Raw genomic sequence first — 60304 nt, forward strand, 5'->3', positions numbered from 1 at the left:
TGGGGCTTAAACTCGGGGCCTGTGCACTGCCTTTGAGCTTTCTCAAGGCTAGTGCTGTCACTTGCACCACATCAGCACATCCAGCTTTTTCAGTGTATGTGGTACCAAAGAATGGAGCCAAGGGCTCTCTGCATGCTGGGCAGGCCACACTCCCAGACTGCTGCCTTTTTTTTTTTTTGTCTGGCCTTTCTCCATATGGAGGAGAAATTTTGTTATTTTAAGAGTGTTCCTGTAGGGCTTGGCACATACCTGTAATCCTAGCTACTCAGAAGGCTGAGATCTGAGGATTGAGGTTCAAAGCCAGCCCAGGCACTAAAAAGTCCGTAAGAGCCTTATCTCCAATTAACTACTAGAAAACCAGAAATGGGGCTGTGGCTCAAGGAGTAGGGCAGTAGCCTTGAGCTGAAGAGCTCTGGGATAGCACCTGCCCAGGCCCAGAGTTCAAGCCCCATGACTGACCAAAAAAAAAAAAAAAAGTGTTCATCTGAGGAAAAGGAAAAGGTATAGTGTCTGGGGTAAATATGAGTGAATCATTGTAATACCTATAGGACAAAATAACAATGCACCCTATTGAACTTATATTCTAGGTAATGGGGAAGAAGGAGTTTTAGAGGGGTGGGTCTGATATGGGTTATATTATATGTATATATGGGTCTGGGACCACCACAGCAAACCCCCTTTATACAACTAACATATGCTATATGAACAATAAGCAAACAAAAAAAAACCCTTCTAAGGTGTTAAAATTAAAAATTCAAAATAAAAATGTCAACCTTGATTTCTAAATCCAGTACAAATGTCCTTAAAATTAAGAGCTAAGGGCCGGGAGTTTGGCCTAGTGGTAGAGTGCTTGACTAGCATGCACAAAGACCCGGGTTCGGTTCCTCGGTACCACATACTTAGAAAAAACCAGAAGTGGTGCGAAGGCTCACGTGGTAGAGCTCTAGCTTTGAGAAAAATCCAAGGACAGTGCTCAGGCACTGAGCTTAAGCCCAGGACTGGCAAAAACAAAACAAAACAAAACAAAAAAATTAAGAGCTAAAAAAAAATTAAAAGCTAAGGGCCAGGAGTTTGGCCTAGTGGTTAAAGTGCTTGCCTAGCATGCACCAAGACCCGGGTTCGATTCCTTGGTACCACATATGTAGAAAAAGCCAGAAGTGGTGCTGAGGCTCAAGTGGTAAAGCTCTAGCCTTGAGAAAGCCCAAGGACAGTGCTCAGACCCTGAGTTCAAGCCCCAGGACTGGAAAAATGAATAGAGACAATGACATTTTCACCCAGCCAAAAAAAAAAAAAAGTGAGGTTAGAAGCTACAATTTCTTTTCCAACTAAAAGCCTCTCAAACTCAGATTTGGGGACAACTTCTGTTTGTCAAAGAAGGTGCAGTGCTGCAGCTGGTCAGCAGGTCCCAGGCAGAATTGCCTCAGGTCGGCTGGTCTGTTCTTGTCATCACTGGCTGCTGTGGAATGATAGCTGGCCGAGAGGCCTTCCTGATGCAGATGGATGGGAGACTGGGTCACTAGGACCCTCAGACAAACAGAGGCCTCAGAGGCTTTCCAGGCAGAAGTAACCTCCAATCACAATTCCTACAGAGCTAGTTTCACACCAAGACCTAAACTAGAAATGTGCTGAGCCAAAGGACTGCTTCGTTATCAAATATATTTACTTAGGAGAACACAGGCTCCAGTAGGAGACTGAAGTCACAGTTTAGAAAAGTGACATTTAAGGAGCAAATAACGTCCAGATGAAGAGTCGTCCAGACAGGCACCAGAGAATACATTAGTAATCGGGACCCCAAACCAGGACCTGGCCTTTTCTAGGCCAATCCGTGAGCCAAGGATAGATGGGTTCTCCCACCATCACCTCCTCTGCGGGGAAACCAAGAGGACCAGGACCTCGCAGCCCAGAGACTTTAAGCCCCGCCTCCAAACGAGGGAGCATGCGCAGCTCCTAGCGCTGGCCCCGCCCCGCGCGGGTCCACCCCCATCACAGAGCATGCGCTTTCCTCCCGCCGTCCCGCCCCTCCCTTCCAGAGCCCTCTGTTCCTTAGAAACCGGACGGCGTGTTCCCGGTGTCAGCGCGCTAAAATCCGGTGCCCGCGTATCCCCGCCAGCCTCCTTCAAGACGGACGGGTGGCGTCCGAGACCCGTCCGGACCCATGGTCTCCGGTGAGGCGCTAGACGGGCGATGCTAGCGTGCTAGGTGAGAGGCGGCCCGCCGCGGCGGGTGAGGGTGAGGGAGGGCCTGGCGCTGCCGCGAGCGGGCGCCGTCCGGGCCTCGGCCGGGTGCCCGAGGTCGCAGGCGTGGATACCGAGAGCCAGGCTGGAAGGGGCCTGTGCGCATCCCATTGCCAGCAGGCGCTGTGAGCACGAGGGTCGCCTCCCCGGAGTCGTTCTCCCCGGCTCAGAATTGGGGATCGGGGAGGTCCTTGAACGCCACCCCATCCCATCCGGAATCGAGATGCGGAAACCTGGGCTCCGTGTTCCCGGGCCGGGCGGACCCCTCCTACCTGTGTGTGAACGAGGATGGGAATTGTGGAAGGAAGCCTCAGACAAAGGGCTCGTGGGGTAGCTGGTCCATCCGCTTTCGGAATGAGAGAGGGCTTTGGGAGGGTAAAGATGTATTTAAGGAACAGGTGTTAAGGTGACAAGTTGAAGAAGGGACATCCCAGAAGGGTTAGGTTGTCTCTGCCAGTCCTGAGTGCCTTTTGGCTACGTCCCTGGCCTGTCCTTTAAAGCACACACTCACACACACAAAAAGAAGCAGATGGACTTATTAAGACAAAAGGTGAAAATAAAGTATTCCTTTGCAGGTCTGAGGGAAGGGAATTATGGGGACGTGAGAGTCTGTGAATGGTAGTGTGAAAAGTGTATGTTCCAGACTGGAAGAGAATTTATACAAACGGGACAGGAGTTGAAAAGTTAAAAAAAAAAAAACTGCATAGGGTCGACACCACGAAGTGTGTACACCATTGTGTGTATGTTCATTTGTTCTCCCAGTGTCATGCTTAGGGCATGGCCAGGCATGGCCTTGTGATCTATAGTGTATGAAGGCCTCCAGAGGAAGACTCATTTGTGTATGATCCTTCCAGCGAAGGTGTGTGTGTGTGCGTGTGTGTGTGTGTGTGTGTGCGCGCGCGCATGTTGCACTACTGGAAATTGAACTCAGGGCCCTGGGCACTGTCCCATCGCTTTATCCCACAAGGCTGGTGCTGTAGCTCTCGAGCTCCACTTGTGGCTTTTTGGTGGTTAATTGGAGATAAGAGTTGCACAGACTTTCCTTTCTGGGCAATCTTGGAACCTCAATCCTCAGCTAGGATTGCAGGGATGAGCCACAGACTTTCTTTCTTTCTTTTATTTTTTTTTTTAAGTAGCATATATCAGTTGTACAAGGTGAGGAGGTTCTGTTGTGACATCTTCACACATATATACAATGTATCCCAAGTATGGCAGGATTCCTTCTGAGAAGCTACATCAGAGAACAAAAAAGGCTTCAGGATATTCATTTCACAGACAACCTAAAAAGAAATTACTGCCTGTGAATTTAGATGATCTGTTTAGGCCAAGAGGTGAAAATTTTTACCAGGGCCTGGAGTTTGGCCTAGTGGTAGAGAGTGCTTGCTTAGCATGCACGAAGACCTGGGTTTGATTCCTCAGTAGCACATACATAGAAAGAGCTGGAAGTGGTGCTGTGGCTTAAGTGGTAGAACTCTAGCATTGAGAAAACTCAAGGACAGTGCTCAGGCTGTGAGTTGAAAGCACCAGGACTGGCAAAAAAGAAAAGAAAAAGAAAAAATTACCAGGTTGGAAAGTGCCCATTTTACAGGTGAAGATTGTTATAAGGAGTTTTCTACCACCTGATTGTCTCATTGCTTCTATGCAATGATAGGTCTTGGTTAAATCTATTATTTACTTTTTATCTGCAAAGAAAATTGCAGCTGGCCACATAGCAAGATCTTGTCTCAAAAACTTTAAAAAGAGGGGCCGGGAGTTTGGCCTAGTGGTAGAGTGCTTGCCTTGCATGCACGAAGACCCGGGTTCAATTCCTCGGTATCACATGCATAGACAAAGCCAGAAATGGTGTTGTGGCTCAAGTAGAAGAGTGCTAGCCTTGAGGAAAAAGCTCAAGGACAGTGCTCAGGCCCTGAGTTCAAGCCCCAGGAATGGAAAAAAAAATTAAAGAAAGAAAGAGAAAATTCAGGTATAAGATTTTAATAGTAATTTTAGAAATCAGTAGTGAGAAAATAGAAGCCCATACTGCAAAGATTTAAAAATTTTGCAATCTGTAGAAAAGAAATGTGATTTTTTTTTTCCTTCAGAAAAAGGGAGTCCCTGATTCTAAGTACTGAAGTCATGACCCAGTGATAAGAGTGCCTGACTAGAAATGTGAGACCTTGGTTTCAAACACCAATACCACAGATTGATTAATTGGTTGATTGATTGCCAGTGTTGGGGCTTGGTCTCAGGGCCTGGGCACTGTCCTTGGGCTTTCTCAAGGCTAACGCTCTCCCACTTGGGCCTTAGCACCACTTTCAGATTTTTCTGAATATATGGTAGCCAGGAATTGAATCCAGGGCTTCATGCTCGCTAGGCAGGCACTGTAGCACTAGGCCACAATTCTGACCCAGAAATAATTTTTTTTTTAAGTTTCTAGCTGGGTGCGGTGGCTTACACCTGTAATCCTAGCTACTCAGGAGGCTGCACTCTGAGGATCAAGATTCAAAGCCAGCCCGGGCACAAAAGGCTGTGGCTCAAGGAGTAGACTTTAGCTGAAGAGCCCAGGGACAGCACCCAGGTCCAGAATTCAAGCCTCATGACCCACCACCCAAAAAGTTTCTGATTCTAATGACCAAAGTCAATTTGTGAGCAGCTTTTTATTTTATTTTATTTATTCATTTATTTATTTTGTGTATGTGTGTGTATTCCAGTACCAGGGCTTGAAGTTAGAGACTCTTACTTGGCTTTTTTGTTCAAGGATGGTCCTTTACCACTTGAGCCACATCTTTACTTTTTTTCTGGATAATTAGAAATAGAGTCTCTTGGATTTATCTGGGATGGCTTTGAACCTCAATCCTCAGATCTCAGCCTCCTGAATACCTAGGATTACAGGCTATTGTTGGTAGCTTGATAAAACTAATGCTCAGTGAATATTTGCAGCACGTCTTCTTCCTCAGAGTAATAGGAAGCTTATATTGAAATTTTGTTAATAGGTTGAATCAAGTTTAAAAAAGATTTTCTCTTAAGTTTCTAAATCAATGTCATAGTCTAACAATGGATTTAGTGACTTTTCTGATATATGTGGAATTATTTTGTGTCTATACTGCAAGAGATATATTGAAGCATTATCAGAAACTGTATATGGGGAAAACTAGTTCTGTCAATCAAATTCTGCTTAATGTTCTAAACCACTATTGCTTTAGTTTTGGGCCAGGTGGAAGTAAGACCAAGCTATCAAAATGAAGGTAAGGATGAAGGAGCCATCACTCTCATCTGCACTGGATAGGAAGTCAACCCAAGTATTTCCCAGAGTGAGCTGTTGGAAAATATACTGATCAAATGTGGCTACAGTGTACCTCATAGATTTGAGTTTAATTTTCAAGCTTTACAATGAGAAAGACACTTGTTTTCAGAGAAGAGTGGACTTATAGAGGACTTAGAAAGGGTTCCTAAATTGCTATGACAACAAAACCTTTGACCAATAATAACTTAGCATCCCTCCATTCTGGGAGCAACTAAAGGCAGTTATCAAGTCTGACCTGCAATAAAATAATCAAGTGTTGGGCAGGCTGTGAGAGGAGCTTATCAACTAAACCAGTAAATGTTAACAGGATCTCCTTTCACTGAACTGATTTTCTAGTTTGACTAGAAAGAGTAATGAAGTGAACATGTAGTATCAGCTGATATACAAAGTTGAGATACAGAGGTTGGTGTTCAGAAAACACTAGAATCAAACAGATACCACTAACTTAGACATGGGAAAAATGCCTTTCCATTGCTTGAAGAGTCACTCAAGGAATTTCCAGTAGGAGTCTGCTGTTTTGGAGTTGGAAAGCATTAGAAAAAAATAAAATCAGAGAAGTAATGCACCTAAGTATACCGGGTGAATGTAACTGTAACTCCTCAATACATTACCCCAACAATAAAACATTTAAAAGTAAAAAAAAAAAAATCAAAGCTGGTGCAGTGGCTCACACCTATAATCCTAGCTACTCAGGAGGCTGATATCTGAGGATCAAGGTTCAAAGCCAGCCCAGGCACTAAAGACCATGAGACTCTTATATCCAATTAACCACTAGAAAAGTAGAAGTGATGCTGAGGCCCAAGGGGTAGGGTGGTAGCCTTGAGCTGAAGAACTCAGGGACAGCGCCCAGTCCCAGAGTTCAAGCCCCACGACTGACGAAATAAATAAATAAATAAATAAATTTGGAGAATTTGGCATTTTTGAGAATTTGTATGCAGTATAATATAGAGGTATTACTTCTCTTGCATACAAAAGTAGTGTTTATTTATTTATTTATTTTGCCAGTCCCGGGCTTGAGCTCAGGTCTTAAGCACTGGCCTTGGGCCTTTCTCAAGGCTAGAGCTCTACCACTTGAGCCTCAGCACCACTTCCGGCTTTTTTCTATGTACATGGTACTGAGGAATCAAACCCGGGCCTTCGTGCACTACCACTAGGCCAAACTCCCAGCCCACAAAAGTAGTGGTTTTTGTATTAGTAAACATAAAAGGCAAAACCTAAAGGCTAAGGATAATAAAATGTTTAGTATGTAAGGCCCTGAGTTCAGTCCCCACTACAAAAACAAACAAAATCCTTCTTTGGGGAGTCTAAAAGCCAAATCACTTGAAAATTTTAGATATATGTTTTTAAAAGTGGAAATGAAAGATTCTGGAAATAAGCCTTCAAGTCACAATTTAAAATAAGAGATACTGTCATGTGGTGGTTCAGGCCCATAATCATAGCTGCTTAAGAGGCAGAGACAGGATCACAGCTCAAGGGCAACCTAGGCAAAACAGTCAGCAAGGTCACACAGCAGACAAAGCTGGACATGGTAGCAGGTACCTATCATCCCATTGGCACAGGAGGTGTAAAATGTGAGGATCATAGTCCAGACACCTTGGATAAGAGAAGGAAGATCCTACTTGAAAGATAAAGCAAAGAGGGTTGGGGTATGGCTCTAGTTTTACTTAGAGCAGAGCTGCTATCTAATAAGTGCAGTGTTCTGAGTTTAATCTTTCATTATACAAGATACTATGGGGGAAATAAAAGCTACAACACTTATACTTCTAACTCATAAATTGAACATTTGGTCAGAAATATAACCACTGAAGGGCCGGGATTTTGGCCTAGTGGTTAAAGTGCTTGCCTAGCATGCATGAAGACCCGGGTTCGATTCCTCGGTACCACATACATAGAAAAAAGCCGGAAGTGGTGCTGAGGCTCAAGTGGTAGAGCTCTAGCCTTGAGAAAGTCCAAGGACAGTGCTCAGGCCCTGAGCTCAAGCCCAGGACTGGCAAAAAAAAAAAAAAAGAAGAAGAAATATAACCACTGAAATGCCATTTCATCAAACCAAAATCAAGAAAATAACAAAATTTCTTTTTTTTTTTTTTTTTTTGCCAGTCCTGGGCCTTGAGCTCAGGGCCTGAGCACTGTCGTTGGGCTTTCTCAAGGCTAGGGCTCTACCACTTGAGCCTCAGCACCACTTCTGGCTTTTTTTCTATGTATGTGGTACCCAGGAATCGAGCCCTGGTCTTCGTGATACTAGGCAAGCACTCTACCACTAGACCAAACTCCCGGCCCCTTTCCTGTTTTTGTTTTTGTTTTTTTTTTTTACAATGAGAGATTTGAGATAGAGCCTAATGGGGACTGAATACTGAGTGCATGCTTCCTCTGTGGTATAACTGTTTCTTCCAAACTTTCAGCTCTCAACTTCTTCTACAACTTTTTTCTTTCTACCCCGCCCTCCCCATTTGTGCTGTCCAGGGGCTTGAACTCAGAGTCTGAGCACTGCCCCTAAGCTTTTTTGCTCAAGGTTAGTGCTCTACCACTTGAGCCATAGCTCTCCTTCAAGCTGTGCGTGTGTGTGTGTGTGTGTGTGTGTGTGTGTGTGTGTGTGTGATTAGAGGTAAGAGAGTCACAGACTTTACTTCCTATAAACCCTTAATTTCTGTGGTGCTTATAGCTCTTCATTCTTCCCCCCTTTCCTTCCCTCCCTCCCTCCCTCCCTCCCTCCCTCCCTCCCTCCCTCCCTCCCTCCCTCCCTCCCTCCCTCCCTCCCTTCCTTCCTTCCTTCCTTCCTTCCTTCCTTCCTTCCTTCCTTCCTTCCTCCCTTCCTTCCTCCGTTTCTTCCTTCTCTCTGCTCTGATCTATCCCAGGGGTTTCATGCATGGTAGGCAGGTGCTGTTCCATTAAACTACATGTGAGGTCCTCTTTGGTGCTTTTTGGTGGATAGGATCCCCAAGCAGAGATGTTCTATGTAGTTAGGGGTTTCTGAAGTCCTATGGTGGCTCATGCTAGGAGATGGATGCTTAGAAGTATGCACCTGGAGCAGGAGCAAGTTGTCAAGGCTGCAGATAGGGAGTTGGGACTGTTCACATGGAGGTCCTGGTACAGTTGCTTACAGGGAGAGCAGGACTAATGATGGAATTCTCACATTGTCACTCTAGCACTCATTATTTTAGTAATATCAAAAAAATATGTTGGCCAGGAGTTTGGCCTATCGGTATAAGTGCTTATCTAGCATAAAGATCCGGGTTCAATTCCTTGGTTCCACATACATAGAAAAAAGCTGGAAGTGGTGCTGTGGCTCAAGTGGTAGAGCTTTTAGCCTTGAGAAAGCCCAATGACAGTGCTCAGTCCTTGGGTGCAAGGCCTAGGACTGGCAAAAAAAAAAAAAAAAAAAAAAAAAATATATATATATATATATATATACATGTTACACTCATTTATGTTTTTGAGTCAGTGTGTCCTTTGTAGCATAGGCTGTCCTCCAACTCAAAATCCTCCTTCCTTAAGACTCCCAAGTACTGAGATTTCGGCCTTGTTCCCTGTGCTCATCTCATTACTTCCTTGGGTTATAAAACAATAAGTGCCAATGGAACATGGTGGCAAATGCCTGTAATATGAGCACTTGGGAAGCAGACGTAGGAGGATCATGAAGTGGAGGCCAGACTGGGCTATACGGGAAGTTCAAGGCCATCCTGGGCTAATTAGCCCGCTCTGTCTCAGAAAAAACAAAAACAATTACCTGACTCATGTAATTGTAATCTCTATGATAACAATAAAGTGAATTAATTAAAAACAACAAGAACAATAAAAACAGTGAAGATGTAATATAACCAACAGTCTGTTTGAACCTGTTCTTCTCGGTAGAAGCTTTTTAAATCTAGTAATGGTCCAGAAACTTCTATGGATTTTAAATTCACTTCTCCTTTATGAACCAATTTAGCTGACCCTCCTGTACCTTGGGGAGTTATGCTTCACAGGACAGGCCATGAGGCCTGTCGATTCTTTCCCTCCTGGGGTAGAATGGGGACCTAGTGCCTCTGCTCGGATTCCATGGTGCTTGCCTAGCATTACCCGCTTGTCAGCTCATGGAGCTGGAATGGCAAGTACGTTTTTCCCTTGTTCTGCTTCTGTTTTTGCTCTCACAGAGAAGGCAGAAATAAGTAACTCAAGGATTCCATGTACATTTCTAAACACAACTAAACTTTTTTTTCATGGAGCCTTTGAATCCCCAAAAGCCAGGCCTTAAAACCTGTTATCATAATTCTAAACTGTAAAACTCACTTTTTTATGTGTGTACTGGTGCTTGAACTCAGGGCCTTAAGAAGGTACTCTTATCACCTGAGCCGAGTTTCTAGCCTTCTCTCCCAACTGGAACATAAATGCAGGTGAAGAGCCATTCACCTTCATCAGAAAGCAGAGACCTATCTGAAAACATGAAATGTTACTATTTCACCGTCTTAAGTACAAGTTGGTTCGTGGGTGTTGTGACTGTACTGTATGCAGTTTGATCTTGGCCTAGAACTTGCTGTTCAGAGCTACAAAGCTGTGCCTGATCCTGGTTCTGGCTCTGATAATGAGACGTGGTTGTCTTTGTCCTTTGAATCTCCTCCTCCATTTTTAAAATTTTATTTTATTGTCGGGATAATGTATAGCAGGGTTAAAGTTACATTCACCCACATTAATACCCCTTGTCTCCTTTTTTTTTTTTGAAACTGAAGCTTGAACCCAGTATCTGTGGATATTAAACACAAACTCCACTACTGAGCTGTATTCCAATCCATATATATATATATATATATATATATATATATATATAGTGTTTGTTTTGTTTTTGCCAGTTCTGGGGCTTGAACTCGGGGCCTGGGCACTGTCCCACTGTCTTTAGGCTTTCTCAAGGCTAGTGCTCTCCTACTTGAGCCACAGCACCACTTCCAGCTTTTTCTTTTTCTTTTTTTTTTTTTTTTTTGCCAGTCCTGGGCTTGAGCTCAGGGCCTGAGCACTGTCCTTGGACTTTCTCAAGGCTAGAGCTCTACCACTTGAGCCTCAGCACCACTTCTGGCTTTTTTCTATGTATGTGGTACTGAGGAATCGAACCGAGGTCTTCGTGCATGCTAGGCAAGCACTTTAACCACTAGGCCAAACTCCCGGCTCCTCTTCCAGCTTTTTCTATGTATGTGGTGCCAAGGAATGGAACCCAGGGCTTTGTGCATGCTAGATAAGCACTCTACCGCTAGTCCACGCTCCCAGCCCTGTTGTTGTTATCTTTATTATTATTATTATTATTATTATTATTATTATTATCCCTTATGACATTCTCAGGACTCATGCTGTGGTGTTAGGTTGTAACTGGATGTTAGTTCATGGTGCTTCTGCCTTAGGGAGATGCTCTGATGCTCTGCATATTAAGATAGCTCATACTCCTCAGGTAGCTTATAGTCTGGAGATTTTACACAACCAGTTATTTAAAGTCAGAACAGTAAGGAAGAAATTAGGCAGAAAGAGCCCTCTATCAGTGTCAGGTGCCATACTCATTTTGGGATGCAGCAGCGTGTGAAAGAGCTGATGTACTGTCATCCTGACAGTTACTTGCTAAGTGAATGTGCTGAGCTTTCTGGATGCCAAAACAAAGGCTGTTGTGAGAAGAGTCACAGAACAGAATTACCTAATGTAGTTGAGACACAGGCTCAGTGAGGAAATGACACTTAAATGGAGACCTGACAGTTCTGAGGAGCGAGCCCTCAGTAGCTGTCAAACGCCAGTGGGAGAGGAGAGCAGTGAAGGCCAAAGACCTTGACCAAGAATTTGCTTTTATTCTAGGGACACTGAAAGGCCAGGGGAGGAAGTGATTAGAACCAGGAGACCCAGAACCGTAAATGAATTCAAGTCAAGATGAGCCGATGATGGGTGCAGTGGTGGACTGGATGAAACAGGGAGGCGCCACAGTAGCTTCCTGGTTCCTTGTGAATCGATGACATTTGAGTCACCGTCACTTATTTAATCTGTTCTCATTCAGCTGAGCCAGAGGGCAAGCTTGACAGGAAGGGGATAAATCTGGGTGAGAACATCCTGCTGGTTGCTGAGGAAGTAAAAGACCCTGGGTAGCAGCTCATCTTCTTGGTCCTAAAGCCATATCATGTATTGCTTGTTTTTCCTCCCTGAATGATAAATCAGATGGGCTAGTGACATACCCCAAGTCCCTACTGAATTATGTACATGTTCTTTTGTTTTTGTTTTAAGACTGTGTAATCCAGGCTGACCTTGAACTCACAAATCTTCTGTCTCTATTTCCAAAGTCTTGGGATATAGGCATTCACCACAACACCCTGCTCTATATACATACATACAGTATTGATTGCTCAGTATATGGTTCTTAGTTTATTGATTAACTATGTGGAAACATAGTTTGTAGTACTGGGGTTTCCGTTTGACCTTGCCCTTTGTGCTTTCCTTATTTTTCAGATAGGGTCTTACATTTTTGCCCAGACAGGCCTCCAACCACAGTCCTCTTATCTACGCCCCCTGCATAGCAGCGATTATAGGCATGTACCACCAGGCTTAGCTTATTTATTAAGTCAGGGAAAGGATCACTAACTTTGTTCCTGGGCTTGTCTTCAACTTTAATTGTCCCTATGTCTACTTCCTGAGTAGCTAGATACAAAATGAGTCACTTCATCCAGCCCATAAAGTATCACTTCTAAGCAAATATTTATTGAGCATTCATTGTATATCAAGCCTTGTTATAGGAACTATGATGTAACAGTAAGCAAAATAGGTAAAAGCAAACAACAACAACAACAACAAAAACACCTCTGTTCCCAAGGAACATATTTTCTTACAAGAGAGATGGAGGAAATGATAGAATCATAAGGCTGTTTCTCTTATAAGACCATATTTAAATAGAGACCTGCAAAGAGTAATAGAATCGGGGTGGGGGGGGGGGTGGAGGAAGGAAGGAATGGAAGAACCAGCTGAGTAAGTATCTACACAGTACAGAGCCCTAAGGCAGAGGCAGGCTTATACCTGGTGTGTTTGAGATACACATCAATGAATCACTGTGGCTAGAATATGATATAAGGTGAGAAATGTAAAAAGAGGCTTGGAGGAGCATGCAGATATTATGTAGGGCCTTGTAGGTGAGTGGAAGAACTTTAGCTGTAACTCTAAGAAAGGTTGAGCAGAGGGGTAGCTTGATCTGACTTTTTTTTTTTTGCCAGTCCTGGGCTTGAACTCAGGGCCTGAGCATAGTCCTTGGACTTTCTCAAGGCTAGAGCTCTACCACTTGAGCCTCAGCACCACTTCTAGCTTTTTTCTATGTATGTGGTACCAAGGAATGGAACCCGGGTCTTCATGCATGCTAGGCAAGCACTCTACCACTAGGCCAAACTCCCGGCCCCCGATATGACATTTTAATGTGCTTTGTTGATGGGATGCAGCAGGAGAAGAAGCTGTGAAACCAGTTCCAAGATGAAGCCTTTGTGGGAGGAGGACATTTGTTTGACAGGGGAACATCAGGGCATTAAACGTTTCAGAAGCCTATTAAACATCCAAATAGAGATGCCAAATGAGCTGTGTCTTACATTAGTCTGGAACTCGAGACATGACCTGACTGAGGACATTGAGTCACCAGAGATGGTATTTAAAGCCATGAGGCAGTATAAATAGAAGAGAAATGGGTGGAAGCCTGCGCTCAGACATCATCTGGAGAAACTCGCAGAGGGGACTGAGAGATGGCCAGAGGCGAGAAGAGCCAAGTGAATAAAAACTGCTTCAAAGAGGGTGGGACTTACCGTACCTGATACCGCTGATAAGCATGAAATTAACCTTTGGATTTATCTACATCTTAACTGAATTTGATAAATACTAGGTGGTAGACGAAGCTTGGCTATGTGTATGTAATGTGACTAACAACCTAAAACCTAGTGTTTTCTGCCATGATACTACAGAGCACAGGTCATCATAGAAATTGTGTAATTGCAGTTTTAAACTCTGCACATTTCACTTTCCTAACCTGCTTCTTCCAGGTCAATTTTATACTGAAAGGATGTTACTGGGTTAAAGATTGAGTATCTACAAATCACAGACTTTTTTTTTTTTTTTTTTGGTCAGTCATGGGGCTTGAACTCTGGGCCTGGATGTCGTCGTTCCTGAGCTCTTCAGCTCAAGGGTACCACCCTACCCCTTGAGCCACAGCACCACGTCTGGTTCTCTAGTGGTCAATTGGAGATAAGAGTCTCAGGGACTTTAGTACCCACACTGGCTTTGAACCTCAATCCTCAGATCTCAGCCTCCTGAATAGCTAGTAGTACAGGTAGGAGGCACTGAGCCCGGCTCACAAACTTTTTTTTAAAAAGTTTTTATTGTTATTATAAAGTGATGTAAAAAAGGGTTACAGTTACATAAGTGAGGTAAGGAGTAAATTTCTTTTTGCATAATGTCACCCCTTCCTTCACTGCTAGTTTTTCCATCTCCACCCACAAGTCATATAGTTCATTTTCAGTAGTGTCTAGTAAGCACCACTGCTGCCTTGGTTCACCCCTTGTCCCTCCATTTCTGTGTTCCCCCTACTTTCCCAAAGGCATATAAACAAACAAAATCAACAACAAAGACAAAACTTGCTGTCACAAACTTTTTTCATGTACTGGGGATTGAACTCCCCTGAGTTTTACTACTTGATCGACACCTCTAATCCTTTTAGTTTCCTTTTGAGATAGGATCTTGTGCTTTTGCCTAGACCAGCCTCAGATCACCAATTGTCCTCCCTATCTGTCTCCCAAGTGACTAGAATCATAGGTAAAGGCCATTATGCCTGGCCCAGATGCCAGGTTTCATGTGCCAAGAACATAATTTACAGCTGAGATCTTTTTCTAGGTAGCCCTCACTGGCCTCACACTTGTAGTTCTCCTGCCTCAGCCTCCCAAAAGATGGGGCTGCAAGCCACACACATTTTTTTTTATTTTTTTTTTTTCTATTTTTTGGTGGATCACACGGCTTGAACTCAGCCTGGGCGCTGTCTCTGAGCTATTTTTTTTTTTTTTGCCAGGTGTGGGGCTTGAACTCAATGCCTGAGCACTGTCCTTGGACTTTTTCTCAAGTCTAGAGCTCTACCACTTGAGCCACTGCACCACTTCCAGCCTTTTTTATGTATGTGGTACAGAGGAATTGAACCCAGGTCTTCATGCATGCTAAGCAAGCACTCTACCACTAGGCCAAACTCCTGGCCCCAGTACTTTTATCATAATTCAATCAAGGTTGTGGGTAGTGCCTTTCTCACACAGGACTTAACTATTTTATATAGTACGTACTCATATAACACTTTTTTTTTTTTTTTTTTTGCCAGTCCTGGGCTTAAACTCAGGGCCTGAGCACAGTCCTTGGACTTTCTCAAGGCTAGAGCTCTACTACTTGAGCCTCAGCACCACTTCCGGATTTTTGCTAAGTATGTGGTACCAAGGAATCGAACCCAGGTCTTCGTGCATGTTAGGCAAGCACTCTACCACTAGGCCAAACTCCTGCCCCATATAACACTTCTTTAAGTAAGATTGATTTGTATCCTACTGAATGTTCTTGTGGCTATTAATTTCTTTTAGAGCACTTATACCCAGTGTCATGGCATACTTGTGTGGTTGTCTTCACCATGCAAGGAGAGCTGGATCTGTTTTATTCACCAAAATATCTTGTGCTTTGTCCTGGCCTGGCCTGTAGCAGGTGCTTACTAAGTGTATAATAGTGAACCATTTGCATAAATTACAAGTGTCATTTTACACACAAACACCTGAAACACAGCCTATAATTAGTTCAGCTAATGTCACCATCTGTTTTAAAATTAGTTTAAGGACCTACATCACACACTAACTAGAGCCCTGACCTTAGCTCTGGCCAGCGAGCTTCATTTTAACTATTTTATATTAGAATACAATTGCTGAAAGAAAGAAAAAAACCATTCCGGGAAAATCTAATCCCTAAACAAGTTTCTGAGCATTGGCTTTTTGGAATGCAGTCTGTGGTAGAGACTGTGGCAGCATCAGAGAAGGCAGAGCTCTGGTAGATCGCTCCTGCTGGGGGAAACTCCAGGTATGGCATTGTTCTGTGTCCACTCTTGTGGTCTTTGATGGGTAAGGGAGCTGGGCACCAATGAGAACTTTTCTACCCTTGTGTGCCAAGCCTCAGTTGACTTTGTATAACTACACATCCACACTGTTTCTATCCTTCCTATCTGCCATGGTTAAATCTGCTTGTCTTGGTGCCGCAGGATAGCTAGCTCCCTTACTAGTATGAGTCCTTCATGCGGGGGGTTAGGGGGGACTTCCTAACCCCTGACATTCAGAAAACTATGCAGTGCCACACGGTGTAGGGGAAAATGCCATTTTTACCCTCAGCAAGGGCAGAGACGAACTAATCACAGGACTTTAGGTTGAAGTTGCTTCACAGAAACTGTGTTCATGTCCCTCAAAGTCAACTTACAGTAGTTTTGCTGTTTGAAAGAGGAACTTTTGGGTTATTTTCATTTTTATTTATTTTTTGCCAGTCCTGGGTCTTGAATTCAGGACCTGGGCACTGTCCTTGGGCTTTTTCAAGGCTAGCACTCTACCATTTGAACCATAGCACCAATTCTGGCTTTTTCTGTATATGTAGTACTGAGGTACCCAGGGCTTCATGCATGCTAGGCAAGCACTCTACCACTAGACCACACTCCCAGCCCCTTTATTTTTATTTTTTTGTGCCAGACCTGAGGCTTGAATTCAGAGCCTGGGTGCTATCCCTGAACTTCTTTTGCTCAAGGCTAGTACTCTGCCACTTGAGCCACAGCACCATTTATGGCTTTTTCTGTACTTTACTGGAGATAAGAGTTTCATGGACTTTTCTGCCCAGGCTGGCTTTGAACTGAGCCAACTGAGTAGCTAGGATTATAGGCGTGAACCACCAGTTGCCAGTTTAAAGAGAGAATGTTATTTCACATATATTAATTTAGTTTGATTATAGACCTAAATTTGCATGCAGTATGGGCTTTTGTATACCACTAGATGCAACTATTTATGATTAAAAATTGAAGCCTAATTCATACACCATTAATGCACAGATCCTAACTTCAAGTTTTGACAATTATCTCATGTTCCCATCTTACCATGCATATTTCCATCACACCAACATGTTTGTTCCTATTACTTTCTGCCTTCCTTTGCCATAACCAAGCATTACCTTAGCACCATGTTGTGATGGCAAGGTGTGTGAGCTTAGCAGGACTGGGTTTTTGGAGGTCTTTTGAGGTGTATGAAAGGTGATGTGCAGGGATTTAGGGGCTGAATAAGAAACTATTAAGAGTGAGAAAGGGTGGCCACTGACGTAAACAAGGAAAACCAGCTGTGCCTGCTTGAGCAGGAAATACCTAGTCATCAAGCTTGCCTAGCTTCATGCCATCTGGCTCCCTCAGGTGTCAGCTGATACCCTGTACAGGTGTGAGGAGGCTGCTTTTGAGTCAGGGGAGGTAAAGCAGAGGTTACTGACAATTCTAATGTGTTGTTTTATACAACTGGTACTGGAATATGTGTGCACCCAAATACAGCTAGGGTCAAGAGGAATGCTGTGTGAGAGAAAGGACACAGACGTTCTTGCTGAGGGTGGCTATGTCTTATTCCTCTAGTGAACCCGGGTCTTGGTGCATGCTAGGCAAGCACTCTACCACTAGGCCATCATCCCTGCCCCAGTAAGCACAATTTCAGAAGTCAAATTTTTTTTTTTTTTTTTTTTTGCCAGTCATGGGGTTGAGCTCAGGGACTGAGCACTGTCCTTGGACTTTCTCAAGGTTAGAGCTCTACCACTTGAGCCTCAGCACCATTTCTGGCTTTTTTCTATGTATGTGGTACCGAGGAATCGAACCCGGGTCTTCGTGCATGCTAGGCAAGCACTCTATCACTAGGCAAAACTCCCGGCCCAGTCAATTTTTTTTTTTTTTTTGCCAGTCCTGGACTTGAGCTCAGGGCCTGAGCACTGTCCTTGGGCTTTCTCAGGGCTAGAGCTCTACCACTTGAGACTCACCACACCACTTCTAGCTTTTTTCTGTGTATGTGGTACTAAGGAATTGAACCTGGGCCTTCATGCATGCTAGACAAGTACTCTACCATTAGGCCAAACTCCCGGCCCCAAGAAGTCAAATTTTTAAAGGCAGTTTGTAAACTAAGCTAAAGGTAAAGGTACTCAATAAACTAAGGATGGTAAGGTAATTCTAAATTATTATTATTTCCAGTCCTGGGGCTTGAACTCGGGGTTTGGGCACTGTCCCTGAGCTTCTTGTGTTCAAGGCTAGCGCTCTACCACTTGAGTTACAGCGCCATTTCCAGCTTTTAATGTTTATGTGGAACTGAGGAATGAAACCCAGGGCTTTTTGCATGCTAGGTGAGCACTCTAACACTCAGCCACATTCTAGCCTAGTGAATTTGTACTTTTTTATTTATTTTAATTTTTTGTCAGTTGTGGGGCTTGAACTCTGGGCCTGGGCTCTGTCCCAGAGCTCTTCATCTCAAGGCCACCGCCCTACCCCTTGAGCCAAGCCCCACTTCCCATTTTCTAGAGGTTAATTGGAGATAAGAGTCTCAGTTCCTTTGGTGCCCAGGCTGGCTTTGAACCTTGATCCTTTGAGCCTCCTGAGTAGCTATGATTACAGGCCTGAGCCACTACGTGTCCTAATGAATATTATTTATTTATTTATTGCCAGTTGGGGCTTGGACTCAGGGCCTGCATACTGTCCTTGGGCTTTCTCAAGGCTAGAGCTCTACCACTTGAGCCTCAGCACCACTTCCAGCTTTTTTTTTCTACGTATGTGGTACCGAGAATTGAACCTCGGTCTTCGTGCATGCTAGGCAAGCACTCTACCACTAGGCCAAACTCCCGGCCCCTTAATGAATATTTTTATGCCCCCCCTCCCCCCCAAAACAATCTTTGAGCCTGAGCACTAGTGGCTCACACCTTTGGAGAACTTGTTGCCTGTAATAAGCCAAGACTATGACCCTAGCTAAAAGTGTAGCCTCCACTACTCACCAATGTGTTACTTGCTATTCTAGGAGCCATGTCCGACCAGGACTATGGGAAGATCAGCTCCATGCCAGAGGCCCTGGTGAAGCGATGAGTGGGTGAGCCGAGGCCGGGATGAAGATGCTGCCGGGTGTGGGTGTGTTTGGTACTGGCAGCTCGGCCCGGGTCCTGGTCCCACTGCTGAGGGCAGAAGGATTCACAGTGGAGGCCCTGTGGGGGAAGACCGAGGAAGAAGCAAAGCAGCTGGCTGAGGAGATGAACATCACCTTCTACACCAGCCGGACCGATGATGTCTTGCTGCATCAAGATGTAGACCTGGTGTGCATCAACATCCCCCCTCCGCTCACCCGCCAGATATCTGTGAAGGCTCTAGGTATGCAAGTTGCACTGTGGTAGGCAGACTGTCCCTCCGGATAGTTCTCAGAGCCTCAGTGTTCTCCTCTGGGCCTGGGTATGCCCTCCTGGGCTATGTTCTGTGACTCATCTGCCACCCCTCAAGCAGAACCTAAGGAGGAAAATAGGTTGGAGAATCTCACAGCTCCCATTAGTAAATCCCTGAGCACAAGCTGGGATGGCCTATCTGGGATGCTGATGATTATATTTCAAGCGAAGTCAAGGCCCTGCCTCTGGAAAGTCAGCATCCCCTGGATACTGGGAAACTGGTGGTGATTGACACGTTTGTTCTTCTCCACAGAGACAGGCAACACCACAGGAAGGAGAGGAGGCAATGTAGCAGGCTGCTGTTTCCCATGCTTTGTCAGCCCTGGATGTAGTGAGCACACGCCCTTCCTGCCAACCACAATCTTGTATAGCCAGGAGGCAGGAAGGCAGTCTGACTTTGCCCACAGGATCTGAGGTACAGCCTGCTGATGTAGCCACTCCCTCTGAGAGTGATGGGCTTGGAGACGACCTGCCCCGCCCTGGGCCTGGCCTGACCAGCAGTTTTGCAGTTCCTGCTGGGCCTCTCTTTCCTATCTACACTGGACAGAGTCTTTTCTTCATCCTAGGCAAATTAGAATCTAGTACGAAAAACAAACCAGTAAACATTTACCGAGCAATTATTTTTTTTAGGGTTTCCTGTATACCAGGCATTGTTTTGATATTATTTTGTGCTGTATCACAGCCCTCCCTGCCTCCAGACTCACAGTCTGAGAATACTAGAAGCCAAGTGGGGTGGTCCATACCTGTAATCCCAGAACTCAAGAGGTTTGAGAGTTTAAGTCCAGGCTGGATTACATTGCAAGATGTTGTCTTTTAAAAAAAAAAAAAGGGCCAGGAATTTGGCCTAGTGGTTAAAGTGCTTGCCTAGCATGCACGAAGACCCGGGTTCGATTCCTTGGTACCACATATATAGAAAAAGCCGGAAGTGGTGCTGAGGCTCAAGTGGTAGAGTTCTAGCCTTGAGAAAGTCCAAGGACAGTGCTCAGGCCCTGAGCCCAAGCCCAGGACTGGCAAAAAAAAAAAAGTTTAGCCATGCGGTGGGGCATGCCTGTAATTTCTGCACTCAGGAGGCTAAAACAGGAGGATTTCAAGTTTAAGACTAGGCTGGGAATATGGCTTAGTGGTAGAGTACTTGCCTAGCATGCAATTCCTTGGTACCACATAAACATAAAAAGCTGGAAGTGACACTGTGGCTCAAGTGGTAAAGTGCTAGCCTTGAGCAAAAATGTACAAGACTGCCTGTAATCCTAGCTACTCAAAAGGCTGAGATTGAGGATCAAGGTTCAAAGCCAGCCTGGACAGTGCCCAGGCCGAGTTCAAGCCCCATGACCCACAAAAAAAAGGGAGGGGGTAAGAGTTTGGCCTAGAGGTAAAGTGCTTGCCTAGCATGCACGAAGACCAGGGTTCAATTTCTTGGTACCACATACATAAAAAAAAGCCAGGAGTGGTACTGTGGCTCAAGTATTAGAGCTCTAGCCTTGAGAAAGCCCCAGGACAGTACTCAGGCCCTGAGTTTAAGCCCCAGGATTGGCAAAACAAAAACAAACAAAAAAGAGTAGCCATATATATATGGCTAATTTTTTTTAAATTTTGCCAGTCCTGGGCTTGGGCTCAGGGCCTGAACACTGTCCTTGAACTTTGTCCATCTTTTTGGTAGTTAATTGGCAATAAGAGTTTCATGGACTCGTGGACTTTCCTGCCTGGGCTGGATTTGAACTGTCATCTTCAGATCACAGACTCCTGGGTAGTTAGGATTACAGGCAGAGATACTGATGCCCAGCTGACCATGAGACCACCACTCTTCCTAGCCACTACCATGGCAAGAAGCCTCAAGGCTCTCCTGCTTATCTCTTCCTTGTTGTAAGGGAAGTAATAGAAAAGAGTTACTGATGTGTTTGGCCCAGTGGTTTAGGGAGGATTCAAATTCATTGAATTGAGTAAGAACTTGAATCCATCTGGCTGTCAACTTGGCCAGAAATTGTAGATGGTCTTTTTCAGAGCTCTCTCTAAAGGTAGGTGACACCAAGGAAAATGGTGGCTCCCCAATGAATTTAGAAAATTGAATAAGCCAGTGCTTCAGCGAAGAGTTGCTTCCATGGGAATCACCCAAGGCAGTGCATGTTGTGAGTGTTGGCTGATGGGTGATGTGTTAGAAACTTTCTGTGTTCTCCCTGAGTTTTAGTGTCTCCCCGGAGACCATTTCTAAAGAAAGCTTTGCAGGCGAAAGTGGGAACCCTGGGATTCTCTGGCAGCAAGCCAGCTATTTTTTAAATTTTTAGTCTAAGAAAACAGTATGTTTTGAGCTTCTTAATAAAAACAGGAAAGAGAGCAGGGTCACCAGGGGCTTCTGAGATGTTGGTCTTCTCTCTTCATACCTACTGTAAGTAGAAGGAGGGTGCATGAGCCCCAAATAACCAGCATGTGCTAGGCTTGGATTCAGAGCCACTACCCCTAAGAAAAGGGACAAGTGGAGGCCCAGGAACATTGAGAAAAGATTCCTTCTCAGAGTCACAAAATGGAACATTGTAGTTACCTCTTCTTGCTATATTTTTACCTCATTTCTGGATCCAAAAAAATTGTCTCTTGCCAGTTGCTGGTGGTTCAGACCTGTAATCCTAGCTACTCAGGAAGCTGAGATTTGGGGATCATTATTCAAAGATCTTTATTCTATATATAGATATATAGACATCTATATATAGATATCTGTAGATAGATAGATAGATTTTTATTTTATTTTATTTTGCCAGTCCTGGGGTCTAGGCATGCATGGAGATTCTTATCTCTAGTAAACTACTCACAAAGAAGTTGGAAGTGGTGCTGTGCCTCAAGTGGTAGAGTGCTAGCCTTGAACAAAAGAAATTCAAAGACAGCACTTGAGTTCAAACCCTAGGACTGGAACACACACACACACATTGTCCTCTTGTCCTAATTCTTTTTTTTTTTTTTTTTTTTTTTTGCCATTCCTGGGGTTTGAACTCAGGGTCTAGACACTGTCCTGAGCTTCTTTTACTCAAGAGTAGCACCCTACCACTTGAACCACAGCACCACTTCTGATTTTTTTCTGTGTTTGTGGTACTGAGGAATTGAACCCAGGGCTTCATGTATGCTAGGCAAGCACTACCTGTAAGCCACATTCCCAGCCCCGCCCCCTTTTTTTCTTCTTAACTTAGCATTGGTTATTTATGAAAGCGAATTTCCTTTTGAAATGTATAACTATGCATACAGTGTATCTTGATCAGATCATCTTGTTACTCTCCACCATCTCCTCTGTCCCTTTCCTAAACCAATCAGAACAAACTTCACTGTTCCATTTTCACTGATGTACATATAGCATTTTGACTATGTTCACACTCTTTCATCCTCTCTGTTTGCCCATGGGCCTTTTGATCACTAACTTGTTGGAATGACTGGTAGAAAACAATTGGTGGACCCTGAGACCTCTCTGGAGTTATGGCTGGAATGCTAAGCCCATCCTGTTATCATGTAGATCAGTTACCTCACCACAACTGTTGATGTGAAAATGCCTAACAGTTCAGCACATGTCCATATATGTCTTCCCCTCTCTAGCTCACATGCATTAATCAGGTCCTCCAGAGAAATCAATGATATTAAGAGAAAGCGAGAAAGCGATTTATTTAAGAATTTTCCCACAGTTCAAGGCCAGCCTGGGCATGAAAGTACATGAGACTCTTATCTTCAGTTAACCACTAAAAAGAAAACTGGAAGTGGGGCTGAGGCTCAAGGGGTAGGCCAGTAGCCTTGAGCTGAAGAGCTTAGCAACAACGCTCAGGCCTAGCTGTAGGTGCGCACACACACACACACACACACACACACACACTAATCTGCTTTACTCAAAGTCTATTGACTTAAATGTTAATCATATCTAAAAATTACCATCATAGCAATATCTAGATGGCCGCTTGATAGGCCCTTGAATTGATACAGGAAATTGACCACATTTCCTCTTTTCACTTATAGCTGCCTCAATTCTGTTCATATTCTTTTTTTTTTGCCAGTCCTGGATCTTGAACTCGGGCCCTGAGCACTGTTCTTGGGCTTTCTCAAGATTAGAGCTCTTCTCCTTTCAGCTTTTTCTATATATGTGGTACCAAGGAATCAAACCTGGGTGTTCATGTGTGCTAGTCAAGCACTCTACCAGTAGGCCAAAGAGTCTCATGGACTTTAGTGCCCTGGCTGGCTTTGAACTGTGATCCTTAGATCTTAGCCTCCTGAGTAGCTAGAATTACAGGCATGAGCCACTGCACCTGGCTCTGTTCATATTCTTAAGACTCTGGCTCAGTGATTGATTGGGGAAGGGGAAGTGAAGAAAGGTGACAGAAGGACGAGTCAAATCAAGGTCTGTTGTATATATACCTGAACATGTCAAAATGAAACCCCTTTGTATAATTTATTAATGCTAGTAAAAATTGTGGAGAAAAAAATAACAATTTTAAGAAGTTAACTATGCTTACCTAGCATGCATGAAGCCCTGGGTTTGATTCCTCAGTACCTCATAAACAGAAAAAGCCAGAAGTGGTGTTGTGGCTTAAGTGATAGAGTGCTATCCTTGAGCAAAAGAAACTCAGGGACAGTGCCCTGGACCTGAGTTCAAGCCCCAGGACTGACCAAAAACAACAAAAAAAATGAAAGTGTGGCTCAAGGATAGAGCAAAGAAAGCTAAGAGATTGCACCCAGGCTTTGATTTCCAGCCCCATTAGCAGCACCATAAATAAATATTTTAAGAAATTTAGCTAGTAAAGAAAATGGAGGGAAAAGAGAAATGACAATTATATAGATTCTGGCTCAGTGGTAGAACACTTGCCCGACATTTGTTTAGGACCGGGATAAATTCCCAGCACTAGGAAAAAAAAAAAAAAAAAGGAAAAGGAAAAAGAAGGTAACTCCTCTTTACACAGCCATAACATTCTCCAGTGCAGTCCCTGAGACTGTTGTCAGTGTATGCTGAGTCGCCTTTCCTCCTGTCCACAGGAGACCTTCCTGGATCCATCTACCCTGGAGAAATTTCTTTTCTGTAATCGCGATTTCGCACTGTGTCTCGTTCATAGGCATCGGGAAGAATGTGGTCTGTGAGAAGGCAGCAACGTCGGTGGATGCGTTCCGGATGGTGACGGCCTCGCGGTACTACCCGCAGCTCATGAGCCTGGTGGGGAACGTGCTGCGCTTCCTGCCGGCCTTCGTGCGCATGAAGCAGCTGATTGCCGAGCACTACGTGGGCGCGGTGATGATCTGTGATGCCCGCATCTACTCGGGCAGCCTGCTCAGCCCCAGCTATGGCTGGATCTGCGATGAGCTCATGGGCGGCGGGGGCCTGCACACCATGGGCACCTACATCGTGGACCTGCTGACCCACCTGACCGGCCGGAGGGCCGAGAAGGTGCATGGGCTCCTCAAGACCTTCGTGAGGCAGAACGCCGCCATCCGGGGCATCCGGCACGTGACCAGCGATGACTTCTGTTTTTTCCAGATGCTCATGGGCGGGGGAGTGTGCAGCACGGTGACACTTAATTTCAACATGCCGGGTGCCTTTGTGCATGAGGTCATGGTGGTGGGCTCTGCGGGACGCCTTGTGGCCCGGGGAGCTGACCTCTATGGGCAGAAGAACTCTGCCACGCAGGAGGAGCTACTGGTGAGGGACTCCCTGGCCGTGGGTGCTGGGCTACCGGAACAGGGCCCCGAGGACGTCCCGCTGCTCTACCTGAAAGGCATGGTTTACATGGTGCAGGCCTTGCGCCAGTCCTTCCAGGGGCAGGACGACCGCCGCACCTGGGACCACACCCCTGTGTCCATGGCCGCCTCATTCGAGGACGGGCTGTACATGCAGAGCGTGGTGGATGCTATCAAAAGGTCAAGCCGATCTGGAGAGTGGGAGACTGTGGAGGTGCTGACGGAGGAGCCTGATGCCAATCAAAACCTGTGCGAGGCACTTCAGCGGAACAACCTGTGAGCCTGAACACGGGCTGCCTGCCTGCCACAGGGCACGGATGCCGGGAGGGAGCACGAGCCACGATGGGGTGTGACTTCAGGAAAGACAGTGTCTTTGGTTTAATAACCATGGGCTAGGCCTAGGAGAAAACTGAGGGAGACCCAGGTTAAGCATCCCCTCTGTCTACTCATCTCAGATTTGCAGGGCAGTGAACCCTCCTGCTGCCAGGGCTTGGGCAGGCAAGCCCACTGTGTAGGGTAGAGCTGCTGGCAGGCCTCTTCAGAGTTCTCGGAAGCAAGGCCTGCAGACGTGTGGCCTAGGAGCACTGACTTATGGTCATACAGGATAAGAAAGCCCACAAGGAGCCAGCTTGACTGAAGCCTGAAGAGAAATGACAAGAAGCCTTGTTTCCATACCTTTCTTGGGCTCGGGCATCTCAGGAAGAATGAGGGCAACAAGTCACCTCAGGGCTCCTCACCTGCCTTCCTATGTGCCCGGCCACTCCAGGCCCCAGGCCAACCCCTCCTGCAGAGAAGAGGGGCCTCTATATTAAATGAGCTCTTGGGCTATTGACCTGCGGAAGAGGGCCCCTGACCTGGCAGAGAGGAGATGGGGAGCTGTAGGACATCAGATAAATGTCAATAAATAAGTCAGAAAACATATCAGGATATGTGGTGGTTTATTTGGTAGTTGGGTTTCTTGAAAATTGGATGGTTGTTGACCACTGCAGATTTTCTCTTTTTTTCATGACTGCACAGCAGCTCTGAGCCTGCCATAGACACATCACCATCTGCGGAGCCACACAGGCTCTGCCACTGCCTACCTAACCTTGTCTCTGGCTTTCTCCTCCAGAGCCAAATCCTGGGAATCCTCCAAAGAAGTGTTTGCTGAAAGGCCAGGAGGCAAGATTTCCTAATAATCAGCTATTTGGAAATTTAGGCAGATAAGCCAAAGCCTGGGGTTTGTTGAGCTGGAAGTCTGGACGGATGTTCTGCTTCTGTTTTGTTATTTCTGGGATTGAACTCAGGGCCTCTTGTTTCCTATGGTGGGTGGCACTGTATCACATGAGCCACCTAGGGTTCTGTCTTGAAACCATGGCAGCCTCCAAGAAAAACCCTGGGAGAGGAGGAGCCTGAAGAGGAAGGGCCCCATGCCACCTCTTAGAGCAGGTTTGACTGGCACTGCCTGGCCCAGCCAGCAACCAGCCATGCTTACTAACTTGGGGATTAGGGCAGGTCATAGGTGAGTGGACTGTGAAAAAGGACTCATCTTCCCGTTTGTATCCCTTGCCCTGCCTGCTGGATTGTGAACCTAAGTGAACTCAATTCTTTTTTCTTCCTCATCCAACCCATGGCTTTTTGCCAGAAAGGCCCAGGGAGGGTTTCCTCTTCCTTTTGGCACCCCTTACGAAAGTCACCAGGCCTGTTTTCCCAAACCATTCAATGTCTGAAGCTATTTCACTGTGAGAGAAAATAAGGGTTAGTGAAGTTTGTTTATCGTGTGCTAAGCCCACATGCAAATGCTTCATGCATATTCATTAATCTCCAAATCATTCTACAAAGGTACTATTAATGTGTCTATTCTTTGGATTAGAAAGCTGAGGTACAGTTAAGTGCTAGTGGCTCATACCTGAAATCCTAGCTCAGAAGGCTGAGATCTGAGGATCACGGTTCAAAGCTAGCCCAGGCAGAAAAAGTCCATGAGACTCTTACCTCCATTTAACCAGTAAAAAGGGTTCAAGTGGTGGAGGCATAACTTGAACAAAAATGCCAAGCGAGCACAAGGCTCTGAGTTTAAGTCTTAGTTCCAGCACTCGCGTGCTTGCGCACGCACACACACACACAGAAGTAAAGTTACCTGCCACATTTGGTAGAGCCAGGAGCTTGGTCAGGGCCATCTGACCAGTTCCTGACCTTGAACTTGGGAATCTTTCAGAAAAGATGCCTGTGTAAGCTAGGAAGGGAACCACAAAGTGTCCCCCCTATTAACTGTCAGTGTCCTTTGATCCTGGGGTGATCAGGTCAATTCCAGTTCAATCCTATTGTTTCATTAAGGATGCTGAAGTCCCTTCTAAGTTTGGTAACTATTCTTTTTTTTTTTTTCCTTATATGTGGTACTGAGGAATCGAGCCCTGTCTTTGTGCATGCTAGGCAAGCACCGTACCACTAGGCCAAACTCCCAGCCGAAGTCTCCTAAATTTGAGAATGACCAAGAAAGCATAAGGTGCCCCTCACAGGAAAAGTCCATACTACTAACTCAGTTGTACTGAGGTTTTAGAAGACGGCTGGGGCAGATTGCTATTGGCCTAGTGTAGGACTACTTTTTGAAACCTTGGGTCCTCTGAGAGTATCCCCACACCCCCTCCCCAGACATGATATCACCTATACCCCTGAATCTTGGAACATGTGTTTCCCAAGTGTTAGGTCCACGATGCTACAACGAAAAGGAGAGTTGGGCCTGGAAGTGGCACCCATGCCTATGGACAGCGGACCAGATTTCAAACTTGTCCTGCAGCGCCCTCTCCTGGAAAAAGGCAGCAGTATCGCTCAGGACCTGTTTTCTAAATCGCAGGTCAAGTTTTCCAGGCTAGTAAAAATGTAGATTTTCCCTTTGAGACAGCAACCAGACAAGAAATTCCAATACACCTTTAGTTACTGACCTCCAAGCAAATCCAAGTTTTGTACTCACTCAGATGTGGCAAATGCTTCCTTAACCTTTCCTTTCTCCCTATCTGTCCCTCTCCCTCCCTCCTTCCCTCCTTTGTGTGCTCTACCCTTCCCCCCCTCTCTCTGCCTTTCACACTGCTACCCTTAAAATCTCTCCACAAGGACAGGCCAAGACTTCTGCTTTTCTTCCCTCCTCCCTTCACCTCTAGACTTGCCCAGCCCTGGACGGCCATGCTCTCTACTCCAGCTCTGTTATGTGGGACTGGCATCCTCCACACGTCCACGGCTTGTCCCTGGCATATCCTAAGCTTGGAATGCCTCAGCCCTTTCCTTCAAGAGTAGCTTGAGGTGGCTGGGAATGTGGCTTAGTGCTAGAGTGCTTACCTAGCATGCATGAAGTCCTGGGTTTGATACCTCAGTCCCACATAAACGTAAGTGGTGCTGTGGCTCAAATGGTAGAGTGCTAATGATGAGCAAAAGAATCTCAGGGACAATGATCAGGCCTTGAGTTCAAGCCCCAGGACTGGCAAGAAAAAAAGAGTCGCTGGAGGGCAGCCAGGCACTGGTGGCTTACACCTGGAATCCTAGCTACTCAGGAGACTGAGGTCTGAGGATTACAATTGGAGGCCAGGCCAGATAGGGGAGTCTATGACATTCTTATCTCTAACGAAACACCAAAAAGCCAGAAGTAGCACCGTGGCTCAAGTGGTAGACTGCCAGCCTTGAGCAAAATGAGCTCAGGGACAGTGCCCAGGATACACACCCAGAGTTCAAGCCCCAGGACTGGCCAAAAAAAGTAGTGGAAGAGCTGTCTTGGAACCTCTTGTCCATATGGTGAGTTGGTGGCCGCTCCTCCCACTTGTGTCCCCTTGAATGATGCTGCCTAAGAATTCTCCACTTAAGAGCGGGCTTCCAGGAGCTGCAATGATGTTCCTTTGTGTGGTTCCTTCCACCTACCCTGCTTCTGTCCACTGATAACAAGCCCTAGGGATGTTCTCTGTCTGATCATTTCTTACACTATCCGCCATGGCAGATAAGTGCTGACATTGCCTGCAACTCCAGCCCCAAAGACCATCCAGTGAGAGCTCGGGCATTGGCAAAACTTAAGTGAGAGCAGAAGCTCCAGGGCCCCAGCATGTGGCAATTGTAAGACTGCTTCTCTACAGGCCTCTGCTTCCTCCGTTGTAAATTGAGATCAAGCTCAAAATTATCTACTTCTGAACCAGTGCTCTGAAACAGCATTACCTGGAGTGGCAAAAAAAATGACTGCCTGTAGAAAAACCTGTGGGCAGAAAAGAATATGCTAACCCTCTTGGAGGTTTTGTTTTTGTTTTTTTGCTAGTATTAGTGCTTGCACTTGGCTTGGGTACTGTCCTTTACCTTTTTTTTGTTCAAGGCTGGTGCGTTACCACCTGAGCCATTGCTGTATTTCTGGCATTTTTTTGCAAGTCCTTGGGGCTTGAACTCAGGGCCCGAGCACTGTCCTTGGGCTTTCTCAAAACTAGAGCTCTACCACTTTAGCTACAGCACCACTTCCAGCTTTTCCTATGCGTGTGGAATTGAACCCGGGTCTTTGTGCATGCTAGGCAAGCACTCTTACCACTAGGCCAAACTCCCAGCACTGGTTTTTTTTTTTTTTTTTTTTTTTTTTTTTTTTTTTGCCAGTCCTGGGCTTGGGCTCAAGGCCTGAGCACTGTCCTTGGACTTTCTCAAGGCTGGAGCTCTACCACTTGAGCCTCAGCACCACTTCCAGCTTTTTCTAAGTATGTGGTACCAAGGAATCAAATCAGGGTCTTGTGATGCAAATTTGTACTACGCAAGCACTTTACCACTAGGCCAAACTTCCAGTCTCAAAATGTTGCCACCTTATATGGGGATCCTAAGTATTGATTTCTTTGGGGTGAGACCAGATGTAGATTATTTACTGAGGGGGGGGAGGGAGCGAGCATGCGCAGGGCCAAACACTTTCTTCCCATAGTCTTCTCTTTGTCTCAAGTTCTTCCCCACCTCTGCCCTCATCCCCTGCAGTTGGGCCATCTGACCCTGAGCCTCACCTGGGTAGACTAAATACACAGAAGAAGGCCTCATGCCTGCTTCATCCCCACTTTGGACTCAGAGCTGGGCGGATGCCCAGCAATCTGTTATTTGTCAAGGTCTCAGACTTGGTCAGTTGGCCCCAAACCTTGCACAGGTGAATTCACCACCCTTCTTCCCAGCCTCTTTCCCCATTTTAGGCATCGTATTTAGGGAGACATGGTCTTAGAAAAGGAAACTTTTATTTCCAGTGAGCTGAAGATCTCAAATGGGGGAAGAGGCCAAGCCCATCCCACTTCACCTAATTGGCCTAGGCCTACAGGCTGCAGCCCTGGTCAGGCCCGAGAGGAGGAGGCCCCTGTGTGTAGATGGTCACTTGTACTGAGGGGAGAGTGGGGGGACGAGGGGGGCAGCGCAGACACTCAGCATCTTGTCAATGTCCACCTGGGTTAACTTATCCATCTCAGCCTTGAGGTTGCCATTCACCCTCAGGCTGGACAAACCCTCAGGCTCCTCTCCAGTCTCTTCTCCCAGGGGAGGTACCAGGGGGGGAACAAGAGCATGAGTAGGGGCCACTAATAGATTGGGGCAGGGAGGCAAAGCAAGGCCTAAGCCCAGCTCACCTGCCATGGGCAGCAAGGCCTGAAGCTGCTCCTCAGGAACCAAGGCCAACTCCGACTCGGGCTCCACTTCGGTCTCCCCATCTCCCTCCCCTGCCTGGTTCAACTCAGGGTTGCAATAATTGATGTACTGGTACAGTGGTCGCAGGCGCTGGGCCTTTCCTGTAAGAACCCGTGGCAGAGCAAAGGCTAGAGCACCAGGCTGTACCCTATCAGGTCTAGCAGGCAGGGGAAGAAAGGAAGATCCAGGGACTGCCACTCACGCTCTAACCCCAAGGTCTCTGGGGGTACAGATGCTGTGTTAGCTGCAACTGGGAGTACGGGAGCCCCCAGACTCTTGCGTTTCTTGGCTTTTTTGTGCTGTTTGGCTGATGGTGAGGACTCACTCTGGTTGCTCTCCTGCTCCTCCCTCTGCAGTGGTAGCCCTGGTGACAGCTCAGCTTCAACCCTAGGATGGAGTGTGATAGCTGGGCCCTGAGGAAGGCTGAGCTATCTAAACCAGGGACAACAGCCTGAAAGCTCTGGCTCTTGTACCTTGAGCCTAGGGACTATCCCTGCTGTCCACCACCCCAGACTTAGGTAGCTGTCCCTTTATTGGTCAGTGAAACCCAAGGCCCAATTAGGGGCCCAAAGCGCCTGTAAGCTCAGTTCTCTGGAAGCTCCATTTTTCTCTTGGTGTTCCTACACCAGGGCTCTTGAGAAACAGCATTAGAGACTGGTGATAGGGGCAGAGGCTGAGAATCTGCCTGCAGGTGTTTAGTATTTAGAGAATCCCCCTAGCCCTGCAGTTCCTTCACTCCGAGTCCCCTCACTTGAAGGGCTTCCTCTTGGGCCCATGGCTGGGCCTGGAGATGGAAGCCGAAGGCCTGGGGCCTCTCTCCTCTCCTGGTTCCACCTTCAGACCAAGGCCTTCCTCCTCATGCTTGAGACCTTCCTTTTGTAACTCTGACCCATAGCTGTGGTCTGATGAACACTTGATTTCACCCAGGGTCTTGCAGGCATCCTGGGCTGGCACCAGGCACTGGTCTTCCATCACTGGACACTGGAGATGACATATACATAATTAGTCACCCTAGCCAGGCACAGGATGTAGAGAGCAGTCAATCACTGAATGCCCAACATAGGCCACCAAATACGAGATAAAGCCACTAGCCCAGATAGATCCTCTCAGCCTATAAAGCTTGGCTTGACAGTTAGGGAGTTGGATCACTCAGGGTTCAGAGCTCTGAAAGGTTAGCAGGGCTGGGTCACCTCAGGGCTGTCTGCGACCTGGGCTGACCCCATGGTTGACCCCTCCTGGGATCCTGGCTGTCTTTTGGTGCCTGTCGAGATCATGACTATGTTGAGTTAGCGCATCCCTGGACAGCCGCTAGAAGAGGACTGTCTCAGAGGAAGCTTCACTGGTGGATTCCGTGTTGACAGGGGTGGTCGCTCGGCCAAACCATCAGCTAGAACTACAAGCCCCAGAAGTCTTTTCGACGGCATTGACCCCTGACCTCAGGGACGGAAGCCACTTGTTGCTTAGCAACAACAACTCCCGTCGGGGTTGCAGCGGCGGGCGGCAAACCTGCTGGCGGATCTTCTGTCCGGGTGTTGTGGGGCGCGGGCGCGGGGCGAGGATAAGAAGTAGGCGAGACAGCGGGCGCAGGCTGGGCTTCTGGACCCCCAGGGAGACCGGGCGGAGGCTGTGGAGTGGGAGCAGCGGGCGGGCGCGCGGGGCGGGGGACGCGGGGCGGGAGATGCCCCACGCGACCCGCGGCGGGGCACCGTTGCAGGACGGCCGCCGCAGCATGTGCGAAGGCCCTTCCCGCATCACGGGGCCCATCCCCCCAGACCCTACGCTCTGCCCCGACGCCTACCGGCGGCCCGCCTCGGGTGAGTGGCTGGGCGGGGCGGGCGGGACCGCCCGCGGCCGGGCCGGAGCCTCGCCGTTCTCTCCTTCCTTCCTCGCAGCCCAAGGACGCCTCGAGGGAAACGCGGCGCTGAGGGCGGACCTGCTGAGCTCGGGCCTCGACCCAGGCTGCAGCCCTACTCGTGGCCCCCGCCTCGGGCCCGGAGCCCGAGAGAACGTGGAGCGTGGCCAGCGCGGCGTGGGGGATGTGCTGCTGCAGCTAGGGGGCATCTCGCTCAGTCCCGGGGTCTCTTCCAAGAGTAAGTCCCCGCCAGATGGGGCAGTGTGCAGGGGAAGTCAGGAGCCCAGATCAAAAGCAGTGATCCCGCGGCCATGAGCCTCTTATCTCCAATTAACCCACAAAAAGCCAGAAGTGGAGCTGAAGCTGTCATTACAGAGCAGTAGCCTTGGGCACCAAAGTTCAGGCACCCCAGACCCTGAACATTGGACACGGACACACACACACACACACACACACACACACACACACACACACACACACACACACACACACACACACACACACACACACGCTATTCCTTCTTTTCTGCCCTGAGCATGGGCTGTATCTCTGTGGATCTAAGTACCTCCAGTGTAAAAGGAAGAGAAACTGTGCACTCTCAGGAACCAAGGACTGAATGAGGTATTCCCCCAGGAAGCTCTATCTTCCTGCATTCATACATCAGTGGAAGGTTTATTACCCACTGTGTGTCGGGCTAAGAGTATTAGGAAAACAGGATCAAAGGCAAGCTTAGGCCCCTATCAAGTAATGGTGGGAAGTAATAAACAAGTGAAGACAGGATGATTAATGTTAAATTTTCACTACAAAGATGTAGAAAGTAATCAGCAGATACTTAGACATGTAAGGAAAGGAACAAGGTAATGTGGTAGTTGTGTGTGTAGTATCTTACTTAGGTGAAGATGCCAGGGAGATTTTTCTTTATTGTTTCTGTAGTTCTGTTGAATACTGTGGGTTCAATTGCACAGCCAGTAACCTATCACTGCATTTCTGGGAGACCTTTCTGTAAGGGGCAGGAAATGAACCTGTATATGGTCTAGTATAAGTTGGATTATACAGGCCATACATGGGGCAAAGCCAGGCATCATTCCCCCCCCCCCCCCCACCAGGGAAGGATCCTAAAGACTATGAGAAGGAAAATTTGAGGCGAATCAAAGAAATTCAGAAGCGCTTCCAAGAGCAGGAACGTAGCCGGGAACAGGGCCAGCCCAGGCCACTGAAGGCACTGTGGCGCTCACCCAAGTATGACAAGGTGGAGTCTCGAGTCAAGACCCAAATGCAGGTACCTGTCTGTCCTAGGAAGCCAACAAGCATTTATAACCCAATATGATTTATGGGGGAGGGAAAGAGGGGATCACAAGAGACCAAGATAACAAAAGAGACACTTGGCTCTTCTGCAAAGGGATGTGGGGTTCTTTTCAGAGGTGGGGGTGGCTGGACCAATCCTGAAGGACAAGAAGGAATTAGATAAGGGGAGAGTGGGAGAGAGAATATTCCATAGAGATGGGACCTCTCAGGTAGAAGTCATGAGGCCAGAGTGAGTATGGGTAGTGGGGATACTAGGTATGTTTACTGAAGAGCATGAAGGGAGAAAAGCATGAGCTTAAACAAGTCATTTGTCCCCACATCTGAGAGATAACCTAAATTACATGTTAATATTCCTTTATTATATCTATTTTATTATATAACATATATATATATATATATATATATATATATATTTGCCAATCAAGTGGCTTGAACCCAGGGCCTGGGCACTGTCCTTAAGCTGCTTTTGTTCAAGGCTAGCACTCTAATACTTAAGCCACAGCACCACTTCTGGGGTTTTTTCTGTTTAGTAATGAGAATTGAACCCAGGGATTTGAGCATGCTAAGCAAGCACTATACTGCTAAGCCATGTTCCAAGCCCCCATTCCTTTATTTTTATGAATTTTGTTTTTATTTTCTTGTCATGGGGCTTGACAAGGCCTAGGCACTGTCCCTGAGCTTTTTCAGTCAAAGCTAGTACTCTACCACTTTGACCATAGTACTACTTTGGTCTTCTGGTGATAACTGGAGATAATAGTCTCATAGACTTTCCTGTCTAGGCTGGCTTTGAACCATGATCCTCAGATCTCAGCCACCTGAGGAGTTAGGATTATAGGCACAAGCCACTAGTTCCCTGCTTTATTTTTATGTTTCATTTATGTTGTGATGAATGACTTCTGCCATTCTGTCTTTTCCCCCCTCTTTAAACAAGGTCTTATTATATAGCCTAGACTCAATTTGAGATCTTCTGCCTCAGCCTTCTTTTTTTTTTTTTTTGGTGGGTCATGGGGCTTGAACTCAGCCTGGGCGCTGTTCCTGAGCTCTTCAGCTCAAGGCTACCACACTATCCTTGAGCCAAGCCCCACTTGCCATTTTCTAGAGGTTAATTAGAGATAAGAGTATCAGGTCCTTTTGTGCCCAGGCTGGCTTTGAACCTTGATCCTCAGATCTTAGCCTCTTGAGTAGCTAGGATTACAGGCTGAGCCACCGCCCGACTTGTCTCAGCCTTCTGAGTGCCAGGATTACAGGCATGTGCCACAATGCCTGAGGTTTTTTGTTTTGATTTTTGGTGAGTTATGGGGCTTGAACCCAGGGCCTAGGTGCTGTCGCCGAGTTTCCCAGTGCTCTGTCACCAGAGCCCTACAGCCAATTCTGTTTTGTTTTGTTTTGCCACTCCTGGGGCTTGAACTCAGGACCTGAGCACTGTCCTTGGGCTTTTTCCTCAAGGCTAGCTAGCACTCTACCACTTGAGCAACAGCACCACTTCTGGCATCTCTATGTATGTGGTACCAAGGAATCGAACCTGGGTCTTCATAAATGCTAGGCAAGCACTCTACCACTAGGCCAAACTCCCAGTCCCATTTCTGGTTTTTGAGTGGCTCATTGGAGATAAGAGTCTCATAGGTGCTTTTCTACCCAGGCTGGCTTCAAACCATGATCCTCAGATCTCAGCCTCCTGAGCAGCTAGGGTTACAGGCAGACACAAGCTCCTGGCTCCGACAAAATTTATTTCTAGCTAGGCATGATGCCTCATGCCTGTAACCTTAGCCACTCAGGAGATCTGAGGATCGTGGTTCAAAGATAGCCCAGGCAATAAAGTCCATGAGACTCTTATCTCCAATTAACTACTAGAAAACAGGAAGTGGGGCTGTGGCTCAAGGGGTAGGGGATAACCTTGAGCTGAAGAGCTCAGGGACAATGCCCAAGTCCAGGGATAGGACAGTAGCCTTGAGCTGAAGAGCTAAGGGACAATGCCCAAGTCCAGGGATAGGACAGTAGCCTTGAGCTGAAGAGCTAAGGGACAATGCCCAAGTCCAGGGATAGGACAGTAGCCTTGAGCTGAAGAGCTAAGGGACAGTACCCAGAGTTGAAGCCCCATGCCTGACAAAAACAAAAAATCATTTATTTCTGAGGACAACAGAGAAGGGTAGGTGTGAGTGCATGATGGTGAATTCTGTCTTAGGTAGTCACCATTCCTTTATCCAAGAAATCAGAAAAAAGGATTTAGATTGAGAGAAAAGTCAAGGTCACGTGAAGCTGTACTGAGGGAGAAGCATCTGCGGAAATCCCAGGGGGTGGGAATATGTCCAGGAAACAGATGGACACTTAGGTCTGAATCTCAGGCATGAGACCAAGAAGTTATTGACAAGCAGGTTGAGAACAATGAGACCAAAGAACAGCCCTCTGGCTTTGTGGGCCTAGAGGCCCGTCCGTAGTGACCTTGGGGAACTAAACTAGGAATCTTGGCTAAGAAGAGTGCTAGCTAGGCCAGAACTGAGACCAGAGCGAGGTGCTTTGTTTTCTCAAAAATTGTGTGAGAGATATGTGTTTAAATGTTAATGAGAAATACTCTCAAATCCATGGGACTTTGGATAGAAAAGAGACACAGAGAGGCATGGTTTTATGGCTTGAGATCCATCAGCCTGATTTGTGTTGTACCCTACCCTCCAGGAACCCAGCCACGCCTGTGTGACAGAACCTGCCCATTTTCTGCGGGCACACTCCCGCTGTGGCCCTGGACTCCCACCATCCCGTGTCCTCAGTCCCCAGCTTACTCTATCAGGTCCCAAAGCTAAGGTGAGAAGACATATGGACCTAGAAGATGGTGGAGCAGGGATCCTGAGGGAGCATGGGTAAAACACAGTACCGTCATGTCCTCTCCATTCTTGCTGTGTCCTGCAGGAGCCAGACCTAGGTGTGGACTTCATTAGACACAATGCCCGAGCTGCTAAGAGGGCTGCCCGTCGGCATTCCCGCTCGCTGCAGGTTCTAGCCCAGGTTCTGGAGCAGAAACAACAAGCCCAGGAGCACTATAACACTACACAGAAAGGCCATGTGCCCCAGTAGTAGGTCCTATTGCTTGACAGCCGGGGAGAGGGGTACTTAGGGTAGGAGCCAGTCTTTGCCATGGTGTCATGAATCCTGGGCTTGTGCATCTACAGCTTATTAGACCGCAGAGATCTGTGGCGCCGGGAGGCTGAGGCCCGCCAGAATAGCCAGCCAGACCCTGCTATGCCTCCTGGCCACACTCGAATGCCTGAGGACCAGCGGCTGGAGACACTGAACAATCTGCTCCAGAGTGAGTACTTGGGCAGGGATGGCTGGAGGGGAGCCCACTGGGGACCATCCACCCCTGCCCAGCACTCACTATTCCTGTAGGCCAGAGTCAGCTGCTGCGTGAGCTGGTACTACTGCCTGCTGGGGCAGACTCACTAAGAGCCCAGAGTCACCGTGCTGAGCTGGACAGGAAGCTGGTGCAAATAGAAGAGGCCATCAAGATTTTTTCTCGACCCAAAGTGTTTGTGAAAATGGATGCCTGAGCCTTTTGTGAGGGCCAGGGACAAGGAGGTCCAAGCCAATGATCTCTACATACAGCTGCAAAGGGCAGGATCAAGCCCTACCATAGAGCAGAGATCAGAAGTCAGAAGCAGTGGGCTGTACAGTATCCCTAGAGCATTCTTTACAGATACGAGTGGCTACAGAAGTGCCATTCTTGCCTTTCAGCCTCTTTGTCAAAATTAAACTTTTTGTATGCGGTGGGTTCTATGTGAGCTTTTCTTTTCTTTATCTTGGTTATGGGGCTTGAACTCCTGGCCTGGGATCTGTCCTTGAGCTCTTTTGGTCAAGGTTAGCACTCTGCCACTTTGAACCACAGCTCCACTTTCAGTTTTCTGGTGATTAATTAGAGATAAGAATCTCATGGACTTTCCTGCCAGGCTGGCTTTGAACTGCAATTCTCAGATCTCAGCTTCCTGAGTAGTGAGGATTAAAGGCGTGAGCCACTAGTGCCTAGGTGAGCTATTTTTTTTTTTTTTTGTCAGTCCTAGGTTTGAGCTTAGGGCCTAAGCACTGTCCTTGGGCTTTCTCAAGGCTAGAGCTCTACCACTTGAGTCTCAGCACCACTTCTGGCTTTTTGCTATGTATGTGGTTCCAAGGAATCGAACCCAGGTCTTTGTGCATGCTAGGCAAGTACTCTACCACTAGGCCAAACTCCCGGCCCCAAGAAGTCAAATTTTTAAAGGCAGTTTGTAAACTAAGCTCTCTAGGAATTCCAGGCCTAGTGGCTTTTCTATTGCTTGAGTGTGGGAGGTTTTCCCACTGCCCTGTCACTCCTGCCTCATGTCCCAGGCAGAAGGCAGGCTTGGTGGGATCAGGGAGGAGGCTGGGCCAGAAGACAGAAGGACCATCTCTGTATTTATAGAAAACATTTAATATTCCCCAAATGAGCAAGCTAAAACCCCCTATCAAGAAGTCTCTCTGCTGTGTCTCAGCAGCCTAAAGTGGCAAGAAACTACATCTTTGCCTGTCAGAGGCTGAAGCCACTACCATCTCGAATGCCACTTCCCCAGACAGAGCTGGCCTGCTCCTGGCCATTCAAGGAAGGCAGAGAGCTACCAATACCAGGAAGTAGGCAGCCAGGTTGCAGGTCCCAGCATGGAGACTCCTGAGACAGCCCATTGGAACAGGAAGGATGACGATTCTCCAAGACCAGATCACTGCTATCATCATCACTGTCCGCCTCAGCAGGCCCAGGCCCTGAAGATGGAGGTCTTGTCAGACGCCCAGATGCCCCTCGCACCACATTATTGCGCTGGTTGGCAGGCTTAACAGTGACAATGAGGTTATGGCTATTGGCAACCATCATGTCTGTCACTTGGTCCAAGGTCTTGCCAGCCACCTCAATGCCATTGACCTCGAGGATCTCATCACTGACTGCCAGCAGCCCTGTACTCTCAGCCAGGCCCCCACGTACCAAGCGGGAGATGAAAATGCCTGGAACCCGCTCCAGGCCCTGGGGAGCCACACGCATGCTCATGCCATCTCGGATATAGAAGCCTAGGGGTCGGTCTGAACCATGCTTGTGTAGTCGCACCCGTCGATGTGTCTCAGGCAGTAGGTCCACATCTATGACTGAGGAGACCTGGCGGAAGTCTTGGGGCAAGCTGATTAGCAAGGGTGGCCGGGTGCGTAGGGATGCCATTGGCCGCAGCAGGAGCCCTTTCTTGCGCCGTTGCAGGGAGTTGGATGCAAAAGCCAGGCCACTGGAGTCAGCTTCTGCTGGAGAGGAGAATGCTGAGATCAGAGACTGTTGTGAGCCCTTTGCAGGGGTCAGTGTTGCTATTTCCTATCACTTGAAGGACACGCCAAGGGTAGGATCTACAAAAGGTGCACCTTGGGGTGTGGATAACCGGGAAGACCTGCTCTATCAACCTACCCCAAACAAGCTACACGCTGTATCCCCCATTCTCACCCCGCTTCTGCACTAGTAGACGGAGCGGTGGGGGCCCGCTGGCCAGGGCCCGGTGCAGGCTGTCGTCGTTGGTGAGAGGCAGCAAGTCACCATGAGCATCCGTATAACCAAGCAGCACGTCCAGGCCTGGGATCTGGTGTACTGCACGCAACAACCTCGAGAACTCTTGAAAGCCATTCACGGATGCGCGGGGCAGCGCGAAGCGTCGGAATTCGGCATCAAACTGGAGATCCAGGGGTTGAGGGAGACAGGGGTTGTTTGGATGAGAGAGAAGTCAGGACAGAGCCTGTGCCCCTTTCTAACCACTGGTCTGAGGATGGCAGAGGTGAGAACGAAAGGGCTGCTGCAAAAACTGCAGCAGCCTTCAGCCCATGCCTCATTTCAGTACAGGGGACGCTGTCCAAGGTCTTTCCCCTCCTTCCCCTACCCAGGCCACAGGAGACTCTGGAGACCCGCAGTGGAGGAAGGGGAAATGGAAGGAATGCTGGCCGAAAAAGAGAATGGGACGTAGAGGATGGAGGACAGAAAGAGGTGATAGACACCAAGGAGCAGGGAAGGGAGAAAGCAGGAATTGGGAGTGCCGGGGCCCGGGGCCGGAGGAACCCTTACTTTGCTCTTCACCTCGACGATGCTGTCGGGACTGCGCGCTGGAGTCCGCTGCGGCTTGGCCATGATGGGGCCGGGCGGGCGGGGGCCGGCGCCCCAGGCCGCCCGCCGCCGGAGCGCAGGTGCACAGCCTCGCCCGCCCGCTCGCGCCGCCCCGCCCCTGGCGGTAGCACTTGCCCCGCCCTTCCACCTCGACCATGACGTCAAGGGAGCCGCGACGCGGGGGAACGCCGAGTCCACGTTTCCTAGGAAACGGAGGTGGGGCAGAGGCTTCCTCGGCTCTTACGTCATCACGCTATAGGTCGTGCGACCGGGGAGGACTCGGCCAATCCGAGGGCGAGTCAGGGAACTGTCAGTTATGCGCAGTTAGCTGTTATTGCCACTGGCTTTACAAGACCGCGTGTTTTGTAGATGGGGAAAGTCAGGGGTCTGAATCCCTCGCAGTCACACCACACTGGTGTGGTTTCGCGCCAGCCTCAGATCCCTTTCCTTCTGGACCAGCCCTCGGCCCTTCCTTCCAGACGCTATAGGAGTCTTGAGCAACATCCCAAAGACCCGGCTGCTGCTGGGAGACCGGACTCCAGCCTATCCAGAGGAAACCTGCGCGCGGTCCTCCTGCGCACGCGCGGGCGGGCGTGTGGGCGGGGCTTGGGCCTCACGCCCCGCCCGAACGTCACGCGCTTCCTCTTCCGACTGGAGGCGGAGCCGCGGCGCCCGCGGGAAGCCGCGCTGGGACGATCCGCTAGCCGCGGGAATGGCGAATTACGGGAGGCCGGTCCTGCAGCCCTGGATTCGAGAGCTGATCTTGGGCTCAGGAACACTCTCAAGCCCTCGAGTCGGACAGCTGCTCGAGGTGAGTCTCCACTCCGGGCCCTGAGACGGGAAGGAGCCGCTGGCGTAGATTAACGCCCGTCACCGCCTTCAGGTACTTCGGGACTCCGAGACGCCAGGCCCCTCCAGTGCCTCCGAACCCCCCTCCGCTGACACCGGAGCCATGCTGCGTGTGTCCGACGAGATGTACAGCGTCCGGTGTCTGGTGACGAGCGAGGCTCTGGACGCCTCCGACTGGTAAGTTGAATCCCGAGGCAGGCGGGCCCTGGAGAGCTAGGGGCGAGGCTTGTGTTCTGGCGGGTGGAGTGAGGGTCCTGTTCTCTGCCACAGGGATGAGAAGGAATTCGGATTCTGCGGGAAAGAAGGTCGGTTGCTGCTGCTGAAGGCCTGCGAGGTCCGCATTCAGGTCTCCGAGGGCAACGCGGTGAGTGGTGAAACTGGCTAGGATGGGTTTCTGTATCTGGCCTTTTCCTGACAAACTAAGTCTCTCTCCTTCCCCAACTCCTCCAGCCTTCAGAGTTCTACCTCCAGGTGGACTGCTTCACCCTGCTGCCCACAGATCAACCCCGTATACAGGTGATAGATTGGTAAGTGATGCCCCCAAAGGCAGGGTTATGTAGCTCAGTAGCAGGGTTCCATCCCCAGCACCTAAATAAATAAATAAAGTGGTGCCTCCCTCCCCCACCCAGTCCTGGCTGGCTGTAGCATAGATTTTTGGGTGGGAGGGCTTAGATCCTTAATAACACTGACTGCCTACCTCCTCTTCTCCACAGCAACCAGGACTCAGATGTACAGAAAAGGCTCTGTGACTGCCTTGAGTGAGTCTTGGGTTTGTCTCTGAGTGTGGTTCCATCAGAGTGCCAGATCTGGGTAGACAGGCCTCAGATTTGTGCTTGAGTCTTGTCTACTCTTTTTCTATAGGGATCACCTTTCAGAGTCCACCTCTTCCAATGCAGGTACTGGTCAGGGTTGCTCAGTGATCCTAAGTTTTGTAGACTCACATCTGCTACCATCCTGTGTGTCCTAGTGACACTTCCCACACTCTGTCCTTTCTTCTCTGTGAGCTTCAGTCCACTGCCTGGTCCCCTATTTTCAGGTCTGACACTGTCCCAGCTTCTGGATGAAGTCCAAGAGGAGCAGGAGCATCGGGGTGCGCTAGTACGCCTGGCTGAGAGCTGCCTCATGTTGAAAGGCCCTTGCATAGCCCCTCCCCTCACCCACTGGGCTGCCTCCCACTGCAATACAATGGTCAGTCTGCGGTTTTCTTTGGGAGGTGTCAGAAGTTAGGTGAGGGTCAAGTTGAGAGTTCATGTCCTACAGGTAGAAGCCACGTACACTGTCCCTGGTTTATTGCTGTACATCTCTGAGAATGACCAACAAATTCTGAAATCTCTGGGTTCAAGCCAGAGGGCACAACAAGGTAAGGAAAAATGGAGAGGTCAGAAGGGGTCTTTGGAGCCCAGGGCCCATAGTGATAAGTCTCTCTAGAATCACTAGCCCCTGAGCTGCGAGCTCTGTAGAAACTGTTTCTGACACTAATCTGTCTGATAACCAGCTCTGTAGGAATTGGTTATGATCCTAATCTCCTGTCCTTTTCTTGCTGAGTGGATAAGCACCTGGTTCTCAGGCAGTGAGTACTTACTTTTAGTCAGGTTCCTGGGCTACAGGCTACACAGGATGCTATGGAATGGTGTGTAGTTAGTGGGAATGAACATAGATGCTACCAGCTCACCTGAGCTCATAGGCCATTCAGCTGGTCTGACTGAGAGGGCTGTGTCCACAGTAAGTTCTCTTCTCCAGGAACCCCTGCCTCACCCAACCACATGCCATTGGAGGAAAGTGGTACCAGCATCAGCCTTTTGCCTTCCCTGCCCTTGGCTACTCCAGACCTGGAGCAAGATGACAGTTCTACATCCTCAGCAGCCACCAGCTCAGCCCCTAGGCTCTTAACCCACAACCCCCTACCCCCTAGTTGTATATCCAACCCTTGCACCCTCACTCTCTTACCCCTTGGCCAAACCTCCAGCCGACACCAGGTCCCTGTTACCAGAGCCCAGAAGCTGGATTTCAAGGAAGTAGGGCTGCCCCCCGAAAATGGGCAGTCTCTTCCAAGGACTACAGCCAAAGGCACTCAGAAACCCTGCTCTGTCTGGGTGAGCATTTGCTCTGCAAAAGAAGGGAGAATGGGTAGAGTTTTGGATGGGGATGTGGGGGAAGGCGAGGATAGTCTAGATAGGATTAGGGGTACTCCTGTTGGCTCCTCCAAACACTGTACCCCTTTTAGGAACCTCCAAAGAGACATCGTGATGGTTCCGCTTTCCAATATAAGTATGAGCCACCCTGTGCCTCCCTCTGTGCCCAAGTCCAAGCTGCCAGGTGAGTATCTAGGGCTGCCTCTAGATGACCATTGGTCATCAGCCTCAGGCAATCCTAACCTATAGCCATGTTTTCTTCCCAGGCTCCCTCCTCAACTTGTGGCCTGGGCTTTGCAGTATTTAATGGAGCCACAGCCAGAGTCGGAGCTAACTTAGATGTGAGAGCTCATATGGGCACATCAGGTGATGTAGCCACACAGGTGTATGCTCAGCTATGGACAAACATGCTCCCTCCCCTTTGTTCCTTCAAGTTTTTTAATAAAATAATCTCATGCGGCAGGAGAGGATCAGGGATTGGGGCCGCCGCCTCTTTGGTCTGTGGTTGGGGAGGGTGGGCTCCGCTCAGGACTCGAGGGTTCTGTGGGTTGTGGGGGCAGAGGCTGGGTTCCAAGGCCAGATCCTATGAAGAGAGAAAGGAAGGGTCAGGGCTGTGCTGAGCAGTCCTGTTACCCTCCCAGCTGGCCCTGGCCCCTTCTTACCTAGGCTTGGGGATGGGGGTGCCTCAAGTTTCGGCCTACGCTTGAGGACTGGGGAGCGCTGCAGCCGCAGGGGCCGTTCTAAAGGACACAGAAAGCGTTGCTGTGTGTCTGGACCCAGCCTTTTCCCTACCACCAAGGCTTGTAAAAGCGTGCACATGCTACTGTTCTCAGATCTTTCCCATCCTCTGTCCTCCCACCCCTCACAAAGTTTGCGTTTCTAGAAGTAGAGTTAGCGCTAATAAGGAGAGCTCGTCAAACACTTGCACCCTGATTTCCTTAATCTTCACATCACTGTGGCCCCCTCCACCAGGAAGCACCAGGTAGGAAGCCCCAGAGCCAACCCTCTCCCATTCTCTGCACTCAAGCACACATGGAGGTATCTCCCTCACCAGCAGGGGCCTGGAGCTGGTCCTCATGCACAGACACTGCTCGTCGCCCTGCTGAGAGTGGCCGTGGCCTCAACTGGCCATCTAGGGGAGGCCAGGGTGTCAGGGTCTGCTTCCAACAGCTGCTTACCCCCCTCCTCCCCCAGCCCTTGCCTCCCACCTTCAGGGTCCCCAGGGGAGCTGAGTTCCCAGCAGGGACTTATCCAGTCCTCAGCCCATGATTAGAATAGGAGGTAGGGCGCCTTCCTACCTTCATTCCTGGAGCCCAAGCAAGGGTCCTCTGGGAGGCCCAGGATGTCTGGAGAGGGGCTGCCTCTTCGGGGGCTTGGACTAGGACAAGGAGAAGGGGGGCCTGGACCATCCTGTTGGCCCCAACCACGGCCTCTGAGCTCTGCATTCAGTTGCTGTCCCAGTGTCTTCCAGGTGGTAGACTCAGGCCCATGGCCTCCTTGGCCAGGTCTGCATGAGGAGTCTGCAGGAAGAAGGGTGTCAGGATCTGGGGCCATGGTCTGAGCAATGTTCTAACCCCTTCCTGGCCCATGCCTGCACCTCCCCAACACTTGCAGTGGCTCTCACTCACCAGCAGACACAGAGTGAGTGCGAGACTTGATTGAGATGGGAGGAGTTTCCGTAGAACTGTCCATAATGTCACCTGCAAGGAGGGTGGCTGGGGGCTCAGGCACCAGAAGTTAGAGATGAGGGGAAGAAAAACCTGGCCTCCCCCAGGAGAACATGTGCCTTGGAGACTACCTCTAAGGACACTGGCTCCTTCTGAATGTACTCTTGTACTTACCATCTGAGCCAGCTTTCTTGATCTCTCCATCTTTGCTCTGTAGGAAAAAAGGCAGTCAAACCTCTGCTCTGCCCCCTTTCATCCTAGCTTTGTCTTTTTTAAAATTTTATCTTATTTTATTTTTGTTTTGGGCTTTGAACTCAGGGTCTGGGCACTGTCCTTGGGCTTTCTCAAGGCCAGAGCTCTACCACTTGAGTCACAGCACCATTTCTGGCTTTTTTCTATGTATGTGGTACTGACGAATTGAACCTGGGTCTTCGTGTATGCTAGGCAAACACTCTACCACTAAGCTAAAATTCCGGCCCTTAATTTTTATTTTTAATTTTTTTTCCCCCAGTCCTGGAGGAAATTCAGGGCCTGACCACTGTTGAACTTTCTCAAGGCTAGAGCTCTACCACTTGAGCCACAGCATCACTTCCAGCTGTGTATGTGGTACTAGGGAATCAAACCTAGAGCTTCATGCATGCTGGGCAAGCACTTTACCACTAGGCCCACTAGGCCAGATGATCCTGGGCCCTTTTCTTTTTCTTTTTTTTGGTCCTTTGGTACTACTGAGAATTGAACTCAAGACTTCTCACCTGCTAGGCAGGCACTCTTACTACTTGAGCCATGCCTTAATGCCTTGTTGCCTTGTTCAGGGTCATGCTTTATATGGGGGCCAGCCTGGTCTGCCTATGCTTCCCTGTGTCATTGGGGGTGGCAGGTGCATGCCCACATTGCCTTTCCTATTGCTACGATAATAGATGTGCCCCCCGCCCTTGCCCAGCCACTGGTTGAATTTCAATTTTTTATGCTCAGTCTGACCTTCAACTTTTCCTCCCATCTTTGCATCCCAAGTGGCTATGATTAGAGGCATTAGCCACTGCACTCAGCCCTTTACTGTTGTTCTTATAACCCAGCCACAGATTCTAAGCAAAACGAAGGCAAACCGAGTCCTTACTCCCAAAGCTCACAGGTGGGATGGCAAGCAATTGGCACACAAATGTGAATTTGTGTTGGTAAATACATAAACTGATCTTGCTGGTTATGGGATTTTTGTTTGAAACAGGGTCTCACTATATCTCTGGCTGGCCTCAAACCTGTAATCTCTAACCTCTTAAGAGGTAGCTGGTATTACCTACTACCACATTTGTCTACATAATATTTCTTAATTCTGCCATGTAATCTCCATGTTTCTAAATGCAGGCTACACTGTATTTCATATATGTTCTTCATGACTTGTTTGGGGGAGGGGCATGGGGCTTGAACTCAGGGTCTAGGTGCTGTCCCTGAGTTTTTCCCCTTTGAGCCACAGCGCCACTTCTGGCTTTCTGGTGTTTAATTGGAGTTAAGAGTCTTGTGACTTTCCTGCCGGGGTTGGCCTCAAATTGTAATCGATCCTTGGATCTCAGCCTCCTGAATGCCTAGGATTACAGGAGTAAGCCACCAGAACCCAGGTCATGAAAAGCAGTGGATGGTACATAGGGCTGCGTTAGTTTTATACTGGCACTGGAGTTTGAATAAGGGCCTTGTGCTTTTGGTTAGTTTTTTTTGCCCAAGGTTGATAGTCTACCACTTGAGGTACATCTCTACTTCTGGCTTTTTGCTAGCTCTATGTAGAGATTAAAGTCTTGAGGATTTGTCTGCCTGGGCTAGCTTCAAACCATGATCCTCCTGTCTCAGCCTCCTGAGTAGCCAGTGTTATATACATGTGGCCAGCACCTAGCCAGGGCTGTTTCTTAATAGGGACTGAAAAGGTGACCTAAGCAGGGCAGCTGTGGAAAGAAGGCAGGGCAGGCTCAGGAGGAACTGCAGGGGTCGCTGCACAGGGACCTGGCATAACCCATAATACTGCACACAAGGCCTCGTGAGAGAAGAGCGGTAAGGTCTAAGGGAACTTGATCTAAAGCCAGTTAGGACCTTGGAGCAGGGTTAGGAGCCTAGACAAAGTTTCCAAAGGAAGCTCCTGAAGGGCTTTTTGCTGTTTCAAAGGTGACATGGTGAAATTTTTGTTAGATATCCACAGAAAGATCTTTCCCAGAAGAGTACCCTTCTTCTAGGAGGTAGTTACCGGTAGCCTAGGCCAAGGCAGAAGCTGAGAGAGAAGAAAGTTCACTTTTTCAGAGAGGAGCGGAACTGACAATCACATTTATATCCTGAGTCTCCTCCCAGTCACACGTTACCCCCATGCCACCTGCACCCTCACTTCACACTTCCCTACTCACTTGCTTCCTCTTGCCTTCAGTGGCCCCGCTGGCCCGGCTGACACCAATCCTCTGCAGCATCACCTGTACCCGCTGTTCGAAGGATGGAGCCAGCTCAGTGTCTCCTCGTTCAAGGAGTCGCCGCTGGGGACAGAAATGCCCAGATCAGGAGAAAGCCCACTGCCCTCTGAGGAGCCCACACTCTGGGGCCAGGCCTCACCCTATCAGGTCTGGCACCCAATGTTGTTGCTTCCTCTTCGGCAGGCAGTAGAATCATGGAGTAGGCCTTGCTTTCCCGTGTGTAGCGAGGTCGGCTCCTGCGGGCAGGGTCAGGACTGCTTGTGCCCCCCTCTGCTCCTCCAGACTCCTCACCCCGGCCAGGCCGGGGTGGTGGCCGCAGCAAGTCCCCAAGTGTGGTTTTTCTGGCACGGGCAGCTGTCCCAGGGCTGGTCTCTAGATCAGGGCGTGGGCTCCTTGTTGAACGAGGCTTCTTAAAGGCAAAAAGGGTGCCCAACTTCTTGCGAAGTGTTCGGGGAACAGGAGTGGCACCCCCTTCAGTGACTGGGTCTTCCTCGGGGGCCCAGCTGTGGAGACAAACAGCAGTGGGTGAGGAAGCCCACTGGTGTCCCACCCTCTCTCCACCCCCTGGAAGCCAACTACCCCTCACTCACAGCGAATCCTGCTGGATCAGCCTCTTGGAGAAAAATTCCTCCACACCTTCATCCACGCGGGCACTGAGCCCATTCCCTTCTTGAGGCAGGGCTGGGGGCACCTGGAAAACGCCAGGAGGTCAGCACTGGAGGCAACTGTAGTTGCTGCTGTCACCCAGCAGTCTAGCCTGGGTGACATCCTGAAGCTCAGAGGTTCTGGCTGTTACACAGTCCCTGCAGCTGCCACCCTGGTGTGCACGCCCAGTCCACACCCGTTCTAGTCTCATCGAATATCTGATGTCCTGAGCCACCCGGCCACCAGCAAGCTGGCACCCTTGAATGTGTGACCCCGGGATCACACATTCCCACTCGCCACCAGGTCTGCTCCCAACAGTTTCTGCAGCACCCCGGCCCCCACCCCCACCCCACCCGGCCTGCTGCCGGCTGCTGCGTCAGATCCTGGGGGGGCTCAGGCAGGCTCCTCCTTGCTCTGTGCCAGTGCCCACTGCCCCTACCAGTACCAAGCCCACACATACATTTCCCACATCTCCACCCGCCAGCCACGCAGCAGACCCAGGATTATTGCAGAGGCCTGGCCTCTTCCAGGAACCCAGGGGAGGGAGGGCTACCCCACCCTGTCTCCTCCCTCCACCCGGGCGCGGACCACTCCAAGGTGGAGCCCTCCAGGCAGGCACATCTCGAAGGCCCTGCATGGGCATGGCCTAAGGTGAGGGGTGGCCAAGGAAAAGCCAGGGCACGGCCATGGCCACGCCACCAAGTGGCCTTGGGCCCCACCATTCGCTCCTCTGCCTGCCATCATTCCCGGGGAGCGACCGTGTCACCCCCGACCCGAAGTCCACGAGCCCCAGCGTGGGGGAGGGCGCTCACCTGGGGGCCCCCCGGCGGCGGGCGGTGGTGGTGCTGGCGGCGTGGCCGTGGCCGGGCGCGGGTGGGATGGCGCAGGGGCTGCCCGGAGGGTGGCAGGTCCATGCGAGGCAGCGGGCCGGCGGGTGGTCCGGGGGCGGCGGGGCTCGGAGAGCCGCGCGCGGACGGCCCCGCCTGCGGCTCCGCATCTTCTCCGGGAGCCGCCAGCTCGGGGCCCCACTCCGCTTCCTCAGCAGCACCTGAGGCAGGGGCAGGAGAAGAACACAGAGCGCCGAGCCCGGGGAGGTGGAAGCGGAGGCGCTGGGGCGGCGGGGGACCCGCCCAGGGCGCGGGGAGGGGCCCGGAGACGCCGCCCGCCCCGCCCCCGCCGCCGCCGCTGTCCGCGGTGCTGAGCGTGGCCGCGGGTGCGCGCGGCTCCAGGCATGCGCGTCCTGGGGCTGGGAAAAGGGGCGGGGGAGGCCGGGGAGAAGTGTCCTGGCCCTGATCTGCTCAGGTACCACCGGATGCTGACCGCGGCCGACCCGAGCTTTACAAGCGGCAGCGGGGTCCTGCCTGGCCTGGCCTGGCCCACGCAAGAGTTTAGGGAGTTCCCGAGACCCGGATGAACGAGTGTCTAAGGGTCCAAGCGCCCAAGTCTAGAGGAGATTCTGCCCATTTAGGTAAACTCCCCTTCCCAGGGGCCCTGACTTACAGTGAGGGAAAGGGACGTGGAGACAGTGGCTGGCCTCAGGCCATTTCCCCAAGGGACTGTCATCCTGGTGGGAAAGGAACAACCTCAGTCAGGTTAGGCAAAGGTGAACTGCTTCTTCTTTTGTTTTTGTTTTTGGTTGATCATGGGGCTTGAACTCAGGGCTTGAGTTCTGTCCCTGAGCTTTTTCACTCAAGGCGAGCGCTCTGAGCCACAGCACCATGGTTTTCTAGTGACTCACCACCCAGACTTAAGAGTCTCATGGATTTTCCTGCCTGGGCTGGCTTTGAACCTTGAATCTCAGATCTCAGCCTCCTGAGTAGCTAGGATTCTAGGTGTGAGCCACCAGTGCGGGGTTCAGAGAAACTACTTCTCATTTCCCATGCCCCAAGCAAGATAGAAGATTTGAAGTTTTAGGCTTGGAATTGTGGGACCACTTATACCTTCCTTTCTTCTTCCTCTTCCTTCTTCTCCAGGATAAAAAGACCTTCCAATTCCCCAGGCTCAAAGGGGCTGAGTTCTCCACTCACTGCCCGTCTGATAGGGGGTATAGTTACTGGTGTTTGCTGAGCCAGACTCTCTACCTGTAATATAAGGCCGTGCAAAGATGTACCCCTGGGCTACATGACCCCAGAAGACATTAGAGAGCCCAGGAAGGCAAATAGCCAGGTCACTGTGTGTGTGTGTGTGTGTGTGTGTGTGTGTGTGTGTGTGTGTGTGCTCCTGCGCATGTGCACAACTGGCTCCCCCTCCTCACCAGATGATCCCGGGCTGCACTCAGACCCGCCAGAGCCTCAGCCACGATGCTCTCTGCCAGGGTTCCTGTGATGGACAGCCTCATATCCCTGAGGGCAGTAGAGGGCGTTGTTAGTGTGCTGGCTCTGTCCAGCCTTGTCCAGCCAGCTCCACACGGCTTACCTGAGCCTGGTGAAGGCATCTTGTAGAAGCTGCTCAGGAAGCAGTTCTGGGAGGCCACTGGAAACCACTAGGACTTTTTCTAGCTGCTCTCTCCAGCCAGGTTCCTGTAGCATCCGTGAGCAGAGGCTCTTGGTTGTGTCCATTGTGGCCTGAGTGAAGTCCTAGACAAAGGTTACAGTATGATGAGTGTGTGGCTAGGGCCAAGTCACCTTTAGCTTGAGACTAGAAGCCCCTACAGAGTTCTCAGTCACAAGGGGATATCACAGTCAAGTCTATAGGATGGGGCTCAAGTCCGAATATGGAGGTGGAGTTGGGGGCGTAAGTTCATCTTACCTGCATGTCCTGGCAGCAGATCTCACCCACCTGTTCCAGGAGGCCCTCCAGCTTCCGCTGAAGCTGCCAGTGATGGCTTGGGGAACTCCCAGCCTCGTATAAAATTGGAAGAATCTGAGGGCCAAGAAGGAGAGAGTTGCCAGTGGACTGGTGACTAATTGGGGTGAGGTCCTCCCAGAGGGAGAGGGAGTGCTCACGCTGAGAGAGAAGTTGGCCTTCTGAATGGCGTGCTCAGCTTGGTGCACGGCAGCTTCACCCTGGGGCCCGGCCCCACAGCCTAGCAGCTCCACATGTTCCTGCACCGACTGACACAATTCGTTCACTTCCTGGGGAGGACATCACAGATCAGACCCAGCCGTGCTCACTCCCAGTCTCCTTGATCCTGCCTCTCTCTCTCCTATGGTCTCGACAAGGTTGGTGAAGTCCTGATGTCCCACTGTTAGGCCAACTGTTTAGGAACCCTGTCTGTTCCAGAAGGGAGAACGGTAGCTCTTTCCTTCGGTTCTTTTTTTTTTTTTTTTTTTTTGCCAGTCCTGGGCTTAGGCTCAGGGCCTGAGCACTGTCCTTGGATTTTTCTCAAGGCTAGAGCTCTACCACTTGAGCCTCAGCACCACTTCTGGCTTTTTCTAAGTATGTGGTACCATGGGATTGAACCCGGGTCTTCGTGCATGCTAGGCAAGCACTCTACCACTAGGCCAAACTCCCAGCCCATCCTTTGGTCCTTTTTAGGGACTTGATACTTCCTAAGTACCAAGAACAGGAAAAAAATATATGTTTGTGTGTGTATTATATATATATATATAAAATACACATATGCATACACACAACAACAACAACAACAACACACATATAGATAGATAACATGAATGTAATTGTGAGACTTGTTTGGGAGGATGAGGAGAGGAGGGAGAGGAAAAAGAGATGTAAGACAAATAATATTGAAATATAAATCTATGTATGAAGAGACAATAAAAGAAACTCATTGAAAGCTGTTGAACAATACAAAGACAGAGGAAACTAGGAAAGAGAGAGCAACATAGATTAATTTGACTAAATTATAACATATGTACATGGAAATTACCATGGTGAAACCCTTTGAAACAATTAAGATATGTGAACAGGCACCAGGGGGTATGTGAACAGGGGCTTAGGGGTAGAGTGCTTGCTCAGCATGCATAAAGACCTGGGTTCGATTCTGGGTTCAATTCCTCGGTAACACATATGTAAAAAAAAGCCAGAGGTGGTGCTGTGGGGCTCAAGTGGCTGGGTGCTAGCCTTGAGCAAAAAGTGTCCAAGGACAGTGCCCAGGCCCTGAGTTCAAGCCCCAGGCCCTGAGTTCAAGCCCCAGAACTAGCAAAAAAAAAAAAAAGAAAATAGAATAGTGAAACTTGCAGAAAAAGGGGAGATGGCGGAAAAAGGAAGAGAGATGGAGAGGGCATTTGATTAATTTACATTGTATGTATGGAAATAATACAATTCCCTTGTACAATATATGCTAATCAAATGTTTTTTTTATGATTTTTATTAGAGTAGTTGCACAAAGGGGAGACTCATTCTGACAGGATATGGGGCCTTAGACTTGTAATTCCAGCTGAGAGGTGAGAGATAAAGTGGATTGAGATTCAAGGCTAGCCCACATAAAAGGTTGAGGAACCTCCTCCATCTCAACAAATCCATGCCTGCCATTCTAGATACATGGGAAAAGGATAGAGGTTTGAGGCTGGGTAGCCCCAGATAAAAATATAAAATTGTCTAAAAAATAATAAAAATATAAAAGGGCTAGGGGGATGGTTTGAATAGTAGAGGTCCTGCCAAGCAAACATGGAGTTCTAAGTTCAATCCCTAATCAACAAATAGCGGATGTTCAAATAGTGGATGTGGGGTGAGGGAAGGGAGCCAGGCTCCATGAAGATGGAGCCTCAGAAGCAAAGGCAGGGGTGAGGAGTGAACGTGTGAGAAACCGTGCGGAGGATTGTGAAGACTCCAATGAGGCCAGGAAGAACCCGGGAGATCGTTTAAATCTTTGTTCACACACTCAGTGACTGTGGGCACCAGGAAAATTGGGTTCCAGAATAGAGAATGGAGTGTGAGAGAGTTGCTGACATGGAAAGGTACCGTGCACAGAGCCCCCATGGCATGTGTGAATCTAGGGGTCTGGGGCTGGAAAGGACTGGGATCAGGGGAGGAAACTAAGTAGAGGGAAGTCATGTCAGAGATGGAGCAGAGGACAGAGGACAGGGGGCAGAGGACAGAGGACAGGAGGCTCCCATAGGGAAGTTTTAAAACACTTCCTGTTTACTAGGAGGGCCTGATAACATGCTTTTTTTTTTTTTTTTTTTCTCCATTATGGACTTGAACTCTGGGCCTGGAGCTGTCCCTGAGCTCTTCAGCTCAAGGCTACTGTCCTACCCTTTGAGTCACAGTACCACTTCCTGTTTTCTGGTGGTTAATTGGAGTTAAGAGTCTCAGGGACTCCAGTGCCTGGGCACTAAACTGTGATCCTCAGATCTCAGCATCCTGAGTAGCTAGGATTACAGGCCTGAGCCACCGGTGCTCAGCTATGATGACATGCTTTCAAGTCAGATAGCCCATGTTGTTATCTGGGGAGCTATTTTAGGAGCAGTGGTAGTCTGCAGTCCAATGTTAGGGAATGTCTGGCAGAGACCTCAGGGATGTTAGTCTTAGCTCTCTGAGGCTCCCAGCGTACTCAGGGCGTGGGGAGGCCACACTGACCTGTTCTAATCTGTCAGAGACCAGACCTAAAGGTTCAAGGTGGGATGTGCGGTCTGAGGAAGCTGGGTCCGAACGGTTGTTCCTCAAGAGGCAGGCTTGGATCTGGGGACAAAGGTTACTGAAAAAATGGTAGAGGGCAGAGCCACAATGCAGGGAAGGGAAAGGGAGGAGGGGACCCTCACTTGATTTACTGCACGTGCTGTCAATTCTGGGCGGCTGCGCTGTGCCTGGGTCACATCCATCAGTGGCAGAGGCATGGACTTCAGGGTGTGGTTCTGCTCCAAGGCCTGAGCCACATCCAGCAGGCCCAGAGCAGATGTGTGGTTCCGGTCCCAGATTACAGACCTGAGCAGGATGGGCCTTCAGTCCCCAAGAAGCCCCCTCCAGATCCCACCCAATCCGCTGCGCTGCCTGCTCCTTCAGCCCTGCCTTCCACTCCTATGGGTCCCGCCTTTCTGACAACCCCGCCCACCCCTTGATGACCCAGCCCACCGGAGCCTAGTGTTGACTCGCAGTACTTTGGCTAGAATCTTGGCTCCTGCATCCCCCATGGCGTTGCCACTGATATCCAGCGCTGTCAAGTTTGGATTGGTGCCCAGGGCCTGGAGCAGGACGCTGGCGCCCAGCTTTAGCCGTGACTCAGCCACAGATAGCGATTGCAGAGGCTGGGGTCAAGACAAAGCCATTGGTGATTAGAATCAAGAGGTTAGTGAGGAGGGCAGGTCACAGGGTTGGAGGAAGCAAGGGTGAGAAAAGCCAAAAGTGTCTATTGCTTCAGGGCCCCACAAGGGCCCGTGAACTCACACAGTCGTCATCCTGCATAAGCTGGACAATCCGGTGCAGGACATCGTCTAAGGTCTCCCTGTAGGCAGGGACGTTGGTGAAGGCAGGGAACCAGAGGGGTAGGGTGCTATCTGGATGGATCAGGGATAAGATGGGGGCTCACTTGCATCGGACGTTGAAGTTCCTTCCAAGGGCCACATGTTTCAGGGACCTGCTCCTTCCAATGGCCAGCACAAGAGTCACCATGTCTGAGCCAAAACCTGAGGGGTGAAGAGTGGCTAAGGTGATGCACAAAGCCATGTTGCAGAAGCGGGGTGGGGATTAGGAATTGAGTGGATACTGGGAGGGTGGATTCCTGCGTGGCCTTACCATTATCAGCCAGATCTAAGGAGCTCACAGCACCTGCGTCGCACACTAAGTCTTGTATCACCTGGGCACCTGCTGAGCGCAGCTGGAGTGGAAGAAGGGTGAGCTAAGCCATACGTCAGCCATAAGTCAGGCTGGCTTCCCCCACCCACACCCCCATGGCCTCTAGGCCCATTCCCAATGTGTGGGCACACCAGGAGCTCACTCTTAGAATCCAGCACGCACCTCACAAGTGCTGAGGTCCAAGTGTAGGTTGCAGATATGTGTGTTGAGTGCAAGGCCATCTAACAGAGCCCTGAGGAAGAAGGGTATGGGAGGTGTTTGGAGCTGGGAAAGAGGGCTCCTTGGTGTCAACAGATACCAAACAGGACCAAGATTTAGGGGAGGTTGTGAGTGAGAAAGGAATGGGGTGAGACACCAGAGGATCTCAAGGTGGTGGCCACATGGCCAGGCCAGGGCCAAGGAGACTGACCTGAGTGCATCAGGAGGCAACTTGCAGCCTGCCAGGCTCAGGTGTCGAAGCATCCCTGCCTGGCTCAGGAAAAGCTTCATGGCAGCAGGCTGGGGCCGGGACTTCCTGGGGTGGGAAGCAGGAGGAAGGATTTAGGCACAAATCATTCTCAGAACCCCCCCCCCAGCCCCCTCCCCAGCTCTGGCAGTCCCAGGCCTCCTTACATGCGGGAGAAGACATTCTTCGAAACGTCCAAGTGGGTGAGGCTGGCACAGCAGCCACACGACAGCGCTGCAAAGAGCTGCAGGAAGAGGGTGCTGGGTATAGTTGCAGAGCCCTCTCCGTTCTATAGTTCACCCTCCCACCCCACCCTTGACCACCTTCTTACAGTGTCCAAGGCCGCGTCAGTCCCTGCAAGATTCAGGAACACCAGAACGTTAGGATGGCTCAGGAAACTATAGAGGCCCTGGTGGGGAAATGAGGGCTTTGAGGAGTTAGGAATCATCTTTGTGCTTCGGGACATTCAAGTCTCAGATCCTGAACACTCACCCCATTGTCCTCAGAGGCTCCCAGTGCTCCAGGATTCCCAGAAATGTCTAGGTGGGTCAAGGTCGAGTCAAAGGCAGCATTGGTGGCCAGTGCCTGGCCCAGAGCCCTCATTCCTGGAGGTGGACAACAGGGTGGCTCAAGAATCAGGTAGACACTCTATGACCTGCTCTAGTGCATTATCAGCCGGCTTACCTCGTGGAGTCAATCCTGTCTGTGCTAGGTTGAGTCTCCTCAAAGCTCCTGGACGATGCTCTAGGTGTCTGCTAAGTGCAGCCACTCCTGGGAATGGGAAAGGACTGTGAGGCTCACCTCCACCAGTTGCCTTGTGCCAAGCTCCCAGCCTCAGGCATGTTATACCTCTGTCATCCAGCAGGTTTCCAGCCAGGCTGAGCTCCCGCAACCCAGAATTTGAGTGTCTTGTCAATATCTGAGCCAGTCTCCGGACAAAATCTCTGAGGACCCAAGACCCCCAGGCATGGTACTCTGATCTTGGTTTCCCAAGTGCTCCCCAGATCCCCAGCCCCCAGTCCCAAGCCCCACACTCCCCTCATCTGCCCTATTCACCCTCTCAGTCCACAGGCTTCCAGCACCAACTCCTCCAGGTGGGATGACTGACTCATCATGTGCAGAATCTGTTCTGAGACCTCGAGGCTCTGAGACCAGAGTGTCATGACGCTCAGAAGGCCGTACCTTGGCCCCCCCCACCCTTAGCCCTCCCGCACTCTACCTCACCAGCTTCATGTCCACACAGGAAAGGCACCGGAACCACTGATTGTAGGACAGGGCAGCCACACTCAAGGCCAGATCCCTGGGTGGGGGCAGGACAGGGGTCAGCTCAGGGCCTCTGGCCAGATCTTGGGCACTCCGCCCCTCCTTGGAGGCCAAGGCCCAGAAGCATGGATCTAAGAGTCCTCCTCGCCTCCCAATCCTCAGGCCTCGCACCGGCTGCCAAGGTGGCTGAAATCTCCCAAGCAGAAATGTCGGCAGCCCTGATGATGGTAGACGGTGTCTATATCCTGGGTGGGAAGAAAGTGTTCATAGCTGGTATGGAGCCATGAAGGATAAAAAGAGGCAAAACCCACATGAGGAACCGGATGTCTCCCGACTCTCCCAGAACAGTTCCTGCTCTCACCCACTGAATCTCCTCTTGGAAAGGAAAGCCGTTGTAGTCACATAGAGCCTCGTATGTTGTCAAGAAGCCACCTGGGGAGGTGTTAGGGACATGATGGAGGGAAAAACAAAAAAATGGAAGTCGGAAGATCAGACTAAATAGTGGCTGTGATTCAAGTGGCTTTGTTTAGTTTGGGAGACCCCTGCCCAATACCCTCTCAAAGGGTCTGGAACATTCCAATATGTGGCCCTGCCTTAGCCTCACCACAGGGGCTGCTGGATGCTGTGGACTCTGAGGAGGAATGGATTCTCTCCAGCCGAGCCAGCATTGAAGGTGGAGTGGGCTTCCGGAAAAGCTTCCTGGGGAAAGGGCAAGGACTTCCAGTACTTCAGTGCTCATTTGTTTCCTATTCCCCTCCTCCAGCCCCCCTGAAGTTGCCAGGCCTCACCCAAGGGTCGAGTGAGGGAAGGCCTTTTTGATAGCTGCAGCTACATGTTGGGCCAGCTGTTCCAAGGCAGTCACACCAGGAAACTCCAAGACCAGGTCAGGTAGGGACTCCAGCTCAAAAGTAACCTGGGGAAAGGAGAGCTGTTAGCTTTGGCTCCATGTGTGGGTCTGGTGTCCCTTCTTGAGTTCCATTTGTAGGGGATAAGAATTAAACTATCCTGTAGGTAAAGGTGGGGTACCACATGTCTCACCTGTGGAGGTGTCTCCTGAAGCACCATGGCCTGGACTTCCAGGTAGCTGAATGTGCAATCCACCTAGATTACAACCAAGCTGTTGAGCTGCAACCAAGCCCCTGGATGACGTCACCCTCATGAAAGCCCAAGGTTTTTTGTTTTTTTTTTTTTTTTCCCCAGTCCCGGGGCTTGAATTCAGAGCTTGAATACTGTCCTTGGAATTTCTCGAGGCTCTACCACTTGAGCCACAGCACCACTTCTGGCTTTTTCTATGTATGTGGTATGGAGGAATCAAACTCAGGTCTTCGTGCATACAAGGCAAGCACTGTACCACTAGGCCAAACTCTTGGCCCCTTTTTTTTTTTTTTTTGTCCCTAGGCTGCTTCAATCTCCTCAGCGCTGGAGTCACAGACATACCCTGTCACACTGGCTGAGGAGTTCAGTTTCTGTGCAGTCTAGAGCCAGCCCTGCCAAGATTCCCCTCATGTCTGCTGCTGGAAACCCAGAAGGAGAAAGAAAAACCCTGTAGCTGTAGCCCCTTGCTAAGGAAGATGGTGGAGCATAAGGAGTGAGGAAGAGATAGGAATGGGAGGGTAACCAGACCCTGGGACTCACCCTCAGAGGGAGGCAAGTGTGCAGCAGGTAGGCCCTCCATCTCAGCAGGGCCTGGAGGAGACAGAGTTTGACACTCTGGACAAAGAAAGAGGCTTTGTGCTGGGCCCTCACCACCCTACCCTTTGGGCTCTGTTGCTGCCTACCATACCAGGACATGACTTCGTTCAGCACCCTGCTGAGGTAGCCAGGTTTTAAGCAGCAGCTCTGCCTCCTTGGGCCACAGGAACCTGGTGATCTCACCTGTGGAAGGACAACCTGCTGGGAATTGAACCCATGAGGGCCATTCCAGGCCTACTGTCTGTGCCAGGCGATGTGACATGCATGGTGGGATTTGTAGGTTAGCCATGAAGTAGTAGATTGGGGTGAGGGGATCTGGCTCTCAGGAGGAGCAAAGAAAGCTTTATGAGAACTCTGGGGCCCCGAGCCGATATCTAAGGTTTGCGGGCCTGCCTTCTCCTCCCAGTCAAGTGGGCAGAATGGGCCTGGGCTTACCTTGGAGCTCGCTGGATAAGCTGTCGGGGTTCTGGGCCATAGAGTTGGCCAGGCTCGGATGGCCTAACAGGCCAGGGCGGGAAGGAGCAGCCAGCAAGGCCTGCACACAGGAAACTTGGCACGGGGAGGGCCTCACGCAGCCACCTGCTCCTCTAGCAGCGGAAGGTAACCGCGCTTCCTGTCATTCCACCCCCACCCCCTTGCCCGGCCCCTCCCTGCCACAGCCTCTAGGGCCAAGATCTCGCCTGGGCTCAGCTCAGGGTTGTGGGAGGGAGGTAGAGTCCTGGTTGTCCACCCATCCTATCCCACAGGAGCTCTTCTGCCAGAGTACACAAGGAGGCGAAGAGGGGTAGGGAGTAGGGTGGCCGGAGGGCCACCGAGTCTTGTGTGCCTCTTTCTACTTCCATCCCGCCTCGCAGGTTCTGTCGAGAACACCAGGGGGCGCTGTCCGATTGGGGAATCCCAGCAGCCCAGTCCTCCCCAAGGCCATGTTAGTGAAGTGCAGGTGCCTGGCAAGCGAGTGGGAGAACGGGCACAGGTCCTGTCCTGCTGTGCCGACTGTCCGTGACTGTGGCAGGGATCAACATCCACAAACATTTGAAAAGGCAAAAACCAAACCAACAAGACACCCACAAAATACAGGGCAGATGCTGTTCATGTGTTAGTCTCTATGTAATTCCAGACCTGTCCAGGATGAGGCAGGAGGAATCACTAGCTGGTCAGCTTGGGTTACACATGGAGCCAGAACTGAAAAAGTGGTTCAAGTGGTGCACTGAGGGATAAAGTTGAGTGAATGAGTGAAGGCAGAGCTGTGAGTTCAAGCCCCAGTCCTGCCCAAAGTATAAGCTACTTGGCTTCTCTGGTCTTTTAGCTTTTATTTTGCCAATCCTGCGGCTTGAACTCAGGCCCTTGGGCACTGTCCCTGAGCCTCCTTATGCTCAAGGATGGTGCTCTACCACTTGAGCCACTTTTGCTTTTTCTGAGTAATTTGAGGTAAGTCTCATGGACTTTCTTCCTAGGCTGGCTTCAAATCTTGATCCTCAGATTACAGCCTCCTGAGTAACCAGGATTACAGGCAAGAAGTACCAGTGCCCAGCTTTAGTTCCATTTTGTAAGCAGAAGCTATTGAGTGTTGCTCCAAGGATTTTATTTATTTCTGTGGTCCCGTGGCTTATGCACTTAGGGATTGAGCATTGTCCCTAAGGTTTTGGGCTCATGGCTAATGTTCTACTTCTTGAACCACGCCTCCAGTTTTTTTTTGGGGGGGGGTGGGTAGTTAACTGGAGATAAGTCCCCTGGACTTCCCTACCTAGGATGGCTGCAAACCACAATCCTCAAACCTCAAGTTCCTGAAGTTAGAATTACAGGAATTTGTAAAATCAATCACAGCCAATGCTATGACTTCAGAACTGGATAAAAAACCCCTCCCTAGGATTCTTCTATTCTGCATGAAATGCGGGTGATGATCAAAAGGGCTGCAACAGCTTTAAGGCAGGAACTTGGGGTTTAAGGAGCAACACTAGGAGGGTGAGGTCAGCCTCTGTACCAGATGAGTGCCTGGGGGAGGCAAGAACCACTAAGGAAACCAGGACCTACATGGAGATTGGGACTGGTGTATGGGACAGATAGACACTTTTCCAGATAGTGGTCAGGAAAGTAGTGACAAAACAAACCTTAACTGGCCTCAGAGACCAAAACCACACAGCTCCTATAACAACTCTTTCACTGAAGTGAAGCCTTCAGGGTAGTTTGTTCTGGTCAGCACACAATGGGTACTAGAATGCTGAAGCTCCCAATAAGAATTGGCCCTGCTGGCTGAGGACAGGATTTTTTTTTGTTTTTGGCTGGTCCTGGGGGCTTGAACTCAGGGACTGGGCACTGTCCCTTTGCTTCTTTTGCTCAAGGCTAGCACTCTACCACCTGAGCCACAGTACCACCTCCAGCTTTTTCTGTGTATGTGGTACTGAGATACTGAACCCAGGATATCATGGATACTAGGCAAGCACTCTACCACTAAGCTGAATTTCCAGCACAAATGACAACTTTACTCTACTCCTGTGGTTTTAATTTAAAAATAAGAGAGTTACAAACCGGTTTGGAACTTGCTGCCCAAAGTTCAGTGGAGGAATTTTAGTAGTAACTGGCTTCTGTGAAGGATTTATCATGGACTATCTAAAAATGAATCACTTCCCAGTCTCAGCTCCACTACATCACTTCTCTTGCCCCCATACTAGCCACAATAAATCCCCTTCTGAATAATTTCATATATATAACCAGAAACATTGAAGACGAAGATGCAGATAAATGTAGCTTCACTGTTCCACAAATAAATACTTCATTTTAGAAAAGTAAGTACCCATTCTTTATTTTGTTGGTCGTGGGACTTGAACTCTGGTCCTGGGCACTGTTCTTGGGCTTTCTCAATGCTAATGCTCTACCACTTGAGCCACAACACCACTTCCAGCTTTTTCTCTGT

General features: G+C 49.5%; 6 protein-coding genes across 13 annotated transcripts; 3 read left to right on the forward strand and 3 right to left on the reverse strand.

Annotated features, from left to right (window-relative positions):
* Positions 1–2025: 2025 nt before the first annotated feature.
* Gfod2 (Gfo/Idh/MocA-like oxidoreductase domain containing 2) lies at positions 2026–25573 on the forward strand. Of its 2 annotated transcripts, none has more exons than XM_090357422.1 (3): positions 2026–2199; positions 18558–18901; positions 24036–25573. In XM_090357422.1, the coding sequence occupies exons 2-3, from the start codon at positions 18643–18645 to the stop codon at positions 24932–24934; spliced, it is 1158 nt and encodes a 385-aa protein (XP_090213548.1). In that variant the 5' UTR covers positions 2026–2199; positions 18558–18642; the 3' UTR covers positions 24935–25573. The 2 variants fall into 2 exon arrangements, with proteins under 2 accessions (XP_090213548.1, XP_090213549.1); XM_090357423.1 differs by having other exon boundaries at positions 2026–2165.
* Positions 25574–29838: 4265 nt separating this feature from the next.
* C24H16orf86 (chromosome 24 C16orf86 homolog) lies at positions 29839–31920 on the reverse strand. 2 transcript variants are annotated; one of them, XM_090357429.1, is made up of 4 exons: positions 31485–31920; positions 31046–31275; positions 30497–30681; positions 29839–30395 (listed from the first exon to the last, which is right to left on the reverse strand). In XM_090357429.1, the coding sequence occupies exons 1-4, from the start codon at positions 31566–31568 to the stop codon at positions 29986–29988; spliced, it is 909 nt and encodes a 302-aa protein (XP_090213555.1). In that variant the 5' UTR covers positions 31569–31920; the 3' UTR covers positions 29839–29985. The 2 variants fall into 2 exon arrangements, with proteins under 2 accessions (XP_090213555.1, XP_090213554.1); XM_090357428.1 differs by having other exon boundaries at positions 29839–30422.
* On the forward strand, positions 31757–37205 carry Enkd1 (enkurin domain containing 1). 3 transcript variants are annotated; one of them, XM_090357424.1, is made up of 7 exons: positions 31777–31859; positions 32009–32384; positions 33253–33425; positions 36122–36247; positions 36353–36516; positions 36613–36749; positions 36830–37205. In XM_090357424.1, exons 2-7 carry the CDS (start codon positions 32024–32026, stop codon positions 36988–36990), a joined length of 1122 nt encoding a protein of 373 aa, XP_090213550.1. In that variant the 5' UTR covers positions 31777–31859; positions 32009–32023; the 3' UTR covers positions 36991–37205. The 3 variants fall into 3 exon arrangements, with proteins under 3 accessions (XP_090213553.1, XP_090213550.1, XP_090213551.1); XM_090357425.1 differs by lacking the exon at positions 31777–31859 and having other exon boundaries at positions 31944–32108; positions 32187–32384; XM_090357427.1 differs by having other exon boundaries at positions 31757–32384.
* Positions 37206–37877: 672 nt separating this feature from the next.
* Pard6a (par-6 family cell polarity regulator alpha) lies at positions 37878–40121 on the reverse strand. Its single transcript, XM_090357433.1, has 3 exons — positions 39531–40121; positions 38922–39144; positions 37878–38725 (listed from the first exon to the last, which is right to left on the reverse strand). Exons 1-3 carry the CDS (start codon positions 39591–39593, stop codon positions 37977–37979), a joined length of 1035 nt encoding a protein of 344 aa, XP_090213559.1. The 5' UTR covers positions 39594–40121; the 3' UTR covers positions 37878–37976.
* Positions 39979–43027, forward strand: Acd (ACD shelterin complex subunit and telomerase recruitment factor). 2 transcript variants are annotated; one of them, XM_090357434.1, is made up of 11 exons: positions 39979–40380; positions 40453–40595; positions 40689–40782; positions 40869–40945; positions 41132–41176; positions 41244–41314; positions 41455–41606; positions 41679–41778; positions 42159–42511; positions 42643–42734; positions 42817–43027. In XM_090357434.1, the coding sequence occupies exons 1-11, from the start codon at positions 40282–40284 to the stop codon at positions 42887–42889; spliced, it is 1299 nt and encodes a 432-aa protein (XP_090213560.1). In that variant the 5' UTR covers positions 39979–40281; the 3' UTR covers positions 42890–43027. The 2 variants fall into 2 exon arrangements, with proteins under 2 accessions (XP_090213560.1, XP_090213561.1); XM_090357435.1 differs by having other exon boundaries at positions 39980–40380; positions 41280–41314.
* On the reverse strand, positions 42971–57903 carry Carmil2 (capping protein regulator and myosin 1 linker 2). 3 transcript variants are annotated; one of them, XM_090357431.1, is made up of 39 exons: positions 57829–57903; positions 57485–57576; positions 57337–57387; positions 56740–56802; positions 56490–56614; positions 56306–56400; positions 56063–56133; positions 55873–55946; positions 55663–55738; positions 55495–55583; positions 55288–55382; positions 55123–55209; positions 54931–55043; positions 54770–54847; positions 54606–54682; positions 54403–54507; positions 54156–54225; positions 53934–54015; positions 53728–53824; positions 53586–53643; positions 53274–53446; positions 52964–53126; positions 52782–52883; positions 50246–50374; positions 50079–50162; positions 49716–49876; positions 49555–49642; positions 49241–49381; positions 48801–48864; positions 48113–48348; positions 47246–47346; positions 46795–47158; positions 46596–46718; positions 44392–44428; positions 44179–44250; positions 43849–44070; positions 43602–43682; positions 43213–43290; positions 42971–43133 (listed from the first exon to the last, which is right to left on the reverse strand). In XM_090357431.1, exons 1-39 carry the CDS (start codon positions 57866–57868, stop codon positions 43021–43023), a joined length of 4170 nt encoding a protein of 1389 aa, XP_090213557.1. In that variant the 5' UTR covers positions 57869–57903; the 3' UTR covers positions 42971–43020. The 3 variants fall into 3 exon arrangements, with proteins under 3 accessions (XP_090213557.1, XP_090213556.1, XP_090213558.1); XM_090357430.1 differs by having other exon boundaries at positions 50049–50162; XM_090357432.1 differs by lacking the exon at positions 43602–43682 and having other exon boundaries at positions 50049–50162.
* Positions 57904–60304: the final 2401 nt, after the last annotated feature.

The sequence above is a fragment of the Megascapheus bottae genome, chromosome 24, assembly GCF_031878675.1.
Source record: "Megascapheus bottae isolate mThoBot1 chromosome 24, mThoBot2.hap1, whole genome shotgun sequence".
In the NCBI taxonomy this organism is placed as follows: Eukaryota; Metazoa; Chordata; class Mammalia; order Rodentia; family Geomyidae; genus Megascapheus; species Megascapheus bottae.

Bases quoted from the DNA above. Each gene is read 5' to 3' on its own strand.
- Gfod2 (XM_090357422.1), top strand. From the start codon at position 18,643: ATGAAGATGCTGCCGGGTGTGGGTGTGTTTGGTACTGGCAGCTCGGCC. The intron at 18,902-24,035 runs GTATGCAAGTTG...TCTCGTTCATAG, and splicing joins GATATCTGTGAAGGCTCTAG to GCATCGGGAAGAATGTGGTC.
- C24H16orf86 (XM_090357428.1), bottom strand. From the start codon at position 31,568: ATGATCTCGACAGGCACCAAAAGACAGCCAGGATCCCAGGAGGGGTCA. The intron at 30,682-31,045 runs GTGAGGGGACTC...ACTCCATCCTAG, and splicing joins CCCAAGAGGAAGCCCTTCAA to GGTTGAAGCTGAGCTGTCAC. The intron at 30,423-30,496 runs GTGAGTGGCAGT...CTGGTGCTCTAG, and splicing joins AGAGACCTTGGGGTTAGAGC to CCTTTGCTCTGCCACGGGTT.
- Enkd1 (XM_090357427.1), top strand. From the start codon at position 31,973: ATGCCCCACGCGACCCGCGGCGGGGCACCGTTGCAGGACGGCCGCCGC. The intron at 32,385-33,252 runs GTAAGTCCCCGC...CCCCCCCACCAG, and splicing joins TCCCGGGGTCTCTTCCAAGA to GGAAGGATCCTAAAGACTAT. The intron at 36,750-36,829 runs GTGAGTACTTGG...CTATTCCTGTAG, and splicing joins ACTGAACAATCTGCTCCAGA to GCCAGAGTCAGCTGCTGCGT.
- Pard6a (XM_090357433.1), bottom strand. From the start codon at position 39,593: ATGGCCAAGCCGCAGCGGACTCCAGCGCGCAGTCCCGACAGCATCGTC. The intron at 39,145-39,530 runs GTAAGGGTTCCT...CTGGATCTCCAG, and splicing joins TCGTCGAGGTGAAGAGCAAA to TTTGATGCCGAATTCCGACG. The intron at 38,726-38,921 runs GTGAGAATGGGG...CCTCTCCAGCAG, and splicing joins TCTACTAGTGCAGAAGCGGG to AAGCTGACTCCAGTGGCCTG.
- Acd (XM_090357434.1), top strand. From the start codon at position 40,282: ATGGCGAATTACGGGAGGCCGGTCCTGCAGCCCTGGATTCGAGAGCTG. The intron at 40,381-40,452 runs GTGAGTCTCCAC...CACCGCCTTCAG, and splicing joins GAGTCGGACAGCTGCTCGAG to GTACTTCGGGACTCCGAGAC. The intron at 41,177-41,243 runs GTGAGTCTTGGG...GACAGGCCTCAG, and splicing joins AGGCTCTGTGACTGCCTTGA to ATTTGTGCTTGAGTCTTGTC.
- Carmil2 (XM_090357430.1), bottom strand. From the start codon at position 57,868: ATGGCCCAGAACCCCGACAGCTTATCCAGCGAGCTCCAAG. The intron at 55,383-55,494 runs GTGAATAGGGCA...TTGGGTCCTCAG, and splicing joins GAAGCCTGTGGACTGAGAGG to AGATTTTGTCCGGAGACTGG. The intron at 46,719-46,794 runs GTGAGGCCTGGC...TTCTGTCCCCAG, and splicing joins TGGGTGCCAGACCTGATAGG to CGGCGACTCCTTGAACGAGG.